Genomic DNA, 72,089 nt, shown 5'->3' on the forward strand with positions numbered 1-72,089 from the left:
AGGAGCCCTATCTTTTGAGCCACAGACTCTACTGATATCACTGGGAGAATTTTTTTTACTTGAAGCTTTATTGCAGCCTCTGACGACACATGCAGATTATACTGGACATAGAGATGCATTGTACAGAGCAGTGTATTTCTATGTCCTGTATTCTAGAAGGAGAATAAAAGAGATTTATATTCTTCTAATAAAATTACTAAAAATAATTTCAAAAATTAGAATAATTACATTACACCTACAGGAGACTTTATAACCTACTGTACAATTCTAAATCAGTAGGTGTTAATATGGAGTTTGACCCATTTTGCCACCATTTAGAGCTTCCACTCTACTAATAAGGCTTTGAAGAACTGACTTTTCACACCAGTGACATCCTTAGGCTATGTCCGCACATTGCTTTTTACCTGCTTTTTTGCTGCTTTTTCAACTGCAGCGTTTAATTGACATGTCAATTGTTTTTGCCATTTGGGTTTTGCACTGCAAAGCTGAGTTTTTGACCAAAGTTCTGCAACAAAAAGGCTGCAGTTTGAACTGCATAGTGCGGACAAGAAACCCAAATTCCCATAGACTTTGCTTGAAAAGCAGAACACAACCATTTTGGCATTAAATGCTGCAGTTGAAAAAGCAGCAAAAAAGCAGGTAAAAAGCAACGTGCGGACATAGCCTAATACAGTACCACACTCAATTTCAGTGAGCTCTTTAGAGTGACATTTCCTTTCACAAATGTTAATAAAGACAGATTGCATGGCTAGAGGCTTGATTTTATAGACCACCATTAATGAAAAACCTGAATTAAATGATAAAGAAGTGTGTCCCAATACTTTTCTCCTTAGAGTATTTAACCCCTTAACGACCGGCCAATTTTGCATTTTCTGTTTGTTTTCGCCATTCTTCTTACGAAAGACGTAACTTTTTTATTTTTCAGTCCATATGGTCATGTGAGGGCTTTTTTTTGTGGAACAAGCTGTAGATTTAAATTAAACCATGCGTTTTACCATATAGTGTACTGGAAAGCGGCAAAAAACTTCCAAATGCGGAAAAATTGCAAATAAACTGTGATAGCACTATTGTTTTTGAGATATTTTATTCACTGTGTTCTCTATATGGTAAAACTGATGTATCAGTGTGATGCCTCAGGTTGGTGTGAGTTCATAGACACCAAATATGAATAGGTTTACTTTTATGTAAGGGGTTAAAAAAAAATCAGAAGTTTGTCCGAAAAAAGTGGCGTACGTTTTACGTCATATTCCGTGACCCGTAGCATTCTCAATTTTCGGAACCTATGGCTCAGTGATGGCTTATTTTTTGCGTCTCAGGCTGACGTTTTTAACTGTACTACTTTTGCACAGATGTTTTGAACACCTGTTATTGCATTTAGAGCAAAATTTGTGGCGACCAAAAACGTAATTTTGGTGTTTGGAATTTTTTTGACGCTACACCATTTACCGATCAGATTAATTGATTTTATATTTTGAGAGATTGGGCATTTCTGAACGCGGCAATACCAAATGTGTGTATATTTTATATTTTTTTAACCCTTTAATTTTCATTGGGGCGAATGGGGGGTGATTTGAACATTTAGGGGGTTTTTTTATTCTTATTTTTTTACAACTTTTTTTTAACTTTTTTTTATTTTACTAGGTCCCCTAGGGGGCTATATGGATCAGCTGTCTTATCGCTCTTCCATATCTGCTGATCACAGCTACACAGCTGTGAACAGCAGATATGCTTATTTCCTGTCTCACCCAGCTCTCGGCCGGGTGAAACAGTGAGTCATGTGAGCTACAGTAGTCATCACATGACCCTGTGCTACCATGACAACCACCGGAAGTCACGTGATCACATCACATTACTTACGGTATCGGCAGTAAGTAAACGTTTACCACAATCGCGATTTTGATGGCGCTGTCACTTATTGACAGCGCCATTTGAGAGGTTAAACAGCACGAATGGATAACGATTCCTTTCGTACCTAGTAGGCACATATCTCAGCTGTATAAATCAGCTGAGATGTGCGCCGATCTTCCTCTGCTGGAGCAGCGGCAGATTAACACTATGACCGCTAGGACGTAATTTTACCGCCCGCGGTCGTTAAGGGGTTAATGTTAGTGTTCATAGTTAGGCAAGTGCTGGAGTTTGAATGGGTTTCTTCTTAAATTAAATGGAAGGTCAGTAATTTGTAAATGTAACTATCAGCATGGTGGCTCAATGGTTGGCTCAAATCCCACCAAGCAACACATCTGTAAGAAGTTTGTATATTCTCTGTGTTTGCATGGGTTTTCTCCAGATTCTTTCCACACTGTAAAAGCATACTGATAGGAAATTTAGATTGTGAGGTCCACTGGTGATAGTGATGTCCAAAAAGTGCTGTGAAATTATTGGCGCTATACAGGTGAGTAAAATAAATCGAATGTAGGCAATAAAGAACTCAACAAGTTGAGGTAGACCAGGGTTGGCATCCTAGTTGTCCTTGTGCCTTGACATGACTTCCAACCAGTCTACAAGAGCTATCTACTAACAGTCTTCTCCGCCATTACTATCATGCTTCACATTTTTCATCTCTTCTATAAATTATTAAGCTCTTCTTACATTCGTAAAAAAAATCTGTCATTTTTTTCACAATATCTAGCTTATTGTATAATCATTTAAGTGACCATAAAAATAGCACACAACGGTCTAAGTGGTTAGAAACTTGAGGGTGTGGTAGAACTGCTGCGGGAAAAAGGAAATCTATTTTTAATTCCTCATTTACAGCAATTTAGACAAGTCATTCTTCACATCTATATATCATAATAGTTGTATTAAGTCATTTATTTCAGATGTGGCTGATAGGACACAATTTGCTCTGACCTTAATACATTTTATCTTACATGGTATTATATAGTTTTCCATAAATAAAATCTGATTCTTTTCTAATTTCATTGCTTTTAAACGTTATCATTCATCACGTGTATGTGTCGCCCTGGGCAAGCCAGGGGTCACAGGTCAAACACCACCACACCCCACACTCCAGGTAGGCACATCACAGCTAACCACAAATCCTTGTTGCCTTCCTCCAGAGGTTGATGATGCACACCAGGGGGTGGGCCAGGCGGTTGGCTCCGCCCACCGAGGAGCTCACAACACTGGAGGCAGGAAGTAACCAGGCAGATAGCTCAGGGACGAGCTTGAGTAAACAACAGAGTGCAGTCTAGTCAGGGAGGAGGAAGTGGAAGGAGTAGTCTAGACAGGGCTAAAGTAAACAACTGAGTGAAAGTGAAGGAAGGAAAGTAGTAAAGGAGGAAAAGCAAGTAAAGTGACAGAAGAGAAAGACAGCCTGAGGGGTCCAGCTTTGTGAGGGCCAGAACAGCAATGTCAGCAACGGCGGTGACTGTCTGGAGGGGGACCGTTTGGAAGTTCCTGGAAGGACCCCGTTGGCTGTGTGCCCGGTGGTCTGGAGCAGTGTTCCGAAGGACAGTCAGCACCAGGGCAGGGGCCTCTCGGACCCCGGCAAGGCTAGGAGTCGCCAGATTTGCCAAATCCGTCAGTGACGGGGACGCAGATCCCCCAACAACCAAGTCCCGATTGAAGGCAACAGCCCAACCCGTATTGGAGAGACACCGCCACCGCCACGGCACAAGTTTCTCAGGGCCAGCGCCTGCGGGCAAAGTGTAGAGCTCCTCCGGCCCAGATTGCAGCCGGGGAGCGGGTAACCGGAGGGAATCCACCGCTACCATCAGTCAACACAGGTGCAAGGAAGAGGGACATCACCGTCACCTACCGGGAGTGCAGGTGCAGCCGTCTGTGGGACCGTCCTACCAGCCGTTGGTTTACCGTACAAACTGTGTCCGTGTGTCAGGCTGAGTGAGTACCATAGTGCCGCAAGGCACAGCGCTGCCCCCGCGTCCCTGCGCCCTCCAGGCCCTACACTTTACATCTCATCACTGGGCCCCGGGATCACCAACCCCTACCCACGGAGGGGCAACACAACACCCGGCTGCTCCGCATCACCATCCCCGGGACCCCCACACTGAGCAGCGGTGGTGCAATCACCACAACCGTGGGTGGCGTCACGAACTATAACAATCCCCACACCCAACAAACACCCCCTTTCACTCACGGGCGAGGAGTGTCGCTCGAGAAACCCCGGGATCCGGCCCACAGCTCGAGCCACCAGGAGCAGCTGCCGGACCCGAGCAGAAGGGGTGAGCGCGGTGTGCTGACACCCTCCTCCCCGCCCGCGACAACTTGGCGTCACGAACAGGATCCTACCGCTCTGCCGTCAGGTAGAGGTGCGCCTTGTTACCGCCGGAGGCATCCGGCAGAAACATTTCAGAAGCCGCCATCTTTGGCGCGAAAAGTTCCCGCTCGAGCGTCTTCTCGAGCAGTAGAAGCGCGAAGGCCAAAACTCCGCCCCGAGAGAGGAGGGGCCGGAAAGAGCTAAGGGGGACGCGATGGCGGCTGGACGCATGTAGCTGCAGCTATAAGAGCAGGGACGCCAGGACTCTGCCGCAATACTGGGTTCCTGGAAGGCACGATTGCCAAGATGTACAACCCAACTCCCAATGAGGAAGCCCCTGCGCCCGGCACGGCGACGTGGCTGAGGGACCGAACTGTCCCGCTGAGTAATCGTCTGCAGGCTCATATGCAACTCCTCCTGGAGGAGTGGGAGACCGACATGGCGGACGTGGTGGCTGCTATGTGGAGACGCGAGGCAGAAGAGGATTTGGAGGAGCGGGTAAGCGACCCACGCCCCTGTATTCCTGAGGGATCGGCCGTTGGAGCTGAGGGGCCCGGCCGGCTTCCGCTCACCCTGCCTCTCTCCCTGCTACCCGTAGTAGCTGCTGCCGCCCCGCCATTAGGCCCGCTACCTGCCCAACCGGTAGCGATACCCTGCCAGGCCGCTCCGGCGGACCAGCCGTCTGCAGACGTCCGGGACGTCCCTGAAGCATACCAGTGGGAACTGCTGGAACCGCGACCCCTTTACAGCATGGTGCCGGAAGTCCCAATAGAGACTGTGCCAGACCCTGAGCCCGAGACCGTGGCCTGGATGAAGGCCCGGGTGATGCAATTCCACCAGCGTCAGCAGGATCAGATCTTCCGGATGATGGAGCAGTGGACCAACGAGGTGGAGGAGCTGCTTATAACTGCCCCGAGGTACGGAGGGGGAGTGGATGTAGCAGAACCGACTGGTGACCCACGTCCCTATGTCCTACCAGGACCGGCCGCTGCGGTTGAGGGGCCCGGCCTAGTCTCGGCCTATGCATCGCTCTTGCCGTTACTTATGAGGCGCCTTAATGTCAGCTCGCCTAATCTGCTGCTCCGTGCTACCGGAGAAGGGGCTGAAGTGCTGGATGTTGGAGGCCAGGAGGCTGCGACAGCTGGCGGCAACCCGCCTGACGCAGAAGTACGAGATGACGACTCCGGCCCTAGTCCCGGGTCTGCTGCTGAGTTTGAAGAGGCAAGTGAGCATTCCCGCTATGTAGGAGACCCTGTGGCTGTCCATACCCCACGTGCCGGTGGAAGTGGGTACCGGGTGCCCCTGTCACCGCAGGCATGTCAGTGCATGTTTGATGTGCTGGTGGCAGAGGATGGGTCCGCCTCAGCAGAAAAGTACGAGTAGGGCAGCGGGTGCCCGCAGCAGCAGTCCCCGTCGGGACCACCACTGAAGTTATGTTTGTTTGAAAAAGTTGTTGAAAGAATGATAAGTGAAATGATACCGAGTACTTCACCAGATTTGCTTTGTGATTTGCAACCGGCTGGAGCCGGCACCGTTGTCCCCGTGGGGACCGTTTAAAGTTTATTGGCATGGGAACTATCCATGGACAAGCCCGTGAACTTGCAGGGCACCACAAACGTTAAGTGGCTTGTAAATATGTTGGGTACCGTTACCGTTTCCGCTATACCGCCTCCGGAGAGGCAGGTTGGAGGGAGGGCCCTGAGCAGAGCAGGCCAGGGCCCAGCCACCAAAAGAACCGGTGGCCACCCTCTGGAGGGGAAGGACAGATCCCGCTCGGGTAACTTGTGCTGGACTGTGGGTCAAGGGGTGCTGCCTGGGTTTTAGGGGCAGCATCAGGGCCAGGTTGCTTGGGTGGGAGAGAGCGGAAACCGTGACCGTATACCGTTGCAACGTTTAAGTAAATGTGCCTCCCGTCTTGGGAAGAGTTTTTGATTAAAAATGTATTTATGTTTTTCTTAACCCTGTTATCCCCTTTTTGCAGAAAAATAAAACCGGTGTAGGACGGCAGCCCGCGGACGGTCTGCATTTTGCTAAGGGGGAATGTGTCGCCCTGGGCAAGCCAGGGGTCACAGGTCAAACACCACCACACCCCACACTCCAGGTAGGCACATCACAGCTAACCACAAATCCTTGTTGCCTTCCTCCAGAGGTTGATGATGCACACCAGGGGGTGGGCCAGGCGGTTGGCTCCGCCCACCGAGGAGCTCACAACACTGGAGGCAGGAAGTAACCAGGCAGATAGCTCAGGGACGAGCTTGAGTAAACAACAGAGTGCAGTCTAGTCAGGGAGGAGGAAGTGGAAGGAGTAGTCTAGACAGGGCTAAAGTAAACAACTGAGTGAAAGTGAAGGAAGGAAAGTAGTAAAGGAGGAAAAGCAAGTAAAGTGACAGAAGAGAAAGACAGCCTGAGGGGTCCAGCTTTGTGAGGGCCAGAACAGCAAGGTCAGCAACGGCGGTGACTGTCTGGAGGGGGACCGTTTGGAAGTTCCTGGAAGGACCCCGTTGGCTGTGTGCCCGGTGGTCTGGAGCAGTGTTCCGAAGGACAGTCAGCACCAGGGCAGGGGCCTATCGGACCCCGGCAAGGCTAGGAGTCGCCAGATTTGCCAAATCCGTCAGTGACAGGGACGCAGATCCCCCAACAACCAAGTCCCGATTGAAGGCAACAGCCCAACCCGTATTGGAGAGACACCGCCACCGCCACGGCACAAGTTTCTCAGGGCCAGCGCCTGCGGGCAAAGTGTAGAGCTCCTCCGGCCCAGATTGCAGCCGGGGAGCGGGTAACCGGAGGGAATCCACCGCTACCATCAGTCAACACAGGTGCAAGGAAGAGGGACATCACCGTCACCTACCGGGAGTGCAGGTGCAGCCGTCTGTGGGACCGTCCTACCAGCCGTTGGTTTACCGTACAAACTGTGTCCGTGTGTCAGGCTGAGTGAGTACCATAGTGCCGCAAGGCACAGCGCTGCCCCCGCGTCCCTGCGCCCTCCAGGCCCTACACTTTACATCTCATCACTGGGCCCCGGGATCACCAACCCCTACCCACGGAGGGGCAACACAACACCCGGCTGCTCCGCATCACCATCCCCGGGACCCCCACACTGAGCAGCGGTGGTGCAATCACCACAACCGTGGGTGGCGTCACGAACTATAACAATCCCCACACCCAACAAACACCCCCTTTCACTCACGGGCGAGGAGTGTCGCTCGAGAAACCCCGGGATCCGGCCCACAGCTCGTGCCACCAGGAGCAGCTGCCGGACCCGAGCAGAAGGGGTGAGCGCGGTGTGCTGACACCCTCCTCCCCGCCCGCGACATGTACATTATTACCAGATCACTAGCTTCTTTATATGACAGAAAATCAAAGGAAATATGGTTTGTTCCAGTGCTGTGATGTTTTGCTTTTCATCATCCATTGATTAAGTTACAGTCCTGTATTGCAACCTTTCGTAGTCTCTTTGCGGATGAAAGCAAAGGCAAGCATAGGGTTAAATTATGGAAAGGGCGCAGGAGTGTACCACATCCTATTTTAATGTGTTCTATTACGTAGATGAGACCAGGCAAACTCAGATTAAGCTTTCAAGAGAAGGTCTTGTAAAATGCATAAACCTTTGTATAGTCCTGGGATTCCAGCTGTCACAAACAATATATTTTCTCTCAATTGCTTCTACTGGCTTTTCTACTCTAATAATAGTCAACATGCATACACTGAGCATCTGTTCTCCTCGATTATAGTACCTGGTCTTTCTACCGTTCTACTGTATTTATTGGCACACTACCTACAGATCCAAAAATGTTGTAGTTAAATAACGTCTTATTATGAACGATATGTATGTTAGTACACGTGCCTAAGGTATGCAGTCAATATGGAAGGTAGAATTTATTATTTTCTAAAGACTATTTGAAAAGTACATGACAATCCATTAAACATACAGAAAGGAGTCTTGTCATCTAATCAAGTGATGGTGTTTTCCGGAAAACTGGTTATTCGTGGGAATCTAAAGGCCACGTCACACTAAGCAACATCGCTAGCAACATCGCTGCTAAGGAACAACTTTTGTGACGTAGCAGCGATGTTGCTAGCGATGTTGCTGTGTGTGACATCCAGCAACAACCTGGCCCCTGCTGTGAGGTCGTTGGTTGTTGCTGAATGTCCTGGGCCATTTTTTAGTTGTTGCTCTCCCGCTGTGAAGCACAGATCGCTGTGTGTGACAGCGACAGATCAACAACTGAATGTGCAGGCAGCAGGAGCCGGCTTCTGCGGACGTTGGTAACCACGGTAAACATCGGGTAACCAAGAAGCCCTTACCTTGGTTACCCGATATTTACCTTCGTTAACAGCGTCCGCCGCTCTCAGCTGTCAGTGCCGGCTCCCCGCTCTCTGCACACGTAGCTGGAGTACAAATCGGGTAATTAACCCGATGTGTACTGTGGCTAGGAGTGCAGGGAACAGGGAGCTGGCACTGGCAGTGTGAGAGCGTTGGACGCTGGTAACGAAGGTAAATATCGGGTAACCAAGGTGAGGGCTTCTTGGTTACCCGATGTTTACCGTGGTTAGCAGTGTCCGCAGAAGCCGGCTCCTGCTGCCTGCACACGTAGCAGAGTACACATCGGGTAATTAGCCAAGGTAAATATCGGGTTGGTTACCCAATATTTACCTTAGTTACCAAGCGCAGCATCGCTTCCACGCGTCGCTGCTGGCTTGGGGCTGGTCACTGGTTGCTGGTGAGATATGCCTGTGTGACAGCTCACCAGCAACTCGTGTAGCGACGCTCCAGTGATCCCTGCCAGGTCAGGTTGCTGGTGCGATCGCTGGAGCGTCGCTTAGTGTGACATCTCACCAGCGACCTCCTAGCAACTTACCAGTGATCCCTATCAGGTTGTATCTTTGTTGGGATCGCTGGTAAGTTGTTTAGTGTGACTGGGCCTTAACTGATTAAAGGTAACCAATCACCAGGATTTTCGTATATAAGGTAAAGCCAGTGCTATACTGGCACTATCAGGCTGACTATCTACATACCATTAGTGCTCAGCTCGGATGTATAGACTTTCAAATCCAAGAAAGTAAACTTTAAAATATCAGCAGCTTCTTGATTGGCATTTGCAACGCAGCAGATAATATATGGGTTAGATGGATTCCCGCCCCCCTGCCTGTTGTTCCTCCCTCTCTGTTCATTATGGTATTATACAAACAAATCAATTTGCTTAAGGACCTGTGGTGATTCTTGGATTTGAAAGCCTAAACATCAGAGCTGACCACTAATGGTATGTAGATAAGCAGCCTGATAGTTCCAGTATAGCACTTGCTTTAGGTTATATACGAAAATCCTGATGATTGTTTCCATTTAAACTAAGTGATGAAAAACCCTTGGGTATTTTCTATGCACATCTTAAGGGTGAGACTGTACAAGAAAAAAATCATAATACAGCTTTTAAAGAAAACAAACCACTAGGATTTTTCTATATAAAGTAAAAACGAAGATGCTGAATCCAAGCATACCTGTTGTAAAAAGATCCGATGATTGGTTGATCAAATATTTTTAATCAAAGTTGCAGAAATGCACTGCACTTTAATTTACGTATGCAACGTGTGTGAGCCTTTGTGGGTTGGGTCCTCACTGTAAATTCCTCCTCCGGCATCCTCCTGGCTTGTCCCTTTGTTTTATTTAAATATGGCGCCGCCATTGCTGTTGTTGGTGGCGCGTGCGCATCACCACAGTGATTCTGTCTTCATAAAATTGCGCTATTTTGTTGAAGACACAACGGAGCAGACTATGAGCAGCAGGGGCTTGTGCGCAGATGTAGAAAAAAAATCTGCGCACGCGAGAATGCCTCTCATAAGGCCACTTTACACACACTGGCTGGTGAAAGCACCCGCCCCCGTCGGTTGTGCGTCACGAGAAAATCACTGCCTGTGGCGCACAACATTGCTAACACCCGTCCCACATACTTACCTGCCTAGTGTCATTTTAAGGGGGCGGTTCGTGCGGCGTCACAGCGCCATCGCTAAGCGGCCGCCCAATAGAAGCTGAGGGGCGGAAATGAGCGTCCGTAACATCCCGGCCACCTCCTTCCTTCCTCATTGTCGGCGGCCGCAGGTACGATGTTGTTCCTCATTCCTGCGGTGTCACACATAGCGATGTGTGCTGCCGCAGGAACGACGAACAACCTGCGTCCTGCAACAGCAATGATATTTGGGATTAGAACAACGTGTCAACAATCAACGATTAGGTGAGTAATTTTGATCGTTAGCGGTCGTTCGTGCGTTTCACATGCAACGACGTCGCTAATGAGGCCGGATGTGCGTCACGAATTCCGTGTAAAGCCCCCTATAGTCTTTGCTGCAGTATCTTCACTAAAATGGCGCTGGAAATCATGGTACGCAAATGCACAGACTCCGGCACCATTTTAGTGAAGACAGAATTACTGTGGCAATGTGCACACGCCACCAACAACAGGAATGGTGGTGCAGTGTAATATTCAAATAAAAAAGGGGTAAAGCCAGGAGCATGCTGGAGAAGGAAAGACCCTGAGCACCTGACCCACAAAGGCCCTTCCCTGTTGCACTCATCAATCAAAGTGCAGTGCATTTTTGCAGCTTTGATTAAAGATATTTCATCAACCAAGTATTTCATCTTTCTACAACAGGTATGCCTGCTTTCAGCATCTTCGTGCCAGTATGGCATTGCTTTTAGTTCATATCGCAAAATCCTGATGTTGGTTCTCTTTAAATTCTAGCAATCAATAGGAGTCCATAGTCATACAGACAGTACATAATCTCCTTTTGTAAGTCTATAAATATCTTAGGCTGGGTTCACATCTTTGCTCATATGAAATAATAATGCCAGTGCCAGATCCATCACAGAAAAAAGAGACCAGTTTAGCTCACCAGAGTAGATAGGATATTTCAGAAGGTGTGATGCACGAAAAATATCAGCCCGGTTCCTGAACAGAATCATGATTAAGAACATTTTTTGTTCGAAACGCGTAGACCAGACGGTATCTATGTTTTAACTTTTGGAAGATTAAAGCAAAAGTTTTTAATCTACTATCTGCGGATGTTGTTCTTCTTCTAATCTGGAGTGCCGTATCCATACCATGACAGCTAAGAAAGACAGCGAACTCCACCATTACTGGTGGACAGGATTTTCATTTCACTAGAAAAAGTAGGGCTGCATGCTTCTGCTGCAGATGTGATCCTTGCCATATTTGACTATTGACAGAATTTGGTGGCGCACATGAGACATGCTGGCTATGGAGTTTGTTTTGGCCTTTTATTGCAATAGAGGGATCATGATTAGAGTTGAGCGCGGTTCGTGGTTCGAGGTTCTCCAGTTCGCGGCTCGAGTGATTTTTGGGGCTGTTCTAGATCGAACTAGAACTCGAGCTTTTTTGCTAAAGCTCGATAGTTCTAGATACGTTCCAGAACGGTTCAATCAGCAAAAAAAACAGCTAATTCCTAGCTGGCTTTCCGCTGTAATAGTGTAAGTCACTCTGTGACTCACACTATTATGACATTTCAGTGTATAGTGTGCGGGAACAGCGCATTCAGATCACTGCTGTTTGGATAATGGCGATCGCCATTTTTTTTTTTTTCCTTGTCTTCCTTCCCTAAGCGTGCGCGTGTAGTGGGGCGGGCCAGCATGTCAGCCAATCCCAGACACACACACAGCTAAGTGGACTTTTAGCCAGAGAAGCAATGGCATGTGTGATAGGATGTCCATGTCACATGTCCCTGCATTATAAAACCGGACATTTTCCTCCAGCACGCCATTATCTGCCTTCTGCGTCCTTGGTGTCAGACATCACTGGCGCAGCTCCTATCGCCGATACTGCTGTATACGCTCCATACACAGCGCTGGACAGCTTAGGGACAGCACTTTCTATCAGTCCTTTTAAGGGCTCATACCGGCAGGGTCAGAGCCATAGGTGACAGTCAGGGCAGTGAAAACAGAGTTTAACAGCTACACAAGATGACAGCGTCTGTGAAGCTAAGGTCGGGGATTTCCTCGCTGCATTTCCCCATTAGGAGGGATAGAAAAGCAGGCTTCCTTTCCTCTACCCAGAGACCCACAACCCTGCCACTGTACCCTCCTGCCCTTTGCACACTCCAACTCATTGTTACTAAGCCATTATACTAGCAAACACTGAGTGAACTTAGTGGCATCCTAAACGTGGCTGTTGGACTGCTGTATTGTCCCACTAGTGCAAAGATATTTGCAGCACGTCTGCCTGCATTGCACACTCCAACTCATTGTTACTAAGCCATTATACTAGCAAACACTGAGTGAACTTAGTGGCATCCTAAACGTGGCTATTGGACTTCTGTATAGTCCCACTAGTGCAAAGATATTTGCAGCACGTCTGCCTGCATTGCATACTCCAACTCATTGTTACTAAGCCATTATACTAGCAAACACTGAGTGAACTTATTGGCATCCTAAACGTGGCTATTGGACTTTTGTCTAGTCCCACTAGTGCAAAGATATTTGCAGCACGTCTGCCTGCATTACACACTCCAACTCATTGTTACTAAGCCATTATACTAGCAACACTGAGTGAACTTAGTGGCATCCTAAACGTGGCTATTGGACTTCTGTATCGTCCCACTAGTGCAAAGATATTTGCAGCACCTCTGCCTGCATTGCACACTCAAACTCATTGTTACTAAGCCATTATACTAGCAAACACTGAGTGAACTTAGTGGCATCATAAAAGTGGCTGTTGGACTTCTGTATCGTCCCACTAGTGCAAAGATATTTGCAGCACCTGTAGCGGGGTGGGGGTCACCCAGGACTACAAAGACGCAGTGACTCAAATAGTCCGATCCAAATAGCTTTATTGTCCTCGCTGTACATGTAAATTCACCCGGAACACAGCCGGTTTATGCACCGTCCATACGGGTCCCCGTCCCACAGGCACCCCTTGCCGTAGGAGATGGTCTTACGTTCCAGGAGGGTCCACAAACTTATAATCGTTCCACGCAGGCCTGGAGCTTCTCCAGGCTTCCGGCTCTGCAGCTTACAGAGCAGACTCTATTACAAGTTCATAGTGGAAGTTTAACCACTTTCCTCACTCTCTGGCACCTGGTAGCAGACACCTCTAGCTGAGGTTCCTTCTCGGCCTCAGGGCCCTCTGCAGACGACTGGGTCTGTGTCTCCTCCAGGAGAGGTTCGGCCCTACAGCCCTGGTCTGGCTGCACTCACCTCAGTCTTGTCTCAGACTTAATATCGGAGTCCTGTGCTCAGCCTCCACACAGGTTGCTCCATGCAGAGCTCTCGGCTCTGCTCTCACTCTCTCCCAGCACACACGCTGGACGTCTAGAGCTAGTCCCTATCTAGACTGCCCTAGACACACTCCACCCAGGTTCTGAGACTGGATTGCTTTAACCCCTCGAGCCACATCCACAGGTGGAGGTCTGTGAATCTCAGCCCTACAGAGCACCTTGGGATTATTAAAGGGAACCTGACCCTTATGTGTAGCAAGAAGCCTTTGTGGACTACTAGTCCCATAGCAACCTTTTTCATCTAGATATCGCAGATACCTTCTACACTGTGACATATAGCGACCATTTACTACGTTGGTGGTCGCTACGTCACATATCCCCCCCTCTGTTCAAACTTGTAGGGTTGAACACCCGATACCCTCGAGGGGCCTCGAGACAGGGCATCAGGGCCACTGTGCGCTAACAGGCAAGAGGGCCCCTCAGGACACCCTCGAGCTTCCGGTTTCGCCAGACCGTCCGTCACCAAAGCCGGCACAGGAAACCTACTTCCCAGTCACGGTCCCCGACGAGACCCATCCCTCCAAGGCTCTCGCCCAAGGTCTGTGCAAGAGGGAGATTCTCCCCTCGTCGGCACCATCGTCCTGTCAGTCCCTGAGCTAACCTGACCACTAGGGGCCTCACTATCGAGGAGCCTCCGCGAGGAGATGATAGACGAGACGCCATAAGTAGGTCGTCCGCATGAGCCGTTCACTGATCTCTCACGGGCTCTTCTACCCGGGCATCTTCGCCTGGGTCTCGGATAGCGTACTTTCTTGTCAGCGTCTTTGGCTGACGCTGCAGCCCTCCTTTCATTCAGTCCTTCAGATTGTGTCTCGCAGGACGGAGACCCTTCAGAGTCCGTACTATAGTCTGATAAATATCCGGGTCCTCTGTGACCCCAGCTCATTTTATCAACAGACTTTCTTTCGCCCTCTGAGGTAACCTGTTCATCGAGCGAGCTACCTTCCTCTTCGGGTCCATAGCCCCTATAGGGTCGCCAGCCCCTATAGGGTCGCCATCCCCCACCAACTTGGCGGAGTTGGTCCGCAATTCTCTGTCTTTCTAAATTCAACTGTTTTAAGTCATCCAAGTATCCCAGGCGGTATTCTAGGAGGACTCGTATATCTGCAACACACTCTGTCGTTCCCGCAATGGCACCGGGAACCATGCCGACTTCACAGGGTATCCTGGCTTCATTATGAATATCAATTCTTACTCTCGTCACGCCAGTTTTATCAACCATCTCCTGCATGGCTCTTCCATGTCTTCCAATAAGCCTCATAACCATCTCCTTGGGCACTTGGATGCTCTCTTCAACAAACTCTAATAACCGTCGAGCGGTCTTCACCGTTTCTGCAGTTTCTCCATAGATACGGAAGGTTCCGCTGTCTTTTTCGAAGTGTACAGCTGTAACCCCTGGAACCTTCCTGGCTTTCTTAATGTTATTTCTTAGCGCTCTCAATGCCAGCCCGATCAATGTTGTCTTCACAACCACCACTTCTTGAAACCCTGTGGTCAGCTGCGCCAAGCGTCTGGCCTCTGCCTCCTTCCTGGCAGTGATGAGCCACTTCGTACGAAGACACCGGAGGTGCATGTCACTTAGGATGGCCACTCGCTTCTTTGTGATGTCCCTAAAAGAGCACACCACCAACCGATTAGTCTCTGCGGCAAAGTACACTTTACAGGCCCCTACTGCCTTCTGGAATCTCTCATGCACCCTCTCACTGGCACAGGCTTCTCTTAAGTCCTCTGGCACGTCTATCCAGCACTTGAAGACTGGTTTGCCTCCTTCACTGTCAAGGACACTAGACTGTTCCTGAGGTCTCTTGTCTTCCTCCATATTCTCGGTCTTACCCACTGAGTCAGTCAGGTTCTCAGCTCCTGATGAGACCTTACGTCCGATCTTCACCTCTTCCTCAGAGGCTTTCATTTTTACAGCACCAGCCGTGTCTTGGGACCTCACTGCATTCCCTCCAACTTCCTCTTGGGTCTCTGCAGTGTCACCCTCTGCCAGGGTGTCACGCCCTTCAGCACGGTACTCTGTTCTTCCCAGAATCTTGGCACCATTTTCAACATTCAACACCTCACCACTGGGTAGCTTACCGGTCCGCTCACCAGGACCTTTGTGGATTTGTGCTCCATCAACACTGTCTGGGTTTACTTCTCCTAGATTACTCTGTAGTATGTCATCTCCTACAGCGCCTTCATCCGACAGACCACCAGATTCATGCTTGGAAATTATAGAAGACACCGCCGTTACTCCTTTGGTCGGTTCTTTCCCTGCAATTTCACCCTGCTGAATTCCGTCGTTACAATGTGTCAGTTCCAGCACAGACACATCTTTCTTTTGCATGATTTTGCTGTCCGACTCTACATGAGCTGTTGTGTGGCGCCCCTGAGGCTTCCGTCGCCACAGAGACATTGCACCCCAGTCAGAGGTGGGATGTCCCATCCTGGGTAAGGAAAGGGGTACATGCCAGTTCACAGGTAAAACTGCACTACACCCATTGCTAGGCACACACTGGGACAAGGGATAGTGGCAGTAACCCTCCCATGCTGCATGCTGGGAGGGGTCGTAAGACCCATCCCTGCTCCCATAGGGTGGTAGCTTAGCAACTGGGGGGTGGGGAGAGCCAGCCGAGTGTAGAGCAGAGAGGAAGGTCAGAGTTTCAGTTTACCTCAGAGAGTGAGATAGTGAGGAGCCAGCATGTAGCTGTGAAAGAGAAAGGAGCTCTGTGAGTTCAGAGTGTCCGCAACAGAGAAAGAAAGCAACAGAGAAGGAGAGAAACAGAGAGTAGAAGAAGAGCTCTAGTCAGGCAGGAGCTAAAGAAAGAAGAAAGTGACGCTTCCTGGTAAAGACCCTGGGACTCGGAGGGTCCAGGTGACACCAAGCAGGGAACAAAGGGATTCCAGGGCCACAGATAGCTTCAGAGCTGGTGGCCAGTGAAGTCAGCTGAGAAAGGACACAATTAGAGGGGTGCACTGGCATCAACCCCCAGATCTACCCGGGATCGGCGGAGGTCCCTGACGGTGGTCCCAGCAGTCCAAAGGCTCCTGCAGGCCTTGACAAGAACTGTGAGTAAAGACCTTGAAACTGCACCCCTGGTGTTGCCTCAGTTATTTCTCTGCATAGACACGAATAAGCACCAACAGTGTCCTTGGGGCACCGCTCCACCTGTGGGGAGCAGTACCACCATTGCTGCCATATCATCACCCCGGAGGCCTCACACAGCAGCGGCGGCTTAATAGCCGCATACCACAGGTGGCGTCACAAACACAAACCCCAAGTCATCAGCCATATTTAACTGACACCCACCAGGGCCACGGAGCCGGGCCCCGCCACCACTGACGACCCCCGAACTAGTCCGGCCCGGCACCGGGTGTCCCATAGCCCTGGGGTGGGCGAGTCAGTTGCTATCGGCAACGTGCCTTTCTTAACCTTCTCTGTACACTCAGATTCTAGAAGGGAATCCGCACTGTGGGCAGACATACACAACACTGTCTCTACCTGGTCCTTATTTTCTGAGGTTGTAGCTTGCTTCGCCCTTCTGCGCCTGTTGCGCCTTCGGCGACTGGAGGAGGATTTCCCCTCTTTGCTCATCAGTATGTCACTGTACTCATTTGTCACTTTAGTAACGTCAGTATCTATTCTGGAGTCATCGTCACTCCCCCTGGTGTTCTGGACTACCACGTCCCCACTTAACCAGGTGTCGGACCCCTTGTCTGGAGCTCTCCCGTTTTTAACTGTCACACTATCATTTGTTACTTTAACGGTCATGTCACTAAGTTGGGCATGTCCCCCATTATCTTTGGTCACCCCTAACTTAGGACTGTCCTTACGTGGAGGTACCTCCTCCTCCGTGTACCTCAATGTCCCCCCGGGAACCTGTATAACCTCTTGCAGAAAAGAGGCTTCCGTAGGCGGGAGCCGACTTATTCCTGTGCAATCGGTCCCGGACTCTGTCTTCCATAAGTCCCGAAAGAACTCAAAGTCCTGTCCTATGATAACCGGACATAGCAGATCTGGAGCTACACCCACATCAGGGAGCCCCATACGTTTGGCCGTCTGAATCATCACCCTGGCCAGAGGATATTCTTTAGTGGTCCCATGCACACAACGTCCTTCTATTGTCCTACCCAACAAAAAATGGAGATCGGACATGGGTCTCACTAAGGTCAACTGGCTACCCGGGTCTAACAGACCAGACACACTTAGCCCATTCAAGTCCACTGAGCACTTCTGTGGCCTCACATCGGATGGATAGCCTATACCGCAGGTAGGACATAGGTAAGGCAAATCCCATTGCCCCTTGCTATAGTCCCTCTGTTCGGATTTTGAATGCTCCACCCCCTTGTGGATCACCACCGCTTTCTGGGGTCCCGCCCCCTGTTGGGTAACTACCCGGTTCCGGGCCTCCGCCCCCTTTTGGGCAACTACCCCTTTTTGGGACTCCGCCCCCTTTTGGGCAACCACCCCTTTTTGGGACTCCGCCCCCTTTTGGGGTTTCCATGCAATGTCCTAAGCCCCCAGTTCACACTGTTCGCCCTTATCTCCCTGGGTACCCAGTGTCCATACTGGCCCCTGAAGGGAACGCTCAAACTGGTTCATGGCTGCGACATCGCTACACTCTGACAGCTCCTGCTGTTCTACCATGTCCACAGGGACCATTCCCTCTTTTTGGCTTTCAGCCCCCACTGCTGTCACTGGACCTCCTGCCCCATGCTGTTGGTGCTGCTGACTCTGTAGCAGCTGGTTCAAGAGCTCCTCCATGCTGCAACGAGAAGAGGAACAGGAGGGGAGCTCCAATGGGTAATACCCGGTGGTCAAAGACAGGGGGGGGTTGGAGAACCACTAACCTTTCCGGGTTGTACCGCCCGTACAACCAGGGTCTCCAGCCTGTGGTGTATCACTGCTCACCAAGCAGGGCCTCGCAATTCCGGCTGGCCTGGAACCTCCAGTCACTGGTCTCTCGCCACTGCAGACCCACTGATTCACCGCCAGCAGCTGGAGCACGCTGTCCCTGTTCGTGGACCCGCCGATCCACTGCCAGCTGCTTGAGTGCGCAGACAATTTTCGTGGACCCGCCAATCCACAGCAAGCAGTCCGTATCCACAGGAATATGTCCTATGCCGTTGCCCCTAGCAACCAGGCTGCATGCCCGCATTCTCCACCATAATGTAGCGGGGTGGGGGTCCCCAAGGACTACAAAGACGCCGTGACTCAAATAGTCCGATCCAAACAGCTTTATTGTCCTCGCTGTACATGTAAATTCACCCGGAACACAGCCGGATTATGCACCGTCCATACGGGTCCCCATCCCACAGGCACCCCTTGCCGTAGGAGACGGTCTTACGATGCCCCGTTCGGCTGTTCCAGGAGGGTCCACAAACTTATAATCGTTCCACGCAGGCCTGGAGCTTTTCCAGGCTTCCGGCTCTGCAGCTTACAGAGCAGACTCTATTACAAGTTCATAGTGGAAGTTTAACCACTTTCTTCACTCTCTGGCACCTGGTAGCAGACACCTCTAGCTGAGGTTCCTTCTCGGCCCCAGGGCCCTCTGCAGACCACTGGGTCTGTGTCTCCTCCAGGAGAGGTTCGGCCCTACAGCCCTGGTCTGGCTGCACTCACCTCAGTCTTGTCTCAGACTTAAAATCGGAGTCCTGTGCTCAGCCTCCACACAGGTTGCTCCATGCAGAGCTCTCGGCTCTGCTCTCACTCTCTCCCAGCACACACGCTGGACGTCTAGAGCTAGTCTCTATCTAGACTGCCCTAGACACACTCCACCCAGGTTCTGAGACTGGATTGCTTTAACCCCTCGAGCCACACCCACAGGTGGAGGTCTGTGAATCTCAGCCCTACAGAGCACCTTGGGATTATTAAAGGGAACCTGACCCTTATGTGTAGCAAGAAGCCTTTGTGGACTACAAGTCCCATAGCAACCTTTTTTGTCTAGATATCGCAGATACCTTCTCCACTGTGACATATAGCGACCATTTACCACGTTGGTGGTCGCTACGTCACACACCTCTGCCTGCATTGCACACTCAAACTCATTGTTACTAAGCCATTATACTAGCAAACACTGAGTGAACTTAGTGGCATCCTAAACGTGGCTGTTGGACTGCTGTATTGCCCCAGTAGTGCAAAGATATTTGCAGCACGTCTGCCTGCATTGCACACTCCAACTCATTGTTACTAAGCCATTATACTAGCAAACACTGAGGGAACTTAGTGGCATCCTAAACGTGGCTATTGGACTTCTGTATAGTCACACTAGTGCAAAGATATTTGCAGCACGTCTGCCTGCATTGCACACTCCAACTCATTGTTACTAAGCCATTATACTAGCAAACACTGAGTGAACTTAGTGGCATCCTAAACGTGGCTGTTGGACTTCTGTATCGTCCCACTAGTGCAAAGATATTTGCAGCACCTCTGCCTGCATTGCACACTCAAACTCATTGTTACTAAGCCATTATACTAGCAATTTATGCTGCCAGTTCAAGGGCCGTAGTTGCATTGTCAGGGATAATTATTCTTTATTATTCTGCTAGACCACCGCTGCAATCTACACCACCTCTCAATTTTTACTACCACATTTTAAGTGCACAATCTTGTCGCAATCAACATGAGTGGCAAAATGACAGATGCTGGTGGAAAGGGGAAGAGGCGTGTTGGAAAAGGAAAAAAAGGGTTTGTCCGTGGGGAAGGTGGCAAAGGTCCATTAACATCTGCTGAAGATAGACCATCTACCAGCAAAAGTAAGATGTCTACTACTTACCGTGGACAATCTGATGTGCTCCCTTTTTTACGGACACGAACAACAGGAACAAAGGTAGATGATGGCCAAAAAAGGAAAATGCTTGGATGGATCTCAAGTGGTCCAACAAGTGCCCTCTCAGCCACCTCAACTACCGCATCCAAAAAACACCAGTCCTCTGAGTTGTCATCCCAATCAAATTTGCTTTCTCCCAGCTCTGAAGTCTCCATCAGCCCTGCACAGTATGGTGGAAATGAGATGGCTGAGTCTGCAGAGCTGTTCAGTCACACTATAGCCTGGGAATCAGAGGTCTGCTCCCAAGCTACAGTGAGTACAGACCAGGAAATGGTCTGCAGTGATGGCCAGAACCTTTGTGACTCTGATTCAGGCCGTGAGGACCAAGTTTCTGAGCATAATGTTGACCCTTTGTCACAAACTGTAACACCTGTGGTTATAGACAATGAGGAACATACTGATGACGATGAGACGCAGATACCAGATTGGGATGACAACTTAAATATTCGGTCAGGGCAAGAAGAGGCTCGGTCTGAGGGTGAGGGGAGTGCAAACACAACAATTGATGAGGAAGTTCTAGATCCCACCTACTGTCAACCCACAGTCAGGCACTCGAGGAAGTCAACAGAGGCGGTGGAGGAGGATGCAACCGACGACGAAGTTACCTTGCGCCTTCCTGGACAGAGTCGGAGCACTGGTAGCACGTCTACAACTGCATCATCAGCCACCACTCTGCCTCTGAGCACTAGTCGGGGGGGCTCAGCAGGTCGCATGCCCTCTAAGCCTTGCCTAGCCTGGTACTTTTTTGACATAGAAAAAGATCGCCCAAATTATGTGATGTGTAAAATTTGTCGTGATTCTGTTAGCAGAGGTCAAAACCTCAGCAGTTTGACAACTTCTTCCATGAATCGTCACATGAATAAATATCATAGGTCCCAGTGGGAAGCTCACCGTGCTGCAATGCAGCCTAGCGGAGCGAACCATCTACGGCCTTCCCCTTCCAGTGCATCCGCGCGCTCTTCATCTTCTAGGACTGTGGGGACAGCTGTCACACCTGGTTTTCCACGCACAACTTCCACCACTGTAACCGCAACAGGCAGTTTGCTTGGTAGGTCGTCAGTTGGTTTGGAAGGGGAAACAAGTGCGTGTGTACAGCTCTCTCAGACATCGATAGCACCAACGTTGGATGAAGGCAACATCATGTCTCCGACTGCACTTTCCTCACAAACCTGCATTTTTCCAGGGACACCCTACTCAACACCGTCTACACACAGCAGCCAGATCTCTGTCCCTCAGATGTGGACAAATAAAAGGCCATTTCCTGCGACCCATGTCAAAGCTAAAAGGTTGACTTTATCCCTCTGTAAGCTCTTGGCTACCGAAATGCTGCCTTTCCGCCTGGTGGACACACAGGATTTTAGAGACCTTACGTCTGTCGCTGTGCCCCAGTACCAGATGCCCAGTCGCCACTACTTCTCTAAGAAAGGTGTGCCCGCGCTACACCAGCATGTCGCACACAACATCACCGCTTCCTTGAGAAACTCTGTGTGTGAACGGGTGAATTTTACCACCGATACTTGGACCAGTAAGCATGGACAGGGACGTTACATGTCGCTGACTGGGCACTGGGTAACTATGGTGATAGATGGTGAAGGGTCTGCTGCACAAGTCTTGCCGTCCCCACGACTTGTGTGTCAATCCTCTGTCTGTCCAAGTTCCGCCACTGCTTCTGCCTCCTCCACCTCATCTGTGTCCTCCACCTCCGCCCCAAGCCTGCCTGGTCAGGCCACCAGTGTTCTCACTGCGCAGAAGGAATCACGCACCCCTCATTACTATGCTGGCAGCAGAGCGCAACGTCATCAGGCGGTCTTTAGCTTGACATGTCTTGGGAATAAGAGTCACACAGCTGAGGAGTTGTGGTCAGCTCTGCGGTCCGAGTTTAATAAATGGTTGTCTCCACTCAACCTGCAGCCTGGTAAGGCCGTGTGCGACAATGCTGCAAACCTGGGTGCGGCCCTTCGCCTGGGCAAGGTGACACACGTACCTTGTATGGCTCACGTGTTGAACCTTGTTTTCCAGCAATTTTTAACACACTATCCCGGCCTAGATGGCCTTCTGACCAGGGCACGAAAACTGCCTGCTCACTTCTGCCGTTCAAGCGCCGCAGCTGAGCGACTTGCATCGCTCCAGAAGTCTTTCGGCCTGCCGGTTCATCGCCTGAAATGCGATGTGTCGACACGCTGGAATTCGACTCTCCACATGTTACAGCGACTGTGGCAGCACCGCCGAGCCCTGGTGCAATACGTCATGACGTATAGCCTGGGCCAACGAGATGCAGAGGTGGGGCAGATCACCCTGATGGAGTGGTCTCAGATCAAGGACCTATGCACCCTTCTGCACAGATTTGACATGGCGACGAATATGTTTAGCACTGACAATGCCATTATCAGCATGACAATTCCAGTCATTTACATGCTGGAGCACACGCTAAACACTATTCGGAGTCAGGGGGTGGGACAACAAGAAGGGGAGGAACTACAGGAGGATTCATATGCGCAAGACATAACAACATCTCCAAGGTCCAGACGTTCATCATCACCAACGCGGCAGGCATGGGACCATGGGGGACAGGGATCAACAAGGGCACATGGTAGCAGGCGAAATGTTGAGGAAGGTGCAGGATAACATGAAGAAATGGAGGACGAACTGTCCATGGACATGGAAGACTCAGCGGATGAGGGAGTCAAATTTCAGTTGAAAGAGGTTGGGGGGAGATGTCAGAGGAAGAAAGAACGGTTAGCACCTCTATGCCATAAACACAGCGTGGACTTGGTCCGCATGGCTGCGCAAGACACATGAGTGCTTTCTTGCTGCACTACCTCCAACATGACCCTCGTATTGTCAAAATTAGAAGTGATGATGACTACTGGCTTGCCACACTATTAGATCCCTGGTACAAGTCCAAATTTTGTGACATAATTCCAGCCATAGAAAGGGACGCACGTATGCAGGAGTATCAGCAGAAGCTGTTACTCGATCTTAGCTCGGCTTTTCCACCAAACAACCGTGCAGGTGCAGGGAGTGATTCTCCCAGTTGTAACTTGACAAACATGGGACGGTCTCGTCATCTTCAACAGTCTACCCGTACCAGTAGGACTGTATCTGGTGCTGGTAACAGCAATTTTATGGAATCTTTTCATAATTTTTTTAGACCCTCCTTTGCAAGGCCAACAGAGACAACAAGTCTAACACATAGTCAACAGCTGGAGAGGATGATACAGGAGTATCTCCAAATGAACATCGATGCCATGACTTTGCAAATGGAGCCTTGCTCATTTTGGGCTTCAAATCTTGAAAAATGGCCAGAGCTCTCAACTTACGCCTTGGAGATTTTGTCGTGTCCAGCTGCCAGCGTTGTCTCTGAACGTGTCTTCAGTGCTGCTGGGTGTGTGCTGACAGATAAGCGCACGCGTCTGTCCAGTGACAATGTGGACAGACTAACGTTCATCAAAATGAACAAGTCATGGATCCACAAGGAATTTACTACCCCTGTGTCATCCTGGGGAGAGTAAATGCTTGTGGATTTGGAATGTGCTTGATGCAAATCAAAACATCCTGTTTGCAACTAGGGCACAAGTGCTGCCACTGATGGGGTGTCAGTGTGGCACAATTTTTGGAAAAAAGGGAGACTCCGCTTGGAGTAACCCTTACTTACATTGTTTTTAAAAATGATCCAAGATGAACAGAGCTGGGATCAGGAAAGACTTTGCTACCTACCCCTGTGTCATCCTGGGGACGGTTAAGAATGGCGTATTTTTGAATGTGCTTGATGCAAATCAAAACATCCTCTTTGCAACTAGGGCACAAGTGCTGCCACTGATGGGGTGTCTGTGTGGCCCAATTTTTTGAAGAAAGGGAGACTCCGCTTGCAGTAACCCTTGCTTGCTGTGTTTTTTAAAAATGATCCAAGATGAACAGAGCTGGGATCAGGAAAGACTTTGCTACCTACCCCGGTGTCATCCTGGGGACGGTTAAGAATGGCGTATTTTTGAATGTGCTTGATGCAAATCTAGCTGTGAAGTGTACAACTAGGGCACAAGTGCTGCCACTGAATGGGTGGGTGTGTGTGGGGCACAATTTTTGGAAAAAAAGGGAGACTCCGCTTGGAGTAACCCTTACTTACATTGTTTTTAAAAATGATCCAAGATGAACAGAGCTGGGATCAGGAAAGACTTTGCCACCTACCCCGGTGTCATCCTGGGGACAGTTAATTATGGCGTATTTTTGAATGTGCTTGATGCAAATCAAAACATCCTGTTTGCAACTAGGGCACAAGTCCTGCCACTGATGGGGTGTCTGTGTGGCCCAATTTTTTTAAAAAAAGGGAGACTCCGCTTGGAGTAACCCTTACTTACATTGTTTTTAAAAATGATCCAAGATGAACAGAGCTGGGATCAGGAAAGACTTTGCTACCTACCCCGGTGTCATCCTGGGGATGGTTAAGAATGGCGTATTTTTGAATGTGCTTGATGCAAATCTAGCTGTGAAGTGTACAACTAGGGCGCAAGTTCTGCCACTGAATGGGTGGGTGTGTGTGGGGCACAATTTTTGGAAAAAAAAGGGAGACTCCGCTTGGAGTAATCCTTGATTGCAGTGTTTGTTTAAAAGGAGCCAAGATGAACAAGTCATGGTTTAGCAAAGACTTTGCTACCTACCCCGGTGTCATCCTGGGGACGGTTAAGGCTGGCGTATTTTTGAATGTGCTTGATGCAAATCTAGCTGTGAAGTGTACAACTGGGGCACAAGTGCTGCCACTGAAGGGGTGGGTGTCTGTGTGGCCCAATTTTTGGAAAAAAGGGAGACTCCGCTTGGAGTCACCTTGCGGTGTTTTACATGATTTTAGAAGGGCGTGCCATGCCTATATCTGTGTCTCGCCCTCTTTTTCCTCGTTACGCTCTTTTGTTTTCGCATGAGAATTTGTTCTTGTCACTTTCCCATGTGTTTGTGTTGTGTTGTGAGTTGTTTATCACCTTTTGGACACCTTTGAGGGTGTTTTCTAGGTGTTTTTATGTGTTTGTGATTGCCTGCCATTGTTTCCTATGCGGTTCGAGTTCGGTTCGTCAAACGTTCGACGAACCGAACTCGAACGGGACCTCCGTTCGACGAACCGACCTCGAGCCGAACCGCGACCCGTTCGCTCATCTCTAATCATGATGACAAACTCATTGTATAATATCGGACTCAAGCTGATGCCAAAGTGTATCAGTTTGTATCATTCTTCCTCAGTTCATTCATTATAATTCTAAGAATAATCCATGATGTGAGTTTTATTTATCACCACAACTAGTAACCACAACTAGTAATGACCAAGCATGTTCATCACTGGTCATTACTTGATCGCGCCTCGAGCATCTGAGTTTGAAAACGCTCGAGTTCCTCATTGACTTCAATTATACTTGGTACTCGAGTAGAGTTGGAGAAACCGATGCTCGAGCACGTTCGCTCATCACTAGTTACAACCATTGGGTCACAATTGAAAGATTCATAAGAACTGATGTCAGGTTGTCAATCAGTTTAGATACCATGGCAAAAGTATATCACAAAGATTTAATAACCCAACCGTATCGTACTTTATGTCACAGTCAAATTAAAGCCAATTCCTATGTAGAAAAAATAATAGGTTTCTCTGCACATAACAAAAACATAAAAAATATAAAAACTAAGCATAACTATGAATTATAAAATTGCTGTTACTTAACTTCTACAGGATTTAATCTGATTTTTGCCATGAATCACTAACCGTTTAGTACATCTGTTATTTTGTTTTTCTTAGTAGATTTCTTCCAAGACACAATATAGGATCAAACTGTTATTGGCAACAGAATGCCTGAATTTGCCTTGAAACCATTTTGTAGCGGAATTGCTGGACTTATTGCTTGTGCTCACCTTACAGTACAAATTTTCCAGGATTGTTGATAAAGCAGGCTCTGTATAATCTAATTTACATTTGCTGTTTTTTGATGCCTTTTCAGTGTTTGTTAATTCATTTTTGAAGGTAGGTCCAGATAGATCCACATGTGTTCCATTAAGTAATGCATTGCATGTGTCTAAACTACTTACTCTGGAACAAATACTGGTGGGCGTAAAGTATTTTAAATCCTTTAAATTAAGTTGACCGTATAGAGCTTGTTACTAAACCATGAAGCTAAAGGCTCATACATAAGACCGTATTATGCATACAGCAGCCATAGATGTTTTTGAGGCCATACAGTATCAATAAAGGATTCTGACTTCATACATTTTCTCGGGGTATAAACAAAATGAAAAGGGAGCTTTCATCAGAAATGACTTACCATTTAATTTGGGTTTTTGAGTTAAATGCATTTTTTTTTTATTTTAATTTTCAGGCAATGTTTTTGTTTGTTTTTTTCAACAAAACATCATATTCCTGCACCAAATCTACAGCTCCTGGCAGAAAATCGCATCAAAACTGCATGCGTTCTAATGAGGTTTTGCTGCTTTTTTGTCAGGCGATGCAGATTTAGTAGAGGAATATGGTAACAACAATGCAAAGAGATCTGACGTCTTTAATGTGCAAAATTACAAAACTAAATTTTATTATTAAGACATAATGACAGAAACATGCTAAAATGCACACACATTAAAAACTAGAGAGACAACCAGGTAAACAGCCAAATTATAGCCACATAAAGTACAATAATGGATAATCAGAATATATGCCACAAAATTGTATCAATCGTACAAGGCCAATGTTAAACAACATGTTATGATTAGTGTTGAGCGAGTATGCTTGTCACTACTCGGTACTCGCACGAGTATCACTGTACTCGGGCTACTCGGCAGGGACCGAGAAATCTCGCGATACTCGTGCTGTACTCGTGGTCTTCATCCCTGCATGTTGGCGCTCTTTTGAGAGCCAGCCCTCATGCAGGGATTGGCTGGCAGACCACTGCAATGCCACAGCCCTGTTAGTTGTGGAATTGCAGTGATTGGCCGGCCTGCACAGCGTGACCGAGCTTTTATACCGGCGGGCGCGCTGTGCTCTGCACACAGCCATCCAGACAGTCAGTGCAGGGAGAGTGTTGCTGCTTCAGGGAAAGGTTTGCGGCCCTTTATAGTTATTTCCGTAGCAGGGCTGCAAACAGTGTGACCAGAAGTCCTTCTCAGGACTATTGTAGTTGTATACAGGCAGGCAGGGTATAGCCAGGTCGGAGTACAGGAGCAGAGTCCTTCTCAGGACTATTGTTGCTGTATACAGGCAGGGTATAGCCAGGTCAGAATACAGGCTAGTGACCAGAAGAGTCCTTCTCAGGACTATTGTAGCTGTATACAGGCAGGCAGGCAGGCAGGGTATATAGCCATTCCTAGTGGTGACCGTATACCAGCCTTCATCATATCTGGGGCTGGTGTACACAGTCTAAAACAGTCCTGATAGTGTCAGACTTCTCAGTAATTGTCGCTCCTAAAAACCTGTTAGGTTCTTAGTGCGTCCGTGCACGCATTTAAAAACCGCACGTGTGTGCCTGTCGGTGACAGCGTACAGGTGCACTTGTGTGCGTTTTGCACAAACTAGTATATAACGCACAAGTCTAGTGAATAATAGACGTCAGTCAGCAGTGTCTGATAGTGTCAAACTTCTCAGTAATTGTCGCTCCTAAAAACCTGTTAGGTTCTTAGTGCGTCCGTGCTTGCATTTAAAAACCGCACATGTGTGCCTGTCGGTGGCAGTGTGAAGCCCCGCAAACGCTGTGTCGGTGCATTACCTTCAGGGACTCCACTCGGCTGGATCTCGTCACAGGTAGGAGATCTTCTTCTTGTCGTGACGCCACTCTCAGTATTGCGGCCAGTAGGGACCGCCACTGCAGGTTGAGGGTCGCCTGGGGCTGATGGTGTGTGCAGTTAGTTGGAATAGCCTCCTGAGAGTGAGGCAAGCCCCAGGGCCCGGTGTAGGTGCGTAGTACCACAAGGCGCAGAATGACTCAACACAGGCAGGATGTCTTTCAGGGTTTTTACTCACAGTTGATGGCAGGGTGAGTGACCCGGGCGTAGCTGGGATGAACCAAGTGGGAACCAGGTGTCCTTCAGGCTGACTTGTGAGGGTGACTACTAACTCGCCTTCCTTAGCCCTTGGTGGTTTGGGGTAACCCCGACTTTGAGTCCCTATGGGGGTCACCCAGGGAAGATGCTGCAGCCTCTCTCCCCTTCGTTTGCCGTTTGCTTGTCGCCTGGACCAGGCCACTCCAGCTGCTTGCCTCCTGTGACCTATGGGCCCTAACTGTGGCTACGTGGCTGCGGCTTTTGTGGTGTTGTGGCGTGGGCTTTGAGAGCCCCACACCGGCAGGTTTAGCAAAAGAAAGCTGGATCTATCTCCGCTTCGGGATCTGCCGCCCGTTTGGGCCTGGTACTCTCTAGCGGTCTCCTTACTTCCCACTCCGTTGCTCTCTCTCTAGCTGAAGATGGATTTCGGGTAGCACTCCTAGTTGACCGTTCTCCCCCGTCGGTAGCCACTACGCGGACGCTGTCAGACTACAGCAGCCCACGGGATCTGCTCCTCACTCGAGCTCCCTGGACTCTGCACTGCCTGGCTCACTGCCCCTCCTCTCCTGTTCTTGCCTACGCCACCTAGCAACCAGACTCTCTTACCACACCCCTTGAGAGGAGATGGAGGCTTTTGGCCCCCTCCACTATTCCAGTGAAGGTGAAGGCTTTTCCCCCTCCTGGGATCCCCAGGGGTCCTCTCATAGGTACATGTGTGAGACCTGATCACTATGCGCCTGTGTACCACACCCCGGTCAGCCTTCTGGATTACCTGTGTTGTACTGTCCCCAGCATGGGTGCAGTACTCAGTGGTGCCTGACCAGGTCAGGGGCGCCACATTCCCCCTTAGTTATCACCAGCACGTCCTCGGGCTGCAAGACAACATTTTAAAATGCATAAAACATTAAAACATGGTAAAACATTTTAAGACCACCAGCTATCATACATCACCACCCTCCACCCACAAGTCCGTTAACCACCCAGACCCTCTCACGTTGGCCGCGCCTTCAGCCACTTCTGGCAGGATGTTGAGGCGGCTTTCCTGGTCTGGTAGTTTCAGGGTATACCTGGCCTGGTGGAGTCGCGCCTTCAGCCACTTCTGGCAGGATGTAGAGGCGGCCTCCACAGTTGGTGCTGACCAGGTACCCTCTTTGTGGTGGAGAGCCAGGCCCCATAAACAGGCATGCTCTCTGGTCGCAGGTGAGCCAAGGCCCTATATACGGACGGGCTCCTCCTGGTTGCAGACGAGCCAAGCCCCTAAACAGGCTGACTCTGGTAGTGGTGCCTCTGGTGTAACTATTTACACTGCGAGAGTTTGTGGCTATAGCCAGTTCATAGCCTTAAGGTTTATGGTTTCCTCACACAAGTTTATGTGGGCACATACTTAAACGTAAACGTTGCAAAACTTCAAACTTTTCAAAACTTTAACTTGCTGCATGCTTTCTTCTTGCTTTATGTGAACTTTGCTCCTGTTTCCTCCTTACCAGGGCTTGGGCCTGTAGGGCTGGGGCATCTGTTACTTCCTGTGCTTTTATCGTCTGTTTCTTGATCCTTTCTTTCCTCTTCTTCAGTGTCTCTGTCTTCATCTTCTGTTGTGACTGCAGGGCTTCTGCAAGGACTTCTAGGACATGGTGCAACATCTAGGGCATACCAGCCTCTTTCTCCCTGATGCATAGTGAACTCCACTGAGTCTCCTATCTTCAAATCTCTTCCAGGGTGTCCTCTGGGCAAATGGGCTCTCACATCCCTTCGATTGACGAAAATCCCTTCCTTCACACCAGGTGATACTATAAAGCCGTATCCTGATTTGAGGCTGAAATCTTCGACAATTCCTCGACGCAGGGGTCCTCTGATCTGGGGTTTGAACCTTCTCAGGAACCGTTTCTCCTCTAGGTCTCTGGCGGTGACTTCGTCTTTCTGCTCAGGAGATTGTGATGTTGGAGGATACTTTGTACTACCGCCTCGGCGCCGTGTCTTGCGGGCTGGATTCTGCGAAGTACAGCTTACAAGCTCCCAGGTGGGGCGGTTGGGCAGGTCTTCTTCAGCAGGAGGTGTCAGGTCTTCCTCGTCCCAGCGGGAATATGGCAGCATCTCCGGCTCTGGGACTAGCACTGCTGCTGGCTCCGGGGGCAACTCCTCAGCTTCTTGCCCTCCTCTCCCCCTTAGTTCTTCGCTGCACTCTGGTCGTGGCAGCGCTGGGGATGAGTGTTCCTCAGCTGGCCCAGGCGGTGGACTCTTCGGCGTGGTTGCCGCAGGGGTTGCCTTAGGGGTGTGCGGAGGGAGCATGTACTGGTCCACCATCTCCTGTGGGAACTTGGCCTCCAGGTCAGCCTTCAGCTGCCAGTATGCGGGGTCCTCACCCACCAGGGATTTCCTAGTAGGGACTTCCTTAGACTGGGGAGCGGTGTCTGCTCTGGCCCTGCAGGCCGGGATAAATGGTGATGTAGTCTTTTCTTGGCGGGCCGCGCAGGGCATCGCTGCGGCGGCCTGGTCTTGGCGGGCCGCGCCTGGCATGGCGGCGGCCTGGTCTGTGCGGGCCGAGCCTGGCGTGGCGGCGGCCTGGATCTGCGTCGCTGTTGCGGCCAGTTCTTGGCGGGCCGGACTGGGCATTGCAGCCGCGGTCTGAATTGGCGTCGCATCCTCAATGGGGTCCGTGCAGGTGGAGCTGGGCGTCGCTGCAGTGATCGGGGCTTGACGGGCCGCACCTGGCGGGGCTGCGGCCTGGTTCAGCATCTCACTTGCGGCTCGGACGAGCGTCGCTGCTGCGGTGGGGTCTTGGCGGACTGGGCTCAGCAGGGTGGCAGCCTGGGTCAGCGTCACACCTGCGGCACGGATGAGTATCGCCGTGGCAGTCGGACCTTTGCGGGCCAGGCGGGGTGTCGCTGCGGCGGCCTGGATTTGGCGGGCCGCACCTAGCGTGGCTGCGGCCTCGCTCAGCGTTGCCGCGCCAGGCGCCTCTTCTGGGACCGCGGTCGTAGAAGCAGGGGTCGGAGCACTTGCGCTGGCCGGGGCAACTCTGGACTCACCCATCGGTGGCACCATCGGGATCTGAGTCGTCGCCGCTCGATCTGGCATGCGTCGCGCGGCTCCCTCCTCGTAGGTCCGAACCGCCTCAGCCATCTCCAGAAGCTCCGTGCGTCCCTCACTGAGCTGTCGTATAATCCTGGCCTCCAGCTGATCGCAGAAGATAGCAAGCTCCCGGCACCACCAGGCAGCAGAGCCTGGTTCTGGGTATCCACGTCTGGACTCCATTTCTTCTCTCTGCAGCAGCAGGCTTGTGGTTCCTTTTCCTTCCCGCCGTCTCTGGACGCTTCCGCTCTCTTCACCAGCGAGGTCAGAACTCTGCAGGGGATCTCTGGGTAGCCACACCTCTTCGTGGGCGGTAACTTCTTCCAGCGCGGGCTGCTGTTGTTTTTCAGCGCGCTTTTCATGGTGGCAATATGGCGGCGCTTCCAATTTTCCAAGCGGACCGCCCAGGCACATGGTCACCTGTCTGAACAGGTCTAGTCCTTATCCTGTTCGTGACGCCAGATGTGAATCCCCGCAAACGCTGTGTCGGTGCATTACCTTCAGGGACTCCACTCGGCTGGATCTCGTCACAGGTAGGAGATCTTCTTCTTGTCGTGACGCCACTCTCAGTATTGCGGCCAGTAGGGACCGCCACTGCAGGTTGAGGGTCGCCTGGGGCTGATGGTGTGTGCAGTTAGTTGGAATAGCCTCCTGAGAGTGAGGCAAGCCCCAGGGCCCGGTGTAGGTGCGTAGTACCACAAGGCGCAGAATGACTCAACACAGGCAGGATGTCTTTCAGGGTTTTTACTCACAGTTGATGGCAGGGTGAGTGACCCGGGCGTAGCTGGGATGAACCAAGTGGGAACCAGGTGTCCTTCAGGCTGACTTGTGAGGGTGACTACTAACTCGCCTTCCTTAGCCCTCGGTGGTTTGGGGTAACCCCGACTTTGAGTCCCTATGGGGGTCACCCAGGGAAGATGCTGCAGCCTCTCTCCCCTTCGTTTGCCGTTTGCTTGTCGCCTGGACCAGGCCACTCCAGCTGCTTGCCTCCTGTGACCTATGGGCCCTAACTGTGGCTACGTGGCTGCGGCTTTTGTGGTGTTGTGGCGTGGGCTTTGAGAGCCCCACACCGGCAGGTTTAGCAAAAGAAAGCTGGATCTATCTCCGCTTCGGGATCTGCCGCCCGTTTGGGCCTGGTACTCTCTAGCGGTCTCCTTACTTCCCACTCCGTTGCTCTCTCTCTAGCTGAAGATGGATTTCGGGTAGCACTCCTAGTTGACCGTTCTCCCCCGTCGGTAGCCACTACGCGGACGCTGTCAGACTACAGCAGCCCACGGGATCTGCTCCTCACTCGAGCTCCCTGGACTCTGCACTGCCTGGCTCACTGCCCCTCCTCTCCTGTTCTTGCCTACGCCACCTAGCAACCAGACTCTCTTACCACACCCCTTGAGAGGAGATGGAGGCTTTTGGCCCCCTCCACTATTCCAGTGAAGGTGAAGGCTTTTCCCCCTCCTGGGATCCCCAGGGGTCCTCTCATAGGTACATGTGTGAGACCTGATCACTATGCGCCTGTGTACCACACCCCGGTCAGCCTTCTGGATTACCTGTGTTGTACTGTCCCCAGCATGGGTGCAGTACTCAGTGGTGCCTGACCAGGTCAGGGGCGCCACAGCAGCGTACAGGTGCATTTGTGTGCGTTTTGCACAAACTTGGATATAACGCACAAGTCTAGTGAATATAATACACGTCAGTCAGCAGTGTCTGATAGTGTCAAACTTCTCAGTAATTGTCGCTCCTAAAAACCTGTTAGGTTCTTAGTGCGTCCGTGCTTGCATTTAAAAACCGCACGTGTGTGCCTGTCGGTGGCAGCGTACAGGTGCACTTGTGTGCGTTTTGCACAAACTTGGATATAACGCACAAGTCTAGTGAATACACGTCAGCACAGCATTGCAAAATGCGCAAGGGCATTGGCAACGAACAAGGAAGTGGACGTGATGGTGGTGCAGGGAGAGGCCGAGGTCGTGGGCAAGCTCTAATTTCGCCACAACAAAGGGCCACATCTACTCGCTCTCACGTCCTGTCCCAAATTCTTGGGGACCGCAGCAGTACACCACTCTTGAACCAAGACCAGTGTCAACAGGTTGTTAGTTGGATAGCGGATAATGCTTCCAGTCAGATTGGCACCACCACAAACACTCTGTCTTCCACACGGTCAAGTGTCAGTAGCCGAGATACTGCACCGTACATTTCAGAACCTGATCCTCCTTCCTACCGCAAGGCTGAGTACACGTCCACGGACATTACTGATCCCACACTTGGACACTCGGAAGAGCTGTTCACATTTCCATTCGCACATTCTGGCCTCTCACCAATGTGTCGCCCTGGGCAAGCCAGGGGACACAAGTCACACACCATCACACCCTACATCCCAGTTAGGAACACCAAAGCTAACCAAAAATCCTTGTTGCCTTCCTCCAGAGGCTGATGATTCACACCAGGGGGTGGGCCAGGCGGTTGGCTCCGCCCACCGAGGAGTTCACAGCTCTGGAGGCAGGAAGTACCAGCAGAGTAGCCCAGGCAGGGCTTGTGTGAGGAGTCCAGTGAGGGACATGAAAGAGTAAACAGCTATGTGAAAGTGAAGGAAGAAAAGTAGTAAAGGAGGAAAGCAAGAGTGGTGACAGAACAGAAAGAGTGTGCAAAAGCCTGAAGTAGTCCAGCTGTGTGCAGGACAGGTCAGCAAGATCAGCAACGGCGGTGACTGTCTGGAGGGGGACCGTTTGGAAGTTCCTGGAAGGACCCCGGAGGCTGTGTGCCCGGCGGTCTGGAGCAGTGTTCCGAAGGACAGTCAGCACCAGGGCGGGGGCCTCTCGGACCCCGGCAAGGCTAGGAGTCGCCAGAATTTGCCAAATCCGTCAGTGAAGGGGACGTAGATCCCCCAACAACCAAGTCCCGATTGAAGGCAACAGCCCAACCAGAGTAGGAGAGACACCGCCACCGCCAAGGCACCAGTTTCTCAGGGCCAGCGCCTGCGGGCAAAGAGTAGAGCTCCTCCGGTCCAGCTTGAAGCCGGGGAGCGGGTTACCGGTGGGAACCCATCGCAACCAACAAGTACACAAAGGTGCCAGGAAGAGGGACATCACCGTCACCTACTGGGAGAGCAACTTACCAGCCGTTTGGTTTACCGTAAAAACTGTGTCAACGTCTCAGGCTGAGTGAGTACCACAGTGCCGCAAGGCACAGCGCTGCCCCCGCGTCCCTGCGCCCACCAGGCCCTGCACCTCCCAAACCATCACCGGGCCCCGGGATCACCACCCCTACCCACGGAGGGGCAACACAACACCTGGCTGCTCCGCATCACCATCCCCGGGATCCCCATATAGAGCAGCGGTGGTGCAATCACCACAACCGTGGGTGGCGTCACGGACAATAAACTATCCCCACACCCAACAAATCCCTTTCACTCATGGGCGAGGAGTGCCGCTCGAGAACCCCCGGGATCCGGCCTACAGCTCGAGCCACCACTGAGCAGCGGCCGCCGGACCCGGGCAGAAGGGGGTGAGCGTAGTGTGCTGTCACCCTCCTCCCCGCCCGCGACACCAGCTCCTGTTGAAGTGGGTCATGAGGAGATCGTATGTACAGATGCCCAAATATTTGAGCAGCCACGTTCTCACGAAGTTGGCAATGTGTCTCAACAAGGGGTGGACGATGATGAGACACAATTGTCAGGAAGTCAGGAGGAGGAGCAGGGTGCGGAAGAGGAAGACGCCATGGTGAATGATCCAGTAACTGACCCAACCTGGCAGGAGGATATGCAGAGCGAGGACAGCAGTGCACAGGAGGAGGGAGGCGTAGCATCCCAACAGGCAGTAAGAAGCAGGGTGCTGGCCCCAGGCAGAAGTCAGGCAACCGTTCCCCGGAACAACAACACGACACAAGGTGCCTGTACAAATGTTAGGTCTTACCGAGTCTGGCAGTTTTTTAAGTTGGCTCCAGATGATTCTAAAAAGGCCATTTGCAACACCTGCCGTGCCAGCATCAGCAGGGGTACCAAAACTAGCAGCTTGACCACCACCAGCATGATCAGGCACATGTCAGCCAAGCACCCGACTTTGTGGGAGGTACAACAGAGTCGAGGAGCAGTGCTTGCTGATGTCACTGCTACGTCTTCGCTTGCTGTGCATGCGAGCCAATCCCCTGTCCATGCTGCCTGCGAACAAGCCTCCTCCGGCCCTGCACCTGCAGTTGCCTACGCAGAAATAACACCATCATCAAGCACGTCCTTGTCCCAGCGCAGCGTTCAGTTATCCATTCAGCAAACCTTTGAACGCAGGCGCAAATACACTGCCAACGCCCCACATGCCACAGTTCTAAATGCTAACATTTCGCGACTGCTTGCGCTGGAAATGTTGCCTTTTAGGCTGGTGGAGACAGAAGCATTCCGCGACCTGATGGCGGCAGCTGTCCCACGTTACTCGGTCCCCAGCCGCCACTATTTCTCCCGGTGTGCCGTCCCCGCATTGCACAACCACGTGTCACAAAACATCACACGTGCCCTGAACAACGCTGTTTCAGCCAAAGTCCACCTAACCACAGACACGTGAACAAGTGCTTGTGGGCAAGGCCGCTACATCTCGTTGATGGCACACTGGGTTAATATTGTGGAAGCTGGGACCCAGTCTGAGCGAGGGACGGAACATGTCCTTCCCACACCAAGGTTTGCAGGCCCTACCTCAGTCAGGGTTTCACCCACACTCTACAGCTCCGGAATGTCATGCTCCTCAGCCTCATCCTCCTCCTGCGCATCCTCATCCACTTTACCCTCCACACCAGTCCCAAGCTGGAAGCACTGCAGCACTGCCTCGGCGAAGCGGCAACAGGCTGTGCTGAAGCTAATCTGCATAGGTGACAAACCCCACAATGCAGAAGAGGTGTGGACAGCTCTGAAACAGCAGGCAGATCACTGGCTCACACCTCTGAACCTAAAGCCAGGAAAGGTCGTGTGTGACAATGGCCGGAACCTGGTGACGGCTTTGAGGCGAGGCCAGCTGACACATGTTCCATGCGTGGCCCATGTGCTCAACCTCGTGGTTCAGCGGTTTCTAAAGTCATACCAAGAGCTGTCTGATCTGCTGGTAAAAGTTCGCCGCCTGTCTGCACATTTTCGAAAGTCACCTACTGCTTCAGCCGGCCTTGCCGGCTTTCAGCGCCGTTTGCATCTTCCGGCTCACAGACTGATGTGTGATGTCCCCACGCGTTGGAATTCAACTCTGCACATGTTGGTCAGGATATGTGAGCAGAAGAGGGCAGTTGTTGAGTACCTGCATCACCTAAGCCGTCGGGAAATGGGTTAAACTCCACACATAACACCTGAGGAGTGGAGATGGATGTCCGACCTATGTACCATCCTCCAAAACTTTGAGAACTCCACCAAGATGGTGAGTGGGGATGATGCCATTATTAGCGTCACCATACCGCTTCACTGCCTTCTAAAACGGTCTCTGCTCAAAAACAAACATGATGCATTGCAGGCGGAGCGCGATGAGTTGGAGCAAGAAACAGTAGTGGGTGTGGGTGATAACACACAGCCGAGCCTCGTCTCATCACAACGTGCAGTGGAGGACTATGACGAGGAGGAGGATGAAGACATGGAGCAACTCTCCGGCCAAATTGAGGATATGACATGCACACCAGTCATATCCTCGGTTCAGCGTGGCTGGCCAGAGGACAGGGTAGATGAGGAGGAGGAGGAGAAGGACAGCATGTTCAGTCATCGTGTTGGTCAGGATATTGAAGTACTGGCTGTTAAGAGTCTGGCGCACATGGCTGACTTTATGGTAAGCTGCCTGTCTCGTGACCCTCGCGTTAAGAACATCTTGGCCGACAATCATTACTGGTTGGTAACACTGTTAGACCCACGCTACAAGGAGAACTTTATGTCTCTTATTCCCGAGGCGGAGAGGTCAGCCAAAATGCAGCAGTTCCGGAAGGCCATAGTCACGGAAGTAGGCAAAGCATTCCCCTCACAAAACGCTAGCGGCATAGGTCAGGAATCAGTGGACAACCAAGGCGTACAGCCGAGAGGGGCACAAGTCCAATCCGCCAGAGGTAGGGGAACAGTCTTTAAGATGTGGGACAGTTTTCTCAGCCCCTCACGTACCACAGCCCCTGAGGTGCGGGGTAGTGCCACAAGAAATCCTAAGTTTGCCCAGATGCTCATAGAGTACCTTGCAGATCGAACAACTGTACTCCGACATTCCTCTGTGCCTTACAATTATTGGGTATCCAAGCTGGACACGTGGCATGAATTGGCTCTCTACGCCTTGGAAGTCCTGGCCTGCCCTGCCGCTAGCGTTTTGTCAGAGCGTGTTTTTAGTGCCGCAGGTGGAATCATTACAGATAAACGCACCCGCCTGTCAACTGAAAATGCTGACAGGCTGACTCTTATCAAGATGAACAAGGGTTGGATTGGGCCAGACTTCACCACACCACCAGCAAATGAGAGCGGAATTTAAAGTTTGTAACGGGAATTTGCCATGTACCTCCACTCACCCATGGGTACACACTTCTGGACTTTGGATAATCGCTGGACTGCTCCTCCTTCTCCTCATGCGCCACCATGATGACCGTTACAATAGTTAGGCCGTTGTTTCAGGTATACCCCCAGTGGTAAATTTTTTCGCCCATTCTTTCAGAATGGACATTACAATGACAGGAGACCCACTCTTTTGAAATGGGAACAATGTTTTGAGGCCCTCATGCACATCTCTATCCAGGGACAATGTGGAGCCTCCCAATTTTTGGCTGTCCTGCCAAAGGGCTATACTTCAATAGACCCACTTCCTTACAATGGGCACTTCAGGTTTACAGGCCCTCATGCACATCTCTGTCCAGGGACAATGTGGAGCCTCCCAATTTTTGGCTGTCCTGCCAAAGGGCTATACTACAATAGACCCACTTCCTTACAATGGGCACTTCAGGTTTACAGGCCCTCATGCATGTCTCTATCCAGGGACAATGTGGAGCCTCCCAATTTTTGGCTGTCCTGCCAAAGGGCTATACTACAATAGACCTACTTCCTTACAATGGGCACTTCAGGTTTACAGGCCCTCATGCACGTCTCTATCCAGGGACAATGTGGAGCCTCCCAATTTTTGGCTGTCCTGCCAAAGGGCTATACTACAATAGACCCACTTCCTTACAATGAGCACTTCAGGTTTACAGACCCTCATGCACGTCTCTATCCAGGGACAATGTGGAGCCTCCCAATTTTTGGCTGTCCTGCCAAAGGGCTATACTACAATAGACCCACTTCCTTACAATAGGCACTTCAGGTTTACAGGCCCTCATGCATGTCTCTATCCAGGGACAATGTGGAGCCTCCCAATTTTTGGCTGTCCTGCCAAAGGGCTATACTACAATAGACCCACTTCCTTACAATGGGCACTTCAGGTTTACAGGCACTCATGCACGTCTCTATCCAGGGACAATGTGGAGCCTCCCAATTTTTGGCTGTCCTGCCAAAGGGCTATACTACAATAGACCCACTTCCTTACAATGGGCACTTCAGGTTTACAGGCCCTCATGCACGTCTCTATCCAGGGACAATGTGGAGCCTCCCAATTTTTGACTGTCCTGCCAAAGGGCTATACTACAATAGACCCACTTCCTTACAATGGGCACTTCAGGTATACAGGCCCTCATGCACGTCTGTATGCAGGGGCATTGGTGAACCTCACAATTTTGTACTGCCCTGGCAAAGGAAAATACTACAAAGACTCACTTCCTCAAAATGGGCACATTAGACTCAAGAGGCCTTCATGTACGTCTCTTCTCAGGGACATCGGAGTGCCATACAATGTTTTCACGTAAAATCTTTCATGTCATCTCCAAAAGTAACATACACCAGCTCTATCTCACTATTGGGTATGTGCCCTTAACATTTCCGCCATGAAAATTCATTCTGGTGTCATTTTTTAAGGTTTTCTGGTGAGTCCGTAAAAATGGCGTAAAACGCGGACAAAATTGTTCACAGCTGTGACTTTTGAGTGATAAATGCTTCAAGGGGTCTTCCCCATGCTGTTGCCATGTCATTTGAGCACTCTTCTGAGACTTTTGTGACATTTTTAGGGTTTTTACATGCTGCCGGGGGTCATTTCATAAAAATACTCGGGTCTCCCATAGGATAGCATTGGGCTCGGTGCTCGGGCCAAGTACACGAGTATCTTGGGATGCTCGGCCCGAGCCTCGAGCACCCGAGCTTTTTAGCACTCGCTCATCACTAGTTATGATCTGGTCACTATGGGCGATCACAAAAAATCCCATCAGCATAAAAAAACAAGAGTAGGTGGAACCTGAGCTGACCGCAATCCCCAATCTGTCAGACAACACTAGAAGTAGCTTTGAAGCATTCCTGAACACATCTAGACGCCTCGTCACAGACGGAGAAACTTACTACACCTCACAGATAGAAATGAGGAAACCTATCTTAACTCAGAGTAGTCCCCAAAGGAATAGCAAACCCTTAACATATAAAGCCAACGGTGATGTAAGAAAACACAATACACAGATAGGAAATATAGATTAGCAAAGACGAGGCCTGACTTCCTAGATAGAACAGGACAGGACAGATAACTGATTGCGGCCAGCATAAAATCCTGCAAAAAATACCAATCTCCTAAAATGCTGAGACCACACGGACTCTCCACCACTATATCAGGTACTCTTGAAAATAATGGGAGAAACAAAATACCAATAAAAAGACTAGAAATACAAAAGTGCAAATAATCAAGTAGAATAGGAGGAATCTCTCTTTTCTTGCAGTGGGGCCTGCAGAGGGGGAACACCCATGCTCATCAAAACAGAAAGACAATTCCTCTCCTGCAAGAAAACAGACTTTAAGCAAAATGAAAAGAAACACAACCACCCTTGGGTGTGGATCAGGCAATAAAGCAAAGAACTTGGAACTTATCTGGAATGGTACATGCAAAGGATAAATGGAAGGACAAGCTCCAAGCCAATTTAGAGACTGAGGATAAACAACTATCACCGGCCCCCGCCAGCAGACACTGCTCTACTATATAGACCAGGCTAATCTGCAATTAGGCCTCCCAAACTCCTAATTAACTACCACACCTGTTGAGTCACAGTTAGCTTCACCCCCAGTCCTGACCACCAGAGGGAGCTCCAAACCATCCCCCCCTCAGATGACATTCACAACAACAACATATCAAATGTCTTATTATAATAAAATTGAATATCTCTATTTAAAGTCCATGGTTGTCACATGACCCTGATCAATGCAATGATAATATATTCTGTCCATCATGTGAGCAAAGTGTGAACAATGCCGCACTTACAAACAAATGAACTGCTGCTCCCGGTAAGAATGACCTCAGGAAACCCAACACACGTTTCGCAGGGACTATTTTCTTTACTTCATTGGGGGAGGAGGCTCAGTGATGTGGTCCCGCCAACGGTTTAAATATCCAATAGCGGCATCTGAAACTCAGAAGTCCCCTAACGACGCATGCACAGAGCACTATGATGTGTCTCGCCGACCGTCGCGCTGTCACGCCATTTCGCGTATGCGCGGGAGTGGGGACACATCACCCAGGCTCCGACGCATCTGCCAGACGCAAAGACAGCGGTAATCAAACCAGAAAGACAGCCTAGGAATCCACGCAGGCGCACATGGAGACCGGGTCAGACACTGCAGATAGAGCGTGTATACAGCAAGGATTTGGCCGGACATAAGGAGTAGAGTTGAGCGCGGTTCGTGGTTCGTGGTTCTCCAGTTCGCGGCTCGAGTGATTTTGGGGCATGTTCTAGATCGAACTAGAACTCGAGCTTTTTGCAAAAGCTCGGTAGTTCTAGAAACGTTCGAGAACGGTTCTAGCAGCCAAAAAACAGCTAAATCATAGCTTGGTTTCTGCTGTAATAGTGTAAGTCACTCTGTGAATCAAACTATTATCACATTTCAGTGTATAGTGTGCGTGAACAGCGCCTTCAGATCACTGCTGTTTCTATAATGGCGATCGCCATTTTTTTTTTTTTTTTTTCTTGTCTTCCTTCCCTAAGCGCGCGCGTCTTGTGGGGCGGGCCAGCATGTCAGCCAATCCCAGACACACACACAGCTAAGTGGACTTTGAGCCAGAGAAGCAACGGCATGTGTGATAGGATCTGCATGTCACATGTCCCTGCATTATAAAACCGGACATTTTCTTCACGGACGCCATTATCTGCCTTCTGCGTCTTTGGTGTCAGACATCACTGTCGCAGCTCCGTCTTCCTGAGTCCTATAGCCGATACAGCTGTATGCGCTGCATACACAGCGTTAGACAGCTTAGGGAGAGCACTTTATAGCAGTCCTTTTAAGGGCTCCAACCGGCAGGGTCAGAGAGCCATAGGTGACAGGTCCTGCAAACAGCAACAGCGTCTGTGTAGCCCAGGTCAGGGATTTCCTACCTGCATTTCACCATTAGGAGGGAATAGAAAGGCAGTCTTCCATTCCTCTACCCAGAGCACCACAATCCTGCCACTGTACCCTCTTGTCCTCTGCACACTCCAACTGATAACTAAGCCATTATACTAGCAAACACTCAGTGTACCTAGTGGCATCCTATACGTGGCTATTGGACTTTGCTATAGTCCCACTAGTGCAAAGACATTTGCAGAGCGCGTCTGCCTGCATTGCACACTACAACTCATTCTAACCAAGCCATTATACTAGCAAACACTCAGTGTACCTAGTGGCATCCTATACGTGGCTATTGGACTTTGCTATAGTCCCACTAGTGCAAAGACATTTGCAGAGCGCGTCTGCCTGCGTTGCACACTACAACTCATTCTAACCAAGCCATTATACTAGCAAACACTCAGTGTACCTAGTGGCATCCTATACGTGGCTATTGGACTTTGCTATAGTCCCACTAGTGCAAAGACATTTGCAGAGCGCGTCTGCCTGCGTTGCACACTACAACTCATTCTAACCAAGCCATTATACTAGCAAACACTCAGTGTACCTAGTGGCATCCTATACGTGGCTATTGGACTTTGCTATAGTCCCACTAGTGCAAAGACATTTGCAGAGCGCGTCTGCCTGCGTTGCACACTACAACTCATTCTAACCAAGCCATTATACTAGCAAACACTCAGTGTACCTAGTGGCATCCTATACGTGGCTATTGGACTTTGCTATAGTCCCACTAGTGCAAAGACATTTGCAGAGCGCGTCTGCCTGCGTTGCACACTACAACTCATTCTAACCAAGCCATTATACTAGCAAACACTCAGTGTACCTAGTGGCATCCTATACGTGGCTATTGGACTTTGCTATAGTCCCACTAGTGCAAAGACATTTGCAGAGCGCGTCTGCCTGCGTTGCACACTACAACTCATTCTAACCAAGCCATTATACTAGCAAACACTCAGTGTACCTAGTGGCATCCTATACGTGGCTATTGGACTTTGCTATAGTCCCACTAGTGCAAAGACATTTGCAGAGCGCGTCTGCCTGCGTTGCACACTACAACTCATTCTAACCAAGCCATTATACTAGCAAACACTCAGTGTACCTAGTGGCATCCTATACGTGGCTATTGGACTTTGCTATAGTCCCACTAGTGCAAAGACATTTGCAGAGCGCGTCTGCCTGCGTTGCACACTACAACTCATTCTAACCAAGCCATTATACTAGCAAACACTCAGTGTACCTAGTGGCATCCTATACGTGGCTATTGGACTTTGCTATAGTCCCACTAGTGCAAAGACATTTGCAGAGCGCGTCTGCCTGCGTTGCACACTACAACTCATTCTAACCAAGCCATTATACTAGCAAACACTCAGTGTACCTAGTGGCATCCTATACGTGGCTATTGGACTTTGCTATAGTCCCACTAGTGCAAAGACATTTGCAGAGCGCGTCTGCCTGCGTTGCACACTACAACTCATTCTAACCAAGCCATTATACTAGCAAACACTCAGTGTACCTAGTGGCATCCTATACGTGGCTATTGGACTTTGCTATAGTCCCACTAGTGCAAAGACATTTGCAGAGCGCGTCTGCCTGCGTTGCACACTACAACTCATTCTAACCAAGCCATTATACTAGCAAACACTCAGTGTACCTAGTGGCATCCTATACGTGGCTATTGGACTTTGCTATAGTCCCACTAGTGCAAAGACATTTGCAGAGCGCGTCTGCCTGCGTTGCACACTACAACTCATTCTAACCAAGCCATTATACTAGCAAACACTCAGTGTACCTAGTGGCATCCTATACGTGGCTATTGGACTTTGCTATAGTCCCACTAGTGCAAAGACATTTGCAGAGCGCGTCTGCCTGCGTTGCACACTACAACTCATTCTAACCAAGCCATTATACTAGCAAACACTCAGTGTACCTAGTGGCATCCTATACGTGGCTATTGGACTTTGCTATAGTCCCACTAGTGCAAAGACATTTGCAGAGCGCGTCTGCCTGCGTTGCACACTACAACTCATTCTAACCAAGCCATTATACTAGCAAACACTCAGTGTACCTAGTGGCATCCTATACGTGGCTATTGGACTTTGCTATAGTCCCACTAGTGCAAAGACATTTGCAGAGCGCGTCTGCCTGCGTTGCACACTACAACTCATTCTAACCAAGCCATTATACTAGCAAACACTCAGTGTACCTAGTGGCATCCTATACGTGGCTATTGGACTTTGCTATAGTCCCACTAGTGCAAAGACATTTGCAGAGCGCGTCTGCCTGCGTTGCACACTACAACTCATTCTAACCAAGCCATTATACTAGCAAACACTCAGTGTACCTAGTGGCATCCTATACGTGGCTATTGGACTTTGCTATAGTCCCACTAGTGCAAAGACATTTGCAGAGCGCGTCTGCCTGCGTTGCACACTACAACTCATTCTAACCAAGCCATTATACTAGCAAACACTCAGTGTACCTAGTGGCATCCTATACGTGGCTATTGGACTTTGCTATAGTCCCACTAGTGCAAAGACATTTGCAGAGCGCGTCTGCCTGCGTTGCACACTACAACTCATTCTAACCAAGCCATTATACTAGCAAACACTCAGTGTACCTAGTGGCATCCTATACGTGGCTATTGGACTTTGCTATAGTCCCACTAGTGCAAAGACATTTGCAGAGCGCGTCTGCCTGCGTTGCACACTACAACTCATTCTAACCAAGCCATTATACTAGCAAACACTCAGTGTACCTAGTGGCATCCTATACGTGGCTATTGGACTTTGCTATAGTCCCACTAGTGCAAAGACATTTGCAGAGCGCGTCTGCCTGCGTTGCACACTACAACTCATTCTAACCAAGCCATTATACTAGCAAACACTCAGTGTACCTAGTGGCATCCTATACGTGGCTATTGGACTTTGCTATAGTCCCACTAGTGCAAAGACATTTGCAGAGCGCGTCTGCCTGCGTTGCACACTACAACTCATTCTAACCAAGCCATTATACTAGCAAACACTCAGTGTACCTAGTGGCATCCTATACGTGGCTATTGGACTTTGCTATAGTCCCACTAGTGCAAAGACATTTGCAGAGCGCGTCTGCCTGCGTTGCACACTACAACTCATTCTAACCAAGCCATTATACTAGCAAACACTCAGTGTACCTAGTGGCATCCTATACGTGGCTATTGGACTTTGCTATAGTCCCACTAGTGCAAAGACATTTGCAGAGCGCGTCTGCCTGCGTTGCACACTACAACTCATTCTAACCAAGCCATTATACTAGCAAACACTCAGTGTACCTAGTGGCATCCTATACGTGGCTATTGGACTTTGCTATAGTCCCACTAGTGCAAAGACATTTGCAGAGCGCGTCTGCCTGCGTTGCACACTACAACTCATTCTAACCAAGCCATTATACTAGCAAACACTCAGTGTACCTAGTGGCATCCTATACGTGGCTATTGGACTTTGCTATAGTCCCACTAGTGCAAAGACATTTGCAGAGCGCGTCTGCCTGCGTTGCACACTACAACTCATTCTAACCAAGCCATTATACTAGCAAACACTCAGTGTACCTAGTGGCATCCTATACGTGGCTATTGGACTTTGCTATAGTCCCACTAGTGCAAAGACATTTGCAGAGCGCGTCTGCCTGCGTTGCACACTACAACTCATTCTAACCAAGCCATTATACTAGCAAACACTCAGTGTACCTAGTGGCATCCTATACGTGGCTATTGGACTTTGCTATAGTCCCACTAGTGCAAAGACATTTGCAGAGCGCGTCTGCCTGCGTTGCACACTACAACTCATTCTAACCAAGCCATTATACTAGCAAACACTCAGTGTACCTAGTGGCATCCTATACGTGGCTATTGGACTTTGCTATAGTCCCACTAGTGCAAAGACATTTGCAGAGCGCGTCTGCCTGCGTTGCACACTACAACTCATTCTAACCAAGCCATTATACTAGCAAACACTCAGTGTACCTAGTGGCATCCTATACGTGGCTATTGGACTTTGCTATAGTCCCACTAGTGCAAAGACATTTGCAGAGCGCGTCTGCCTGCGTTGCACACTACAACTCATTCTAACCAAGCCATTATACTAGCAAACACTCAGTGTACCTAGTGGCATCCTATACGTGGCTATTGGACTTTGCTATAGTCCCACTAGTGCAAAGACATTTGCAGAGCGCGTCTGCCTGCGTTGCACACTACAACTCATTCTAACCAAGCCATTATACTAGCAAACACTCAGTGTACCTAGTGGCATCCTATACGTGGCTATTGGACTTTGCTATAGTCCCACTAGTGCAAAGACATTTGCAGAGCGCGTCTGCCTGCGTTGCACACTACAACTCATTCTAACCAAGCCATTATACTAGCAAACACTCAGTGTACCTAGTGGCATCCTATACGTGGCTATTGGACTTTGCTATAGTCCCACTAGTGCAAAGACATTTGCAGAGCGCGTCTGCCTGCGTTGCACACTACAACTCATTCTAACCAAGCCATTATACTAGCAAACACTCAGTGTACCTAGTGGCATCCTATACGTGGCTATTGGACTTTGCTATAGTCCCACTAGTGCAAAGACATTTGCAGAGCGCGTCTGCCTGCGTTGCACACTACAACTCATTCTAACCAAGCCATTATACTAGCAAACACTCAGTGTACCTAGTGGCATCCTATACGTGGCTATTGGACTTTGCTATAGTCCCACTAGTGCAAAGACATTTGCAGAGCGCGTCTGCCTGCGTTGCACACTACAACTCATTCTAACCAAGCCATTATACTAGCAAACACTCAGTGTACCTAGTGGCATCCTATACGTGGCTATTGGACTTTGCTATAGTCCCACTAGTGCAAAGACATTTGCAGAGCGCGTCTGCCTGCGTTGCACACTACAACTCATTCTAACCAAGCCATTATACTAGCAAACACTCAGTGTACCTAGTGGCATCCTATACGTGGCTATTGGACTTTGCTATAGTCCCACTAGTGCAAAGACATTTGCAGAGCGCGTCTGCCTGCGTTGCACACTACAACTCATTCTAACCAAGCCATTATACTAGCAAACACTCAGTGTACCTAGTGGCATCCTATACGTGGCTATTGGACTTTGCTATAGTCCCACTAGTGCAAAGACATTTGCAGAGCGCGTCTGCCTGCGTTGCACACTACAACTCATTCTAACCAAGCCATTATACTAGCAAACACTCAGTGTACCTAGTGGCATCCTATACGTGGCTATTGGACTTTGCTATAGTCCCACTAGTGCAAAGACATTTGCAGAGCGCGTCTGCCTGCGTTGCACACTACAACTCATTCTAACCAAGCCATTATACTAGCAAACACTCAGTGTACCTAGTGGCATCCTATACGTGGCTATTGGACTTTGCTATAGTCCCACTAGTGCAAAGACATTTGCAGCACGTCTGCCTGCGTTGCACACTCCAACTAATTATAACTAAGTTGCATTGTCAGGGATATTTATTCTTTATTATTCTGCTGTTAATAAAGCTAGACCACCACTGCAATCTTCACCACCTCTCAATTTTTACTACCACATTTTCAGTCCACAATCTTGTCGCAATCAACATGAGTGGCAAAATGACAGATGCTGGTGGAAAGGGGAAGAGGCGTGGTGGAAAAGGCAAAAAAGGTTTTGTCCGTGGGGAAGGTGGCAAAGCTCCATTATCATCTGCTGAAGATAGACCATCTACCAGCAAAAGTAAGATGTCTACTACTTACCGTGGACAATCCGATGTGCTCCCTTTTTTACGGACACGAACAACAGGAAGAAAGGTAGATGATGGGCAAAAAAGGAAAATGCTTGAATGGATCTCAAGTGGTCCAACAAGTGCCCTCTCAGCCACTTCAAGTACCGCATCCAAAAAACACCAGTCCTCTGAGTTGTCATCCCAATCACACTTGATTTCTCCCAGCTCTGAAGTCTCCATCAGCCCTGCACAGTATGGTGGAACTGAGATGGCTGAGTCTGCAGAGCTGTTCAGTCACACTATAGCCTGGGAATCAGAGGTCTGCTCCCAAGCTACAGTGAGTACAGAACAGGAAATGGTCTGCAGTGATGCCCAGAACCTTTGTGACTCAGATTCAGGCCGTGAGGACCAAGTTTCTGAGCATAATGTTGACCCTTTGTCACAAACTGTAACACCTGTGGTTATAGACAATGAGGAACATACTGATGAAGATGAGACGCAGATACCCGATTGGGATGACAACTTAAATATTCCGTCAGGGCAAGAAGAGGCTCGGTCTGAGGGGGAGGGGAGTGCAAACACAACAATTGATGATGACGTTCTAGATCCCACCTACTGTCAACCCCCAGTCAGGCACTCGAGGAGGTCAACAGAGGCGGTGGAGGAGGATGCAACCGACGACGAAGTTACCTTGCGCCTTCCTGGACAGAGTCGGAGCACTGGTAGCACGTCTACAACTGCATCCTCAGCCACCACTCTGCCTATGAGCATTATTCGGGGTGGATCAACAGGTCGCATGGCCTCTAAGCCTTGCCTAGCCTGGTCCTTTTTTCACATCGAAAAAGATCGCCCAACTCATGTGATATGTAACATTTGTCATGATTCTCTTAGTAGAGGTCAAAAGCTCAGCAGTTTGACAACTTCTTCCATGAATCGTCACATGAATAAATATCATAAGTCCCGGTGGGAAGCTCACCGTGCTGCAATGCGGCCTAGCGGAGCGAACCATCCACCGCCCGCCCCTTCCACTGCATCCGCGCGCTCTTCATCTTCTAGGACTGTGGGGACAGCTGCCACACCTGTTTTTCCACGCAAAACTTCCACCACTGTAACCGCAACAGGCAGTTTGCTTGTAAGGTCGTCAGTTGGTTTGGAAGGGGAAACAAGTGAGTGTGTACAGCTCTCTCAGACATCGATAGCACCAACGTTGGATGAAGGCAACATCATGTCTCCGCCTGCACTTTCCTCACAAACCTGCATTTTTCCAGGGACACCCTACTCAACACCGTCTACACACAGCAGCCAGATCTCTGTCCCTCAGATGTGGTCAAATAAAAGGCCACTTCCTCCGACCCATGACAAAGCTAAGAGGTTGACTCTATCCCTCTGTAAGCTGTTGGCTACCGAAATGCTGCCTTTCCGCCTAGTGGACACACAGGATTTTAGAGACCTTATGTCTGTCGCTGTGCCCCAGTACCAGATGCCTAGTCGCCACTACTTCTCTAAGAAAGGTGTGCCCGCGCTACACCAGCATGTCGCACACAACATCACCGCTTCCTTGAGAAACTCTGTGTGTGAACGGGTGCATTTCACCACCGATACTTGGACCAGTAAGCATGGACAGGGACGTTACATGTCGCTGACTGGGCACTGGGTAACTATGGTGATAGATGGTGAAGGGTCTGCTGCACAAGTCTTGCCGTCCCCACGACTTGTGTGTCAATCCTCTGTCTGTCCAAGTTCCGCCACTGCTTCTGCATCCTCCACCTCATCTGGGTCCTCCACCTCCGCCCCAAGCCTGCCTGGTCAGGCCACCAGCGTTCTCACTGCGCAGAAGGAATCACGCACCCCTCATTACTATGCTGGCAGCAGAGCGCAACGGCATCAGGCGGTCTTTAGCTTGACATGTCTTGGTAATAAGAGTCACACAGCTGAGGAGTTGTGGTCAGCTTTGCGGTCCGAGTTTAATAAATGGTTGTCTCCACTCAAACTGCAGCCTGGTAAGGCCGTGTGCGACAATGCTGCAAACCTGGGTGCGGCACTTCGCCTGGGCAAGGTGACACACGTACCTTGTATGGCTCACGTGTTGAACCTTGTCGTGCAGCAATTTTTAACACACTATCCCGGCCTAGATGGCCTTCTGAACAGGGCACGAAAACTGTCAGCTCACTTCCGCCGTTCAAGCGCCGCAGCAGAGCGACTTGCATCGCTCCAGAAGTCTTTCGGCCTGCCGGTTCATCGCCTGAAATGCGATGTGGCGACACGCTGGAATTCAACTCTCCACATGTTACAGCGACTGTGGCAGCACCGCAGAGCCCTGGTGCAATACGTCATGACGTATAGCCTGGGCCAACGAGATGCAGAGGTGGGGCAGATCACCCTGATGGAGTGGTCTCAGATCAAGGACCTATGCACCCTTCTGCACAGTTTCGACATGGCGACGAATATGTTTAGCTCTGACAATGCCATTATCAGCATGACGATTCCAGTCATTTACATGCTGGAGCACACGCTAAACACTATTCGGAGTCAGGGGGTGGGACAACATGAAGGGGAGGAACTACAGGAGGATTCATATGCGCAAGGGACAACAACATCACGAAGGTCCAGACGTTCATCATCACCAACGCAGCAGGCATGGGACCATGGGGGACAGGGATCGACAAGGGCGCATAGTAGCAGGCGAAATGTTGAGCAAGGTGCAGGAGAACATGAAGAAATGGAGGACGAACTGTCCATGGACATGGAAGACTCAGCGGATGAGGGAGACCTTGGTCAAATTTCAGTTGAAAGAGGTTGGGGTCAGATGTCAGAGGAAGAAAGAACGGGTAGCACCTCTATGCCACAAACACAGCATGGACTTGGTCCGCATGGCTGCGCAAGACACATGAGTGCCTTTTTGTTGCACTACCTCCAACATGACAGTCGTATTGTCAAAATTAGAAGTGATGATGACTACTGGATTGCCACACTATTAGATCCCCGGTACAAGTCCAAATTTTGTGACATAATTCCAGCCATAGAAAGGGACGCACGTATGCAGGAGTATCAGCAGAAGCTGTTACTAGATCTTAGCTCGGCTTTTCCACCAAACAACCGTGCAGGTGCAGGGAGTGAATCTCCCAGTTGTAACTTGACAAACATGGGACGGTCTCGTCATCTTCAACAGTCTACCCGTACCAGTAGGACCTTTTCTGGTGCCGGTAACAGCAATTTTATGGAATCTTTTCATAATTTTTTTAGACCCTCTTTTGCAAGGCCACCAGAGACAACAAGTCTGACACATAGTCAACGGCTGGAGAGGATGATACAGGAGTATCTCCAAATGAACATCGATGCCATGACTGTGCAACTGGAGCCTTGCTCCTTTTGGGCTTCAAACCTACAAAAATGGCCAGAGCTCGCAACTTACGCCTTGGAGATTTTGTCGTGTCCAGCTGCCAGCGTTGTCTCTGAACGTGTATTCAGTGCTGCTGGGTGTGTGCTGACAGATAAGCGCACGCGTCTGTCCAGTGACAATGTGGACAGACTGACGTTCATCAAAATGAACAAGTCATGGATCCAGAAGGAATTTACTACCCCTGTGTCATCCTGGGGAGAGTAAATGCTTGTGGATTTGGAATGTGCTTGATGCAAATCAAAACATCCTGTTTGCAACTAGGGCCCAAGTGCTGCCACTGATGGGGTGGGTGTCTGTGTGGCCCAATTTTTGGAAAAAAGGGAGACTCCGCTTGGAGTAACCCTTGCTTGCTGTGTTTTTAAAAGAAGCCAAGATGAACAGAGCTGGGATCAGGAAAGACTTTGCTACCTACCCCGGTGTCATCCTGGGGACGGCTAAGAATAGCGTATTTTTGAATGTGCTTGATGCAAATCAAAACATCCTGTTTGCAACTAGGGCCCAAGTGCTGCCACTGATGGGGTGGGTGTCTGTGTGGCCCAATTTTTGGAAAAAAGGGAGACTCCGCTTGGAGTAACCCTTGCTTGCTGTGTTTTTAAAAGAAGCCAAGATGAACAGAGCTGGGATCAGGAAAGACTTTGCTACCTACCCCGGTGTCATCCTGGGGACGGCTAAGAATAGCGTATTTTTGAATGTGCTTGATGCAAATCAAAACATCCTGTTTGCAACTAGGGCCCAAGTGCTGCCACTGATGGGGTGGGTGTCTGTGTGGCCCAATTTTTGGAAAAAAGGGAGACTCCGCTTGGAGTAACCCTTGCTTGCTGTGTTTTTAAAAGAAGCCAAGATGAACAGAGCTGGGATCAGGAAAGACTTTGCTACCTACCCCGGTGTCATCCTGTGGACGGCTAAGAATAGCGTATTTTTGAATGTGCTTGATGCAAATCAAAACATCCTGTTTGCAACTAGGGCCCAAGTGCTGCCACTGATGGGGTGGGTGTCTGTGTGGCCCAATTTTTGGAAAAAAGGGAGACTCCGCTTGGAGTAACCCTTGCTTGCTGTGTTTTTAAAAGAAGCCAAGATGAACAGAGCTGGGATCAGGAAAGACTTTGCTACCTACCCCGGTGTCATCCTGTGGACGGCTAAGAATAGCGTATTTTTGAATGTGCTTGATGCAAATCAAAACATCCTGTTTGCAACTAGGGCCCAAGTGCTGCCACTGATGGGGTGGGTGTCTGTGTGGCCCAATTTTTGGAAAAAAGGGAGACTCCGCTTGGAGTAACCCTTGCTTACATTGTTTTTAAAAGAAGCCAAGATGAACAAGTCATGGGTCAGCAAAGACTTTGCTACCTACCCCGGTGTCATCCTGGGGACGGCTAAGAATAGCGTATTTTTGAATGTGCTTGATGCAAATCAAAACATCCTGTTTGCAACTAGGGCCCAAGTGCTGCCACTGATGGGGTGGGTGTCTGTGTGGCCCAATTTTTGGAAAAAAGGGAGACTCCGCTTGGAGTAACCCTTGCTTGCTGTGTTTTTAAAAGAAGCCAAGATGAACAGAGCTGGGATCAGGAAAGACTTTGCTACCTACCCCGGTGTCATCCTGTGGACGGCTAAGAATAGCGTATTTTTGAATGTGCTTGATGCAAATCAAAACATCCTGTTTGCAACTAGGGCCCAAGTGCTGCCACTGATGGGGTGGGTGTCTGTGTGGCCCAATTTTTGGAAAAAAGGGAGACTCCGCTTGGAGTAACCCTTGCTTGCTGTGTTTTTAAAAGAAGCCAAGATGAACAGAGCTGGGATCAGGAAAGACTTTGCTACCTACCCCGGTGTCATCCTGGGGACGGCTAAGAATAGCGTATTTTTGAATGTGCTTGATGCAAATCAAAACATCCTGTTTGCAACTAGGGCCCAAGTGCTGCCACTGATGGGGTGGGTGTCTGTGTGGCCCAATTTTTGGAAAAAAGGGAGACTCCGCTTGGAGTAACCCTTGCTTGCTGTGTTTTTAAAAGAAGCCAAGATGAACAGAGCTGGGATCAGGAAAGACTTTGCTACCTACCCCGGTGTCATCCTGTGGGCGGCTAAGAATAGCGTATTTTTGAATGTGCTTGATGCAAATCAAAACATCCTGTTTGCAACTAGGGCCCAAGTGCTGCCACTGATGGGGTGGGTGTCTGTGTGGCCCAATTTTTGGAAAAAAGGGAGACTCCGCTTGGAGTAACCCTTGCTTACATTGTTTTTAAAAGAAGCCAAGATGAACAAGTCATGGGTCAGCAAAGACTTTGCTACCTACCCCGGTGTCATCCTGGGGACGGCTAAGAATAGCGTATTTTTGAATGTGCTTGATGCAAATCAAAACATCCTGTTTGCAACTAGGGCCCAAGTGCTGCCACTGATGGGGTGGGTGTCTGTGTGGCCCAATTTTTGGAAAAAAGGGAGACTCCGCTTGGAGTAACCCTTGCTTGCTGTGTTTTTAAAAGAAGCCAAGATGAACAGAGCTGGGATCAGGAAAGACTTTGCTACCTACCCCGGTGTCATCCTGGGGACGGTTAAGAATAGCGTATTTTTGAATGTGCTTGATGCAAATCTAGCTGTGAAGTGTACAACTGGGGCCCAAGTGCTGCCACTGAAGGGGTGGGTGTGTGTGGGGCCCAATTTTTGGAAAAAAGGGAGACTCCGCTTGGAGTAACCCTTGCTTGCTGTGTTTTTAAAAGAAGCCAAGATGAACAGAGCTGGGATCAGGAAAGACTTTGCTACCTACCCCGGTGTCATCCTGTGGACGGCTAAGAATAGCGTATTTTTGAATGTGCTTGATGCAAATCAAAACATCCTGTTTGCAACTAGGGCCCAAGTGCTGCCACTGATGGGGTGGGTGTCTGTGTGGCCCAATTTTTGGAAAAAAGGGAGACTCCGCTTGGAGTAACCCTTGCTTGCTGTGTTTTTAAAAGAAGCCAAGATGAACAGAGCTGGGATCAGGAAAGACTTTGCTACCTACCCCGGTGTCATCCTGTGGACGGCTAAGAATAGCGTATTTTTGAATGTGCTTGATGCAAATCAAAACATCCTGTTTGCAACTAGGGCCCAAGTGCTGCCACTGATGGGGTGGGTGTCTGTGTGGCCCAATTTTTGGAAAAAAGGGAGACTCCGCTTGGAGTAACCCTTGCTTACATTGTTTTTAAAAGAAGCCAAGATGAACAAGTCATGGGTCAGCAAAGACTTTGCTACCTACCCCGGTGTCATCCTGGGGACGGCTAAGAATAGCGTATTTTTGAATGTGCTTGATGCAAATCAAAACATCCTGTTTGCAACTAGGGCCCAAGTGCTGCCACTGATGGGGTGGGTGTCTGTGTGGCCCAATTTTTGGAAAAAAGGGAGACTCCGCTTGGAGTAACCCTTGCTTGCTGTGTTTTTAAAAGAAGCCAAGATGAACAGAGCTGGGATCAGGAAAGACTTTGCTACCTACCCCGGTGTCATCCTGTGGACGGCTAAGAATAGCGTATTTTTGAATGTGCTTGATGCAAATCAAAACATCCTGTTTGCAACTAGGGCCCAAGTGCTGCCACTGATGGGGTGGGTGTCTGTGTGGCCCAATTTTTGGAAAAAAGGGAGACTCCGCTTGGAGTAACCCTTGCTTGCTGTGTTTTTAAAAGAAGCCAAGATGAACAGAGCTGGGATCAGGAAAGACTTTGCTACCTACCCCGGTGTCATCCTGTGGACGGCTAAGAATAGCGTATTTTTGAATGTGCTTGATGCAAATCAAAACATCCTGTTTGCAACTAGGGCCCAAGTGCTGCCACTGATGGGGTGGGTGTCTGTGTGGCCCAATTTTTGGAAAAAAGGGAGACTCCGCTTGGAGTAACCCTTGCTTACATTGTTTTTAAAAGAAGCCAAGATGAACAAGTCATGGGTCAGCAAAGACTTTGCTACCTACCCCGGTGTCATCCTGGGGACGGCTAAGAATAGCGTATTTTTGAATGTGCTTGATGCAAATCAAAACATCCTGTTTGCAACTAGGGCCCAAGTGCTGCCACTGATGGGGTGGGTGTCTGTGTGGCCCAATTTTTGGAAAAAAGGGAGACTCCGCTTGGAGTAACCCTTGCTTGCTGTGTTTTTAAAAGAAGCCAAGATGAACAGAGCTGGGATCAGGAAAGACTTTGCTACCTACCCCGGTGTCATCCTGTGGACGGCTAAGAATAGCGTATTTTTGAATGTGCTTGATGCAAATCAAAACATCCTGTTTGCAACTAGGGCCCAAGTGCTGCCACTGATGGGGTGGGTGTCTGTGTGGCCCAATTTTTGGAAAAAAGGGAGACTCCGCTTGGAGTAACCCTTGCTTGCTGTGTTTTTAAAAGAAGCCAAGATGAACAGAGCTGGGATCAGGAAAGACTTTGCTACCTACCCCGGTGTCATCCTGGGGACGGTTAAGAATAGCGTATTTTTGAATGTGCTTGATGCAAATCTAGCTGTGAAGTGTACAACTGGGGCCCAAGTGCTGCCACTGAAGGGGTGGGTGTGTGTGGGGCCCAATTTTTGGAAAAAAGGGAGACTCCGCTTGGAGTAACCCTTGCTTGCTGTGTTTTTAAAAGAAGCCAAGATGAACAGAGCTGGGATCAGGAAAGACTTTGCTACCTACCCCGGTGTCATCCTGGGGACGGATAAGAATGGCGTATTTTTGAATGTGCTTGATGCAAATCTAGCTGTGAAGTGTACAACTGGGGCACAACTGCTGCCACTGAAGGGGTGGGTGTGTGGGGCCCAATTTTTGGAAAAAAGGGAGACTCCGCTTGGAGTCACCTTGCGGTGTTTTACATGACTTTAGAAGGGCGTGCCATGCCTATATCTGTGTGTCCTCCTCTTTTTCCTTGTCCAGCTGTTTTGTTTTCGCATGAGTACATGTCCTTGTCACTTTCCCATGTGTTTGTGTTGTGTTGTGAGTTGTTTGTCACCTTTTGGACACCTTTGAGGGTGTTTTCTAGGTGTTTTACTGTGTTTGTGATTGCCTGCCATTGTTTCCTATGGGCTCGAGTTCGGTTCGTCGAACGTTCGACGAGCCGAACTCGAGCCAGACCCCCCGTTCGGCGAACCGCCTCGAGCCGAACCGGGACCGGTTCGCTCATCTCTAATAAGGAGACCAGCTCAGGGAAGCTCTTTGTTGGAGTATTCAAAAGTATCCACTTTTCTCTTTAATAGGGAAGCCTTCGTTGTGATCTTGATGCCATAGCTTAATACCGATGCCTATGTAAATTAAGAAAAAATTACACAGATGTTAGATATGGCTCTTGTAGGGAACACAAAAATATTAAAAATACATAAAACATAAAATTGAGGGATAAGGAAAAGATCGCTGAGACTGCCATAAATCAAAATACATGAACTAATAAATACATATGTACACATGAGAACACAGGGAGAATATCCAACAATAGCATGCTCATATTTCTAGAGGAATGAGGTCAAACTTATGATCTAATTAAGTCCCTTAGGAACCAAAGTGTCCAACGTGACTATCCACTTTACCTCACACTGTGCAAGTTGTTTTTTAAGATCACCACCCCTGATTCCACCATGAACTACATCAATACCTCTAATTTTTAAATGAGAGGGGTCACAGGAGTGGTGACAATTGAGGTGTCTAGGCAAAGATTTTAGCAAGGTGGTAAACTTTGCCTACACACTTCAAGTCTCACCACTCCTGTGACCCCTCACACTTACAAATTAGAGGTATTAATGTAGTTCATGGGACAAAATCATCACTACACCAGTAGATAAATTCCTAGAGGGGTATAATTTCCAAAATATCACTTGATGGGATTTCTGCTGTTCTGGCACTTAGGGTCTCTGAAAATGGAGTCCATAAACTATTCTAAGAAAATCTATGCCCCAAAAGTCAAAAAGTGCTTCTATCCTCCCGATTCCTGTAGTACAGCTAAACAGTACTGTACAGTCACATGTTTTCAGGAGCAATTGTATAACACATTATGGGGTATTGTTCACCTATTTTTGTGAATTGGAAATCTGTGGCTAAAACAATATTTTAGTGGTAAAAATGTAATTATTTTCTCTTCTCCTTCCAATAGTATAAAATTTTGTGACATATCTGTAATGTCAATGTGTTCACTAGATGAATTCATCGAGGGGTGCCGTTTGTAAAATGGTGTCATTTTGGTGGTATTTCTGCTGTTTTGGCACTTTAGAGGTTTTGTGTCATGACACCTGCAAACCTTTCTCAGCTTTGCATTGTATCTCAAAAGTAGTTCCTGATTACAGTAAGGGTATTGTCATACTTAGGAAAAGTTACACAACAAACTCTAAGATCCATTTTTTTCTTATTAGCCCTTATAAAAATTAAAACCTTGGGATGAAAACAACATGTAGTGAAAAAATGTAATTGTTCTTTCTTCACAGCCCAATGGTATAAAATTCAGTGGCACATCTGTGGTGTCAATGTGCTCACTGCACCCCTAGATTAATTCATTGAGCAGTATACTCTGTAAAAATGTGGTCTGCTTTTCTGGCATGTCAGGGGCTCTGTCATTGTGACATTGTACCCCCAAACCATGCTAATTAAATCTGAACTCTAATATGGTGCACCTTCCTTTCTGAACTTTGCACTGTGCCTCAAAAGCATTTTTTGATCATATATGCGGTATTGGCAAACTCAGGACAATTGTGTAACAAATTGTGTGGTCCATTTTCTTTTGTTACCCTTTTTGAAAATGAAAACTTTGGGGTCAAAGCAACATTTTAGTGCAAAAATGGTAAATGATTTTTCTTTATATACCATTTTTATAGAATTCCATGAATCAACCTAGATTTAAAATTGCTCACTACACCCTATATTAATTCTTTGAGAGGTGTAGTTTCAACAGTGGGGTCATTTGTGGGGGGTTCCCACTATTTAGGCACATCAGGGGATCTTCATATCGGACACAGCATCCGTTATCAATTCCAGCCAGTTTTGTGCTCCGTAATTCAAATAGCACTCATTCACTTCCAAACCCTGCTGTGCGCCCAAACAGTAGGTTTCCACCACATATGGCGTATCAAGAAGAAATTGCTCAAGAAATTGTATGGTCCACATTCCTAGCACTAGCATGTACCTAAACAGTAGTTGTCCACAACGTATCTCTGCAATCATAAAAAAATGCACAACAAATTATATGGTCCACTTTCTCCTCTTATATTTCTGAAAATGAACAAATGGAAGTTAAAGCAACATTTTTGTGGTAAAAAATATATATTTTCAATTTCAAGGCTCAAAGTTCTAAAATTCTGTGAATTACCTGTATGTTCAAGGTGCTCACCACACATTTTGATAAACTCCTTGGGGGGTGTAATTTCCAAAATGTTGTGACTTCTGGGGGATTTCCCCTATTTATGCACATTAGGGGCTCTACAAACGCGACATGGTATCCACTTTCTATTTCAGTTAATTTTGCACTCCAAAATCCAAATAGCGCTTTTTCCCTTCCAAGACCTGCCATTCCCCCAGTCAGTATTTTCCACTTCACATGGGGCATCAGCTTACTAAGAAGAATTTGCACAAAAAATTGTATGGTCCATTTTTTCCTGTTACTCTCGAAAAAATGACAAAAAAAAATAGGGATAAAGAAATATTTTTTGGTGGGAAAAAGGAAAATTTAATTTTATTCCATCAATGTTACTTTAATTCCTGTGAAGAACCTAAAGGGTTAATACATTTCTTGAATGTGGTTTTGAGCAGCTTGAAGGGTGCAGTTTTTTAAATGGTGTAACTTTTGGGTGTTTTCTGTCACATAGGACTTTCAAAGTCTTTTCAAATATGGTGTGGCCCCTAAAAAACAGTTTTGTAAATTTTGTTGTAAAAAAATAAAAATTATTGATAAAAATGAAATTGCTGATAAATTTTGAACTCTTCTAACTTCCTTAACAAAAAAAGAATTCTGTTTCGAAAATTTAAAGTAGACTTGTGGAGAATGTTCTTTAATAATGATTTTGTGTGATATGGTATAACTAGTCAGTTTAAAGGCAGAAAAATTAAAAGTAAAAAAATTGAAAATTTTTTAATTTTTTTAAAATGTTTTGATATTTCTATAAATAAACAAAATCCATATCAATCAAATTTACCACTATCATTACAGTGTGTCACAAAAAAAAACAATTTCAGAAACACTGGAAATTGAAGCATTCTTGTGTTATTACTTTATAAAGTTACATGGGTCAGAATTGTAAACTTTGGCCTGGTCAGGAAGGTGAAAACCGGCTAGGTGGTGAAAGGGTCAATAATTGCCATAAGAGTATCACACTTCCACGGTATCTGAAAAGTTGAGGACCGTGTGCAATGCTGATCCAGTCACAGGCCCATTTTTCTGGTCCATGAAGAGTCCCTCTTACCTCATTTGTCCATAAAACTTTGAAATATCTGTTTTCAAAAATTTCTTGGAACAGTCTTGACGTTTCAACTTCTGTGTCTTGATCAGTAGTGGTCTAGTTTCAGCCTTCCTTACCTTGGGCATGTGTCTGAGCACTGAACACCTTGTACTTTTGGACACTTCAAGGAGGTTGCAATTCTGGAAAATTACAGCACTAGCAGTACCAGGTCACTTCTTGTTTGATTCCTCTGAAATCTTTGTCACATATGCATATTTTTTTCTCATCACATTTTTTTGCAAATCTTTTGACTATTTGAAACAAGACTTTTGATAGTTTTGATCACATCCCGATATCTTTGATCACATCCCTCTATAAGAAAACAAGCTACCTAATATTTCTCCACACCTTGCTAAAGGGTGTTGCTATCCTTAGGCCACATCCTCCCTCAATACACAAATACACATAAGCTGATATGCTTCAAAGCCATAATCAATCAAGTTTATACAGCTTATAACTGGAAAATATGCATAAAAACGATAACGTGAAATTACTCACTTGTCTAATAATTGTGCACACGGTGTATGCATGTTTATATGGTATGTTCTGTATATCTTTACAGTGTCAGTCAATAGTTTGGACACACCTGTTCATGCAATGGTTTTATTTGTTCTTATTGGAATATGCACAGTGTTAAGAATTAACCACAATGGAAAGCATATAGAAAAAAAGGAAAGACACACGTGTGACACAAAACAAAATGTGTTAAATCTAAAATTTCCCAAAGTACCATCCTTTTATTCGAATGACTGCTTTACATACCCTTAGCATTCTTTCAAGCAGCTTTATGAGTTGGTCACCTGGAATAGCTTTTCAACAATCTTGAAAGAATTCCCATAGGTGCTGAGTATTTGTTGACTACTGTACCTGATTATGGAGGCCATGTCATTTTTTCATTTGATGCAGCACTCCATTCCTCTCCTTCTTGGCGACATAGACCTTACATGATGGTGCCATTAAGTGTAAAACATATGGGTTGGTGTGTCATTGTACTGTAGAATACTTTGGTAGCCATGCTGGATATGTGTGCATTGAATTTGGAATAAATCACCAGAAAAGCACTCCCAAACCAATGCACCTTCCCCTCTATGCTTAATGGTGGGGATTAGAGTTGAGCGCGGTTCGTGGTTCGTGGTTCTCCAGTTCGCGGCTCGAGTGATTTTGGGGCATGTTCTAGATCGAACTAGAACTCGAGCTTTTTGCAAAAGCTCGGTAGTTCTAGAAACGTTCGAGAACGGTTCTAGCAGCCAAAAAACAGCTAAATCATAGCTTGGTTTCTGCTGTAATAGTGTAAGTCACTCTGTGAATCAAACTATTATCACATTTCAGTGTATAGTGTGCGTGAACAGCGCCTTCAGATCACTGCTGTTTCTATAATGGCGATCGCCATTTTTTTTTTTTTTTTTTCTTGTCTTCCTTCCCTAAGTGCGCGCGTCTTGTGGGGCGGGCCAGCATGTCAGCCAATCCCAGACACACACACAGCTAAGTGGACTTTGAGCCAGAGAAGCAACGGCATGTGTGATAGGATCTGCATGTCACATGTCCCTGCATTATAAAACCGGACATTTTCTTCACGGACGCCATTATCTGCCTTCTGCGTCTTTGGTGTCAGACATCACTGTCGCAGCTCCGTCTTCCTGAGTCCTATAGCCGATACAGCTGTATGCGCTGCATACACAGCGTTAGACAGCTTAGGGAGAGCACTTTATAGCAGTCCTTTTAAGGGCTCCAACCGGCAGGGTCAGAGAGCCATAGGTGACAGGTCCTGCAAACAGCAACAGCGTCTGTGTAGCCCAGGTCAGGGATTTCCTACCTGCATTTCACCATTAGGAGGGAATAGAAAGGCAGGCTTCCATTCCTCTACCCAGAGCACCACAATCCTGCCACTGTACCCTCTTGTCCTCTGCACACTCCAACTGATAACTAAGCCATTATACTAGCAAACACTCAGTGTACCTAGTGGCATCCTATACGTGGCTATTGGACTTTGCTATAGTCCCACTAGTGCAAAGACATTTGCAGAGCGCGTCTGCCTGCATTGCACACTACAACTCATTCTAAACAAGCCATTATACTAGCAAACACTCAGTGTACCTAGTGGCATCCTATACGTGGCTATTGGACTTTGCTATAGTCCCACTAGTGCAAAGACATTTGCAGAGCGCGTCTGCCTGCATTGCACACTACAACTCATTCTAACCAAGCCATTATACTAGCAAACACTCAGTGTACCTAGTGGCATCCTATACGTGGCTATTGGACTTTGCTATAGTCCCACTAGTGCAAAGACATTTGCAGAGCGCGTCTGCCTGCATTGCACACTCCAACTCATTAAAACCAAGCCATTATACTAGCAAACACTCAGTGTACCTAGTGGCATCCTATACGTGGCTATTGGACTTTGCTATAGTCCCACTAGTGCAAAGACATTTGCAGAGCGCGTCTGCCTGCGTTGCACACTACAACTCATTCTAACCAAGCCATTATACTAGCAAACACTCAGTGTACCTAGTGGCATCCTATACGTGGCTATTGGACTTTGCTATAGTCCCACTAGTGCAAAGACATTTGCAGAGCGCGTCTGCCTGCGTTGCACACTACAACTCATTCTAACCAAGCCATTATACTAGCAAACACTCAGTGTACCTAGTGGCATCCTATACGTGGCTATTGGACTTTGCTATAGTCCCACTAGTGCAAAGACATTTGCAGAGCGCGTCTGCCTGCGTTGCACACTACAACTCATTCTAACCAAGCCATTATACTAGCAAACACTCAGTGTACCTAGTGGCATCCTATACGTGGCTATTGGACTTTGCTATAGTCCCACTAGTGCAAAGACATTTGCAGAGCGCGTCTGCCTGCGTTGCACACTACAACTCATTCTAACCAAGCCATTATACTAGCAAACACTCAGTGTACCTAGTGGCATCCTATACGTGGCTATTGGACTTTGCTATAGTCCCACTAGTGCAAAGACATTTGCAGAGCGCGTCTGCCTGCGTTGCACACTACAACTCATTCTAACCAAGCCATTATACTAGCAAACACTCAGTGTACCTAGTGGCATCCTATACGTGGCTATTGGACTTTGCTATAGTCCCACTAGTGCAAAGACATTTGCAGAGCGCGTCTGCCTGCGTTGCACACTACAACTCATTCTAACCAAGCCATTATACTAGCAAACACTCAGTGTACCTAGTGGCATCCTATACGTGGCTATTGGACTTTGCTATAGTCCCACTAGTGCAAAGACATTTGCAGAGCGCGTCTGCCTGCGTTGCACACTACAACTCATTCTAACCAAGCCATTATACTAGCAAACACTCAGTGTACCTAGTGGCATCCTATACGTGGCTATTGGACTTTGCTATAGTCCCACTAGTGCAAAGACATTTGCAGAGCGCGTCTGCCTGCGTTGCACACTACAACTCATTCTAACCAAGCCATTATACTAGCAAACACTCAGTGTACCTAGTGGCATCCTATACGTGGCTATTGGACTTTGCTATAGTCCCACTAGTGCAAAGACATTTGCAGAGCGCGTCTGCCTGCGTTGCACACTACAACTCATTCTAACCAAGCCATTATACTAGCAAACACTCAGTGTACCTAGTGGCATCCTATACGTGGCTATTGGACTTTGCTATAGTCCCACTAGTGCAAAGACATTTGCAGAGCGCGTCTGCCTGCGTTGCACACTACAACTCATTCTAACCAAGCCATTATACTAGCAAACACTCAGTGTACCTAGTGGCATCCTATACGTGGCTATTGGACTTTGCTATAGTCCCACTAGTGCAAAGACATTTGCAGAGCGCGTCTGCCTGCGTTGCACACTACAACTCATTCTAACGAAGCCATTATACTAGCAAACACTCAGTGTACCTAGTGGCATCCTATACGTGGCTATTGGACTTTGCTATAGTCCCACTAGTGCAAAGACATTTGCAGAGCGCGTCTGCCTGCGTTGCACACTACAACTCATTCTAACCAAGCCATTATACTAGCAAACACTCAGTGTACCTAGTGGCATCCTATACGTGGCTATTGGACTTTGCTATAGTCCCACTAGTGCAAAGACATTTGCAGAGCGCGTCTGCCTGCGTTGCACACTACAACTCATTCTAACCAAGCCATTATACTAGCAAACACTCAGTGTACCTAGTGGCATCCTATACGTGGCTATTGGACTTTGCTATAGTCCCACTAGTGCAAAGACATTTGCATAGCGCGTCTGCCGGCATTGCACACTCAAACTCATTTTAACTAAGCCATTATACTAGCAAACACTCAGTGTACCTAGTGGCATCCTATACGTGGCTATTGGACTTTGCTATAGTCCCACTAGTGCAAAGACATTAGCAGAGCACATCTGCCTGCATTGCACACTACAACTCATTCTAACCAAGCCATTATACTAGCAAACACTCAGTGTACCTAGTGGCATCCTATACGTGGCTATTGGACTTTGCTATAGTCCCACTAGTGCAAAGACATTTGCAGAGCGCGTCTGCCTGCGTTGCACACTACAACTCATTCTAACCAAGCCATTATACTAGCAAACACTCAGTGTACCTAGTGGCATCCTATACGTGGCTATTGGACTTTGCTATAGTCCCACTAGTGCAAAGACATTTGCAGAGCGCGTCTGCCTGCGTTGCACACTACAACTCATTCTAACCAAGCCATTATACTAGCAAACACTCAGTGTACCTAGTGGCATCCTATACGTGGCTATTGGACTTTGCTATAGTCCCACTAGTGCAAAGACATTTGCAGAGCGCGTCTGCCTGCGTTGCACACTACAACTCATTCTAACCAAGCCATTATACTAGCAAACACTCAGTGTACCTAGTGGCATCCTATACGTGGCTATTGGACTTTGCTATAGTCCCACTAGTGCAAAGACATTTGCAGAGCGCGTCTGCCTGCGTTGCACACTACAACTCATTCTAACCAAGCCATTATACTAGCAAACACTCAGTGTACCTAGTGGCATCCTATACGTGGCTATTGGACTTTGCTATAGTCCCACTAGTGCAAAGACATTTGCAGAGCGCGTCTGCCTGCGTTGCACACTACAACTCATTCTAACCAAGCCATTATACTAGCAAACACTCAGTGTACCTAGTGGCATCCTATACGTGGCTATTGGACTTTGCTATAGTCCCACTAGTGCAAAGACATTTGCAGAGCGCGTCTGCCTGCGTTGCACACTACAACTCATTCTAACCAAGCCATTATACTAGCAAACACTCAGTGTACCTAGTGGCATCCTATACGTGGCTATTGGACTTTGCTATAGTCCCACTAGTGCAAAGACATTTGCATAGCGCGTCTGCCGGCATTGCACACTCAAACTCATTTTAACTAAGCCATTATACTAGCAAACACTCAGTGTACCTAGTGGCATCCTATACGTGGCTATTGGACTTTGCTATAGTCCCACTAGTGCAAAGACATTAGCAGAGCACATCTGCCTGCATTGCACACTACAACTCATTCTAACCAAGCCATTATACTAGCAAACACTCAGTGTACCTAGTGGCATCCTATACGTGGCTATTGGACTTTGCTATAGTCCCACTAGTGCAAAGACATTTGCAGAGCGCGTCTGCCTGCGTTGCACACTACAACTCATTCTAACCAAGCCATTATACTAGCAAACACTCAGTGTACCTAGTGGCATCCTATACGTGGCTATTGGACTTTGCTATAGTCCCACTAGTGCAAAGACATTTGCAGAGCGCGTCTGCCTGCGTTGCACACTACAACTCATTCTAACCAAGCCATTATACTAGCAAACACTCAGTGTACCTAGTGGCATCCTATACGTGGCTATTGGACTTTGCTATAGTCCCACTAGTGCAAAGACATTTGCAGAGCGCGTCTGCCTGCGTTGCACACTACAACTCATTCTAACCAAGCCATTATACTAGCAAACACTCAGTGTACCTAGTGGCATCCTATACGTGGCTATTGGACTTTGCTATAGTCCCACTAGTGCAAAGACATTTGCAGCACGTCTGCCTGCGTTGCACACTCCAACTAATTATAACTAAGTTGCATTGTCAGGGATATTTATTCTTTATTATTCTGCTGTTAATAAAGCTAGACCACCACTGCAATCTTCACCACCTCTCAATTTTTACTACCACATTTTCAGTCCACAATCTTGTCGCAATCAACATGAGTGGCAAAATGACAGATGCTGGTGGAAAGGGGAAGAGGCGTGGTGTAAAAGGCAAAAAAGGTTTTGTCCGTGGGGAAGGTGGCAAAGCTCCATTATCATCTGCTGAAGATAGACCATCTACCAGCAAAAGTAAGATGTCTACTACTTACCGTGGACAATCCGATGTGCTCCCTTTGTTACGGACACGAACAACAGGAACAAAGGTAGATGATGGGCAAAAAAGGAAAATGCTTGAATGGATCTCAAGTGGTCCAACAAGTGCCCTCTCTGCCACTTCAAGTACCGCATCCAAAAAACACCAGTCCTCTGAGTTGTCATCCCAATCAAACTTGCTTTCTCCCAGCTCTGAAGTCTCCATCAGCCCTGCACAGTATGGTGGAACTGAGATGGCTGAGTCTGCAGAGCTGTTCAGTCACACTATAGCCTGGGAATCAGAGGTCTGCTCCCAAGCTACAGTGAGTACAGAACAGGAAATGGTCTGCAGTGATGCCCAGAACCTTTGTGACTCAGATTCAGGCCGTGAGGACCAAGTTTCTGAGCATAATGTTGACCCTTTGTCACAAACTGTAACACCTGTGGTTATAGACAATGAGGAACATACTGATGAAGATGAGACGCAGATACCCGATTGGGATGACAACTTAAATATTCGTTCAGGGCAAGAAGAGGCTCGGTCTGAGGGGGAGGGGAGTGCAAACACAACAATTGATGATGACGTTCTAGATCCCACCTACTGTCAACCCCCAGTCAGGCACTCGAGGAGGTCAACAGAGGCGGTGGAGGAGGATGCAACCGACGACGAAGTTACCTTGCGCCTTCCTGGACAGAGTCGGAGCACTGGTAGCACGTCTACAACTGCATCCTCAGCCACCACTCTGCCTATGAGCATTATTCGTGGTGGATCAACAGGTCGCATGGCCTCTAAGCCTTGCCTAGCCTGGTCCTTTTTTCACATCGAAAAAGATCGCCCAACTCATGTGATATGTAACATTTGTCATGATTCTGTTAGTAGAGGTCAAAACCTCAGCAGTTTGACAACTTCTTCCATGAATCGTCACATGACTAAATATCATAAGTCCCGGTGGGAAGCTCACCGTGCTGCAATGCGGCCTAGTGGAGCGAACCATCCACCGCCCGCCCCTTCCACTGCATCCGCGCGCTCTTCATCTTCTAGGACTGTGGGGACAGCTGCCACACCTGTTTTTCCACGCAAAACTTCCACCACTGTAACCGCAACAGGCAGTTTGCTTGTAAGGTCGTCAGTTGGTTTGGAAGGGGAAACAAGTGAGTGTGTACAGCTCTCTCAGACATCGATAGCACCAACGTTGGATGAAGGCAACATCATGTCTCCGCCTGCACTTTCCTCACAAACCTGCATTTTTCCAGGGACACCCTACTCAACACCGTCTACACACAGCAGCCAGATCTCTGTCCCTCAGATGTGGTCAAATAAAAGGCCACTTCCTCCGACCCATGACAAAGCTAAGAGGTTGACTCTATCCCTCTGTAAGCTGTTGGCTACCGAAATGCTGCCTTTCCGCCTAGTGGACACACAGGATTTTAGAGACCTTATGTCTGTCGCTGTGCCCCAGTACCAGATGCCTAGTCGCCACTACTTCTCTAAGAAAGGTGTGCCCGCGCTACACCAGCATGTCGCACACAACATCACCGCTTCCTTGAGAAACTCTGTGTGTGAACGGGTGCATTTCACCACCGATACTTGGACCAGTAAGCATGGACAGGGACGTTACATGTCGCTGACTGGGCACTGGGTAACTATGGTGATAGATGGTGAAGGGTCTGCTGCACAAGTCTTGCCGTCCCCACGACTTGTGTGTCAATCCTCTGTCTGTCCAAGTTCCGCCACTGCTTCTGCATCCTCCACCTCATCTGGGTCCTCCACCTCCGCCCCAAGCCTGCCTGGTCAGGCCACCAGCGTTCTCACTGCGCAGAAGGAATCACGCACCCCTCATTACTATGCTGGCAGCAGAGCGCAACGGCATCAGGCGGTCTTTAGCTTGACATGTCTTGGTAATAAGAGTCACACAGCTGAGGAGTTGTGGTCAGCTTTGCGGTCCGAGTTTAATAAATGGTTGTCTCCACTCAAACTGCAGCCTGGTAAGGCCGTGTGCGACAATGCTGCAAACCTGGGTGCGGCACTTCGCCTGGGCAAGGTGACACACGTACCTTGTATGGCTCACGTGTTGAACCTTGTCGTGCAGCAATTTTTAACACACTATCCCGGCCTAGATGGCCTTCTGAACAGGGCACGAAAACTGTCAGCTCACTTCCGCCGTTCAAGCGCCGCAGCAGAGCGACTTGCATCGCTCCAGAAGTCTTTCGGCCTGCCGGTTCATCGCCTGAAATGCGATGTGGCGACACGCTGGAATTCAACTCTCCACATGTTACAGCGACTGTGGCAGCACCGCAGAGCCCTGGTGCAATACGTCATGACGTATAGCCTGGGCCAACGAGATGCAGAGGTGGGGCAGATCACCCTGATGGAGTGGTCTCAGATCAAGGACCTATGCACCCTTCTGCACAGTTTCGACATGGCGACGAATATGTTTAGCTCTGACAATGCCATTATCAGCATGACGATTCCAGTCATTTACATGCTGGAGCACACGCTAAACACTATTCGGAGTCAGGGGGTGGGACAACATGAAGGGGAGGAACTACAGGAGGATTCATATGCGCAAGGGACAACAACATCACGAAGGTCCAGACGTTCATCATCACCAACGCAGCAGGCATGGGACCATGGGGGACAGGGATCGACAAGGGCGCATAGTAGCAGGCGAAATGTTGAGCAAGGTGCAGGAGAACATGAAGAAATGGAGGACGAACTGTCCATGGACATGGAAGACTCAGCGGATGAGGGAGACCTTGGTCAAATTTCAGTTGAAAGAGGTTGGGGTCAGATGTCAGAGGAAGAAAGAACGGGTAGCACCTCTATGCCACAAACACAGCATGGACTTGGTCCGCATGGCTGCGCAAGACACATGAGTGCCTTTTTGTTGCACTACCTCCAACATGACAGTCGTATTGTCAAAATTAGAAGTGATGATGACTACTGGATTGCCACACTATTAGATCCCCGGTACAAGTCCAAATTTTGTGACATAATTCCAGCCATAGAAAGGGACGCACGTATGCAGGAGTATCAGCAGAAGCTGTTACTAGATCTTAGCTCGGCTTTTCCACCAAACAACCGTGCAGGTGCAGGGAGTGAATCTCCCAGTTGTAACTTGACAAACATGGGACGGTCTCGTCATCTTCAACAGTCTACCCGTACCAGTAGGACCTTTTCTGGTGCCGGTAACAGCAATTTTATGGAATCTTTTCATAATTTTTTTAGACCCTCTTTTGCAAGGCCACCAGAGACAACAAGTCTGACACATACTCAACGGCTGGAGAGGATGATACAGGAGTATCTCCAAATGAACATCGATGCCATGACTGTGCAACTGGAGCCTTGCTCCTTTTGGGCTTCAAACATAGAAAAATGGCCAGAGCTCTCCAGTTACGCCTTGGAGATTTTGTCGTGTCCAGCTGCCAGCGTTGTCTCTGAACGTGTATTCAGTGCTGCTGGGTGTGTGCTGACAGATAAGCGCACGCGTCTGTCCAGTGACAATGTGGACAGACTGACGTTCATCAAAATGAACAAGTCATGGATCCAGAAGGAATTTACTACCCCTGTGTCATCCTGGGGAGAGTAAATGCTTGTGGATTTGGAATGTGCTTGATGCAAATCAAAACATCCTGTTTGCAACTAGGGCCCAAGTGCTGCCACTGATGTGGTGGGTGTCTGTGTGGCCCAATTTTTGGAAAAAAGGGAGACTCCGCTTGGAGTAACCCTTGCTTGCTGTGTTTTTAAAAGAAGCCAAGATGAACAGAGCTGGGATCAGGAAAGACTTTGCTACCTACCCCGGTGTCATCCTGGGGACGGATAAGAATGGCGTATTTTTGAATGTGCTTGATGCAAATCTAGCTGTGAAGTGTACAACTGGGGCACAACTGCTGCCACTGAATGGGTGGGTGTGTGTGGGGCCCAATTTTTGGAAAAAAGGGGAGACTCCGCTTGGAGTAACCCTTGCTTACATTGTTTTTAAAAGAAGCCAAGATGAACAAGTCATGGGTCAGCAAAGACTTTGCTACCTACCCCAGTGTCATCCTGGGGACGGCTAAGAATAGCGTATTTTTGAATGTGCTTGATGCAAATCAAAACATCCTGTTTGCAACTAGGGCCCAAGTGCTGCCACTGATGGGGTGGGTGTCTGTGTGGCCCAATTTTTGGAAAAAAGGGAGACTCCGCTTGGAGTAACCCTTGCTTGCTGTGTTTTTAAAAGAAGCCAAGATGAACAGAGCTGGGATCAGGAAAGACTTTGCTACCTACCCCGGTGTCATCCTGGGGACGGATAAGAATAGCGTATTTTTGAATGTGCTTGATGCAAATCAAAACATCCTGTTTGCAACTAGGGCCCAAGTGCTGCCACTGATGTGGTGGGTGTCTGTGTGGCCCAATTTTTGGAAAAAAGGGAGACTCCGCTTGGAGTAACCCTTGCTTGCTGTGTTTTTAAAAGAAGCCAAGATGAACAGAGCTGGGATCAGGAAAGACTTTGCTACCTACCCCGGTGTCATCCTGGGGACGGATAAGAATAGCGTATTTTTGAATGTGCTTGATGCAAATCAAAACATCCTGTTTGCAACTAGGGCCGAAGTGCTGCCACTGATGGGGTGGGTGTCTGTGTGGCCCAATTTTTGGAAAAAAGGGAGACTCCGCTTGGAGTAACCCTTGCTTGCTGTGTTTTTAAAAGAAGCCAAGATGAACAGAGCTGGGATCAGGAAAGACTTTGCTACCTACCCCGGTGTCATCCTGGGGACGGATAAGAATGGCGTATTTTTGAATGTGCTTGATGCAAATCTAGCTGTGAAGTGTACAACTGGGGCACAACTGCTGCCACTGAATGGGTGGGTGTGTGTGGGGCCCAATTTTTGGAAAAAAGGGGAGACTCCGCTTGGAGTAACCCTTGCTTACATTGTTTTTAAAAGAAGCCAAGATGAACAAGTCATGGGTCAGCAAAGACTTTGCTACCTACCCCAGTGTCATCCTGGGGACGGCTAAGAATAGCGTATTTTTGAATGTGCTTGATGCAAATCAAAACATCCTGTTTGCAACTAGGGCCCAAGTGCTGCCACTGATGGGGTGGGTGTCTGTGTGGCCCAATTTTTGGAAAAAAGGGAGACTCCGCTTGGAGTAACCCTTGCTTGCTGTGTTTTTAAAAGAAGCCAAGATGAACAGAGCTGGGATCAGGAAAGACTTTGCTACCTACCCCGGTGTCATCCTGGGGACGGATAAGAATAGCGTATTTTTGAATGTGCTTGATGCAAATCAAAACATCCTGTTTGCAACTAGGGCCCAAGTGCTGCCACTGATGTGGTGGGTGTCTGTGTGGCCCAATTTTTGGAAAAAAGGGAGACTCCGCTTGGAGTAACCCTTGCTTGCTGTGTTTTTAAAAGAAGCCAAGATGAACAGAGCTGGGATCAGGAAAGACTTTGCTACCTACCCCGGTGTCATCCTGGGGACGGATAAGAATAGCGTATTTTTGAATGTGCTTGATGCAAATCAAAACATCCTGTTTGCAACTAGGGCCGAAGTGCTGCCACTGATGGGGTGGGTGTCTGTGTGGCCCAATTTTTGGAAAAAAGGGAGACTCCGCTTGGAGTAACCCTTGCTTGCTGTGTTTTTAAAAGAAGCCAAGATGAACAGAGCTGGGATCAGGAAAGACTTTGCTACCTACCCCGGTGTCATCCTGGGGACGGATAAGAATGGCGTATTTTTGAATGTGCTTGATGCAAATCTAGCTGTGAAGTGTACAACTGGGGCACAACTGCTGCCACTGAATGGGTGGGTGTGTGTGGGGCCCAATTTTTGGAAAAAAGGGGAGACTCCGCTTGGAGTAACCCTTGCTTACATTGTTTTTAAAAGAAGCCAAGATGAACAAGTCATGGGTCAGCAAAGACTTTGCTACCTACCCCAGTGTCATCCTGGGGACGGCTAAGAATAGCGTATTTTTGAATGTGCTTGATGCAAATCAAAACATCCTGTTTGCAACTAGGGCCCAAGTGCTGCCACTGATGGGGTGGGTGTCTGTGTGGCCCAATTTTTGGAAAAAAGGGAGACTCCGCTTGGAGTAACCCTTGCTTGCTGTGTTTTTAAAAGAAGCCAAGATGAACAGAGCTGGGATCAGGAAAGACTTTGCTACCTACCCCGGTGTCATCCTGGGGACGGATAAGAATAGCGTATTTTTGAATGTGCTTGATGCAAATCAAAACATCCTTTTTGCAACTAGGGCCCAAGTGCTGCCACTGATGTGGTGGGTGTCTGTGTGGCCCAATTTTTGGAAAAAAGGGAGACTCCGCTTGGAGTAACCCTTGCTTGCTGTGTTTTTAAAAGAAGCCAAGATGAACAGAGCTGGGATCAGGAAAGACTTTGCTACCTACCCCGGTGTCATCCTGGGGACGGCTAAGAATAGCGTATTTTTGAATGTGCTTGATGC

This window comes from Anomaloglossus baeobatrachus, chromosome 4 (assembly GCF_048569485.1).
Source record: "Anomaloglossus baeobatrachus isolate aAnoBae1 chromosome 4, aAnoBae1.hap1, whole genome shotgun sequence".
Classification (NCBI taxonomy): domain Eukaryota; kingdom Metazoa; phylum Chordata; class Amphibia; order Anura; family Aromobatidae; genus Anomaloglossus; species Anomaloglossus baeobatrachus.